The sequence below is a fragment of the Motacilla alba genome, chromosome 11, assembly GCF_015832195.1.
Source record: "Motacilla alba alba isolate MOTALB_02 chromosome 11, Motacilla_alba_V1.0_pri, whole genome shotgun sequence".
In the NCBI taxonomy this organism is placed as follows: Eukaryota; Metazoa; Chordata; class Aves; order Passeriformes; family Motacillidae; genus Motacilla; species Motacilla alba.
In genome coordinates, this window is record NC_052026.1 from 17,737,903 (window position 1) to 17,807,341 (window position 69,439).

General features: G+C 44.8%; 4 protein-coding genes across 6 annotated transcripts in view; 3 read left to right on the forward strand and 1 right to left on the reverse strand.

Moving 5' to 3' along the window:
* The window catches only part of WFDC1 (WAP four-disulfide core domain 1), a 16,850-nt gene extending 16,611 nt beyond the window's left edge, over positions 1 to 239 (forward strand). Inside the window, exon 7 of the mRNA XM_038148421.1 lies at positions 1 to 239. This exon is cut by the window's left edge and continues 2,447 nt beyond it. The gene's annotated coding sequence lies outside the window, so the exon portion shown is untranslated.
* Positions 240 to 2,712: 2,473 nt separating this feature from the next.
* On the forward strand, positions 2,713 to 31,560 carry ATP2C2 (ATPase secretory pathway Ca2+ transporting 2). 2 transcript variants are annotated; one of them, XM_038148245.1, is made up of 27 exons: positions 2,715 to 4,279; positions 9,490 to 9,600; positions 10,227 to 10,343; positions 12,965 to 13,054; positions 13,260 to 13,295; positions 13,387 to 13,448; positions 14,608 to 14,716; positions 14,793 to 14,942; positions 15,239 to 15,307; positions 15,613 to 15,688; positions 15,901 to 15,967; positions 17,151 to 17,275; positions 19,048 to 19,145; positions 20,979 to 21,080; positions 21,973 to 22,062; positions 23,430 to 23,531; positions 24,091 to 24,247; positions 25,829 to 25,999; positions 26,322 to 26,419; positions 26,511 to 26,561; positions 27,090 to 27,256; positions 27,906 to 27,974; positions 28,054 to 28,170; positions 28,759 to 28,906; positions 29,489 to 29,584; positions 29,886 to 30,027; positions 30,659 to 31,560. In XM_038148245.1, exons 1-27 carry the CDS (start codon positions 4,178 to 4,180, stop codon positions 30,769 to 30,771), a joined length of 2,835 nt encoding a protein of 944 aa, XP_038004173.1. In that variant the 5' UTR covers positions 2,715 to 4,177; the 3' UTR covers positions 30,772 to 31,560. The 2 variants fall into 2 exon arrangements, with proteins under 2 accessions (XP_038004174.1, XP_038004173.1); XM_038148246.1 differs by lacking the exon at positions 13,260 to 13,295 and having other exon boundaries at positions 2,713 to 4,279.
* On the reverse strand, positions 31,051 to 43,859 carry MEAK7 (MTOR associated protein, eak-7 homolog). Of its 2 annotated transcripts, XM_038148247.1 has the most exons (9): positions 43,591 to 43,859; positions 43,274 to 43,388; positions 41,995 to 42,171; positions 39,247 to 39,477; positions 38,639 to 38,783; positions 37,561 to 38,001; positions 36,227 to 36,345; positions 35,227 to 35,406; positions 31,051 to 34,212 (listed from the first exon to the last, which is right to left on the reverse strand). In XM_038148247.1, the coding sequence occupies exons 3-9, from the start codon at positions 42,160 to 42,162 to the stop codon at positions 34,078 to 34,080; spliced, it is 1,419 nt and encodes a 472-aa protein (XP_038004175.1). In that variant the 5' UTR covers positions 42,163 to 42,171; positions 43,274 to 43,388; positions 43,591 to 43,859; the 3' UTR covers positions 31,051 to 34,077. The 2 variants fall into 2 exon arrangements, with proteins under 2 accessions (XP_038004175.1, XP_038004176.1); XM_038148248.1 differs by lacking the exons at positions 43,274 to 43,388; positions 43,591 to 43,859 and adding an exon at positions 42,263 to 42,437.
* Positions 43,023 to 48,047, forward strand: LOC119705771 (collagen alpha-1(I) chain-like). The gene is made up of 4 exons (XM_038148543.1): positions 43,023 to 43,089; positions 43,551 to 43,930; positions 45,362 to 45,468; positions 46,625 to 48,047. The coding sequence occupies exons 1-4, from the start codon at positions 43,023 to 43,025 to the stop codon at positions 46,650 to 46,652; spliced, it is 582 nt and encodes a 193-aa protein (XP_038004471.1). The 3' UTR covers positions 46,653 to 48,047.
* Positions 48,048 to 69,439: the final 21,392 nt, after the last annotated feature.

The window sequence follows — 69,439 nt, forward strand, 5'->3', positions numbered from 1 at the left end:
GGAAATGCCTGGTGTAGGATGTTTTTAACACTTGGGTTAACACTTTGGTGGTTCATGACCACTTTGCAGCGTGTTTGGTGCTATGATAACCTTCCTGTGTGTCACTGAGTGCTGCACTGCCCACTGCCTCCCACATCCCCGAGGATCTGGGCAGCCCCAGGAGGCCTCTCCCTGGTTTGAGCTGTTCAGGTTCTGCTTTGGTGCTCAATAAAAAGTGACCAGTCTATTTTTCAACCCTGCCTGAGTTTCTGTTGTGTCTTCTTGATGTACTTGCAGCTTTGGATTAGGGAAAAAAAAATGGACAAATCTTCTAAATTTTAGTTGTTGGGAGAACATAACACAAGCATAGGGAGACAAAAGTCATTTTGTCCGCTGGAAGGGAGGTGATAGACCCCAAACACATCCAGAACCCCTGTCCCCTTCCAGAGGGGCCCCTCTTTTGGGTCAGACCCTCAGTTTTTGGCATTTGCACTGCCCACAGAGGAGCTGGTGGTCAGCCCTGGGGAGGCTGGGGGTGATCCCAAGGAGAGGTGCCCCAGGAGAGGTGGCCCTTTGTTTGCCCTGGCACTGGGGCAGTGCTGGTGCTGCCAGCTCAGGTGCTTTGGGCTGCACCAGCAGCTGCCCAGGCAGCTTTGCAGGAGCTTCAGAGGGTGGAGAAGCCCAGCAAGGCGGAGGTCAGAGCTGGGCTGTGCCCACTGCAGGACAGAGCTGGCACAGGACAGGGGTAAATTTAAAAAAAAAAAAAAAAAAAAAAAAACAAAAAAAAAAAAAAAAAAACAAAAAAAAAAACCAAAAAAACCCAACAAAAACCAAACCAAACAAACCAAATAACCAACCAACCAAAAAACCAACCAACCAAAAAACCAAACCCCAAACAAACAAACAAAACCAACAAAAACCAAACCAACCAACCAAAAAAAAAAAAAAAAAAAAAAAACCAACCAGAAAAAAACCCCCACCTTTTTCTGGTGAGTCTCCAGAGACAAATCCTATTTCTTCCCATTATTTTCTCCTTGTCATTTTTCCACACAGACAAAATAGCAAGAACAACAAGAGAGGCTGTGTAAAACAAAAAAGATCTTTAGACAGTTTCCCAGAGCGAGCTGTGGATGGTGGGGCTTGTTCCACTCATCCTGAGCCCCCCACCAGGTGGAGTCTCCCAATTTAAGCAATGGAAACTGTGCAAAAAGAAAACAAAAGCTTTCATTAAATTCCCTCTTCCTTCCCCGTTACACACCCGGGGACAGACCTAAGGATTTTACTCAACCTTGACGGGACAAGATCTTCTTTGCTTCAAAAACCAGGAGCAGCAGAAGTTCTGCCTGGGAAAATCCCAACCCAAAAGTGAAGTGTTTGGATTTTTGGGTAGCAGCAAACTCCATTCTACCCGTGCAGAAGAGATTTTTTCCCTCAAGGTGGCACAAGAGGAACAAAAGTGCAACAAGCCCTGGTTCTGGCAGGGGAGCAGGTGAAGGAGCTGTGAGTTTGGAGCTTACAGCATCATAATTTTGGGCTCAGAGGGTCTCAGAGAATGGCTCCTTTGCTGTGTGTGTCTTCATAACAGATATTTTCTACTTAAAAGACAAAAAGAAAAGAGGTTTTCCAAATAATCTCCTTAGAACTGGAGCTTTATTACCCAATTAAATAGGAAATACTGTGAGGGCACTGCAATTGGGCTGTGTGCTATGTTTTTAGAGTGGGAAAATGATAGAGTGAAGAAATACAACTTGTATTAGTGTTGTTTTCTTAACATTATAGTCCTGATTCAGTCGATTCCCAGCATTTTCTGAGCCATGGGATAGCAAAATGCATCAATTTTTCATTAGATTTCCTAACATACAGAAATCAACAGCAGCAAGAAAATGAAACTTGAGTCCATTCAGCAGTTTCTCAGAGTGAGGGGCAAACAGCAACATTATTTTCTGATATTTATTCCATCTCATCAAAGATATTTTCCCGTGACAGAACTGAGGGAACACAAAGATGAGAGAGAGGGCTGTGCTCCTGAGCCCAAACCAGGCTGTTCCTCCCCAGTTTGCTGGATAATAAACCAGCCTGCACTGATTGTTGCAGTGCATTATTATACTCATTAACACGTTTTTCTCCTTTTTTGTGTCCTTTTTGTCCTGGAATTTCTGCCAGTCCCACTCAGGGCATTGTTCCCCCTCCCTAAGGCAGGGTGTGGCCGTGGTGCAGATTCTGGATTTTGCTCTTGCAGCTCCATGTGTCTCTACAAGCAGCAGGGTTGTGCCAAGGGGGTGATGCTGAGTAAGGGAAGGATCAGCCTGTTGCTCAATTAGCCACGGTGGCTAATGAGGGCCACACTGGGCACGGGCACACCGAGCACAGCACAGCCCCAGGATGCTCCTCCTGGGCAGCAGCTTCATGGATGATGGGTGAGGATTTGGGGTGAGAAAATCAAAAGCAAAACCAAAGGGAAATATTCTTCCTAACTGCCCAGAAAGGGGGAAGATATTTCCCACCACTTTTCTGGCAGGAACACAAGGATTTGGAGTGATGTTAAGATTGTGGTGACCACAAACGCCCTCAGGTGGGCAGAGGGAGGGATCCCCTGGCAGGCAGTGCTGCTGTGCCTTGTCAGGGGCTGGCAGAGCCAGCTGGAAGTGCTCCAGCTCCTTGGAAGAGCTGCACAAGGAGGGGGAACCAGTTCAGGTTTCACCTCCTGATTCCCATACGATAAAGCCCAAATTCCTCTGTATCTGCTCCAAGCCCTGGCTAAGCACCTTACCTAAACCCTGGGCAGGGCCTGGATGTGAGATTCCCGAAAATCAGAGCCCAGCATCAACGCTGGCTCCTTTCCCACGGGAAGGAGCTGTTGGGTGATGCAGGAGCTCCCTCCCTCTGCCTGACGCATCCAGCTCGGATCCTTGCGAAAGAATTGCTCAACCGAGGGAGCCGGGAAGCCCCAGCTGGGTGTTACAAGGTCCCGGCTCCTTGCAGGGTTTCCCAATCGCTGTGTTTTCCCCCCAGGCTGGGAAGAAGCCCCTCTCTCCCACCACAGCACCTCGGTGGGTGCTCTCTGTAGCTGCGTGGGGTATTCCAGGGGTTCCTCAGCTTTTCCTGGAACTAGTGGGACCCAGGGGATGCAAACAGGATATAGATGATCCATGGAAAAGCAGCGTTTTGGTGAGGTTTTTGGCACCACAGGCTATCACAGAGGTCTAGGGGCTTGGCCTCATCGTGGTCCTGAGCAAAATAAATTTGCAGTTTTCTGGACGTCATCCTTGGAGGAAACTCTTCTCCTGCAGAAAACTGCACGTCTGTTTTTCTCTGGCTGGGAATGACTTTTATTCCCTCGGTGCAGTCTTTAGTGTCTAAGGAGGATCTGAATCTCACAGGTTACACCTCAGGGACAGTTCAAGGGTGAGTGGATCCCGCAGTCACAGTGCCTGGGGGAGGATGTCAGTCTCCTGGGGCAAACCAGAGCGTGATGCTCCTGGACAGGCAGCCATAAATTTTTGGGAGTGATGCAACCAGTGCACTTTATCAATCCTAGAATCACAGAACCAGAGAATATCCCGAGCTGGAAGGGATTACTGAAGTCCAGCTCTGGACACCGAAGTCCAACCTTAGCTGTGTGTTGTGTGGTGGGCTTCACCACAAAAGCACAAATTAAAGAAACACTGTGGATTTGATAAATGATCATTACAAATCCCCACATCACACATCCGTGATATAAACACTTCTGAATCCCGGCGTTGTGCTGACTGGAGCATTTCCTAAGGAGAGCCATCCCAGCCTGGAAGTTTACAAACAGGCTCGCCCACGCGCGCAACCTGTCCCTGGCCAAACACCTTCCCTGTCTCCCCGCCGCCGCTCCTCCCGCAGCAATCCTTCGGAGGGCGGAGGAAAAACCCCAACCTGCTCTTCAGGTGCCCATCGAGGTGTGCCTCGTGTCGCAGCCGGGTGTCACACACAGCCAGCCTTCCCGGCCGGCTTTTATGGGAGCAGCTCGCAGGGCGCGCACCTCCCCGGGGCTCCGGCGGCCGAGGGAAGGCGTGACTTGGCGGCGGCTCCAGGTGCCTCTCTCTCCCTGCAGGTAACCCCGAGCTGCCGGGGAGACGGAGCCAGCCCTGCTGCTGCTCCCAAGCCGCTGGCCCCGGTGCTCCCAAGCCGCTGGCCCCGGTGGTGCCACCCCGCTGGCCGCTCCGCCGCGATGGGCGAAGGGAGCATCATCACCAAATTCTTCCAGAAAAAGTCGCTCCTCCGCTTCGTGCAGAAATACCAGCCCCTGGGAAGCGGCGAGCCGGAAGAGGAGGTGAGGATTGCCTCTTGCCTGGACCTGCTGGAATAGTTTGTGTGGTTGGGGTTCGCTCTGTGCGCTGCTTTGTCCCGCCGGTAATTGGAGATCGCTGTCGCTGCGCTGTCCCCGCTCCGTGCGAGCCCAGCGGCTCCCGGCAGCCGGGGGATGAGGTGGGTGCTGCTTGCCAGGGTCAGGAGCCATGGGGAGCCTTGTTTCTATGCAGTAATCCAAGAGCTGAGGCCCGAAACCTGCCCAGGAGCTTTGTTCCTTGCTCTGAGGAGCTTCCAAACCAAGGAAGAGCGTGGGAGAGCCCTGGAGTGCCATGGGAGTGTGGGCACGACAGGGGAAATGGAGAGCAGGGCTCCCCTGTCCCCAGGGTACCCCTGCCACCAGTGCTGATCAGAGGGGCTGTGACCCTCGGGATGTGACCCTCGGGCTGTGACCCTCAGGGATGTGACCCTCGGGATGTGACCCTGGGGCTCTGACCCTCGGGCTGTGACCCTCAGGGATGTGACCCTCAGGATGGGACCTTGGGGCTGTGACCCTCAGGATGTGACCCTGGGGCTGTGAACCTCGGGATGTGACCCTGGGGATGTGACTCTCAGACTCTGACCCTGGGGCTGTGACCCTGGGGCTCTGACCCTCGGGATGTGACCCTGGGACCCTTAGGCTATTGCTGCACCCCTCTGTGCTGTTCCTGCAGTCAAGGCTGGTAGCCAGTGGCCAAGGAGAGTTTTGGCTCAGACCTGCAGAGTCCACTTGGAAATACTGCTTTCTTTTCCTGAGAAATGCTGCACTGATGTCCCCTCCCTGTCCTCAGCACAGATGGAGTGGCCAGTGGTGGTTTGGGTGACATATTTGCTGTTCTTCTTGGTTTTTCACCACAAAATCTTCCAGTCTGGGATGATTTGATTATTTGCTCGGCACAAGGCTCCCGTGGCTCAAGCCCCATTTTTTCTGGCACATGGCAGATGGGTTGGGTGCTCTGCCACGTGAGCCCCACTTGTCTAATTCCTTCAGCACGTGGGCTTAGCCCTTACTCCCATCCAATGAGCTCCAACCACACACTTGGAGAGATTCATGAGCTGTTCCCGACTGACTGAAGCCTTTCCCAGATATCATTTCAGCTAATCCCCTTTCTGAGGCTTGTCTGTCCAGTGTGGGGTGGGTCAGTGTCACAGGGAGAAGAAAATGAGACACTGAACTCTCACCCTGTGCAGTGCATGGGGTGATGCTGCTCTGCACTGCTCACCCAGAGCTCAAAACCCCAGGAGAAGAAGATCTTGATGAGGTTACAGAAAGTCCCTGTACCCTGGCTTGGTGGGAAGCTGAGATTTCTGATTGCACGTAGGCAGGAGGCCACTGGCAATGAGGCTGGCTTGTTCTTAGGCTGCACCATTTATGCTGTGCCAAAATAAATAGTGGCATGTGTTTGCTTCCAAATCTAAACCCCTCTTGAATTTTAGCTCTGGTCCTTGCAGAGAGTGGTCTGCGTGTAACAGGAGAGGGAGGTGAGGAGAGCTTTGGCACGGGGTAGGGGGTAGAGAGCAGTGTAAAATGAAAATAAGAACGTGGTAAGTCAAGAACTTATTCCCAGAGTATGATTTAGGCTGGTAAATGACTCATTTTTCACCTACTTGATGGCATTTTGCTTCTTCACTTGAAAATAGTTGCAGAGCAATTTCAATCTTATAAATATTCTGGTCAAAGCACTGTGCTGGGCCATAAAGGTGTGATTGCAGGTGATCTGATGGGACTCCAGGCAGGAGAAATGCCCAAGAGTTTGTGAGGAAATGCCTTCACAAACATCTCCTGTGCAGGCAAGCCCCAGTGCTGTCACTGTGGGGTGATGGCCAGCTCACCTGTGGCCATGGTGCTGCCTGGAGATGGCAGGGCACTCCCCTGGCACAGCAGAGCACACACCCAGCCCTGGCCAGCTCTGCTGTGCCTGGTTTAACCCCTTTCCTGCAGTGCCCCGTCCAGAACCAGGGGAATTCTTGTGGGGCTGATTTACACATTAGGAGAATTGTTTGTTTCCTGCAGAAATCTGGAGATTTCTCAGTCAAAGATTTTTCAATCTCAGTCAAAGATTTTCCTTCTGAGCATCCCAGTGTGTGTGAAAGTGGGAGAAAAGCTTGGGCACTGTTTCTTTACATCCCACTTTCCCTCTGCCACGTACCAGGGGCACCCCCAGAGGGCACAGCCCAGGGCAGGACTCTCAAGGGGCTGCAGCTGGGTGCTTCAAATCAGCTTTACTGGAAAACCCAGGGCCTTTTGGACAATCAAAGGCACTATTTTGAGGTTTGTATCTGCAAGCAGGGGGACCAGATCTTTATCTCACGTAAAAAATATTGGAATTCTGTTGGCAGATATGCAACAGGGGAGTGGGAAGTTGTGTGGGAGGTGCAGAAATGGTGGTGGTGGTGGTGGGAAAGGGCTGGGAGCTTGGAGAGGGAAGCCCAGCAAGGCAGCTCCTCACCTGCAGGACTGGATTCTGCATTCTGCCTGCACCCCTGGAACATGGTTCTTCTTGCCTGCCATGTCCACCCAAAAAAAAAAAAAAAAAGTAAAAGGCTTTGGAGAGAATGGTTTGATTAATTCATTGGATTTTTGGCAGGGATAAAGTTTAATGTTTGGAAGACCTTCATGTAGACTAAATAACCCAGCCCACTTTGGATTGCAGTCCATTAGTGAGTCCAAAGTAACCTAAGACAGGGAAAAGAATATGCAAAGCCTCAGCAGAGGCAGAGGAGGGGGGAAATCCCGAGAAGTGATATTTTGGGCTGTTTGCCAGAGTGCACAAAAAGGGCTGTGTGCTCTGCAGAAAGCCCCATGCTCTCTTTCTTCCACATGGGCTGCTCAGTGGCACAATTGATGGATTGTTTTGGGATGAGGGATGCTCAGGTACCTCCAAGGTGGCTCCCAGTATCTCCTGATCTTGCAAAGCAATAGATAAACTGCTAATTCCCCTTTTGTTATTTCTTCCTGCCCTGCTGTGTGGAGTCTGTGGAAAAGATAAAGGTTATAAATGTAAATGGATATTGCAGATAAGCCACATCTGCTTTGCAGTGTAAATACAAAAGCCAGCAATGCTCCAGGAGAGGTTGGTTTGTTTGGGAAGGGATTTGCACAGGCCTGGTGCCCCACATCCATGGGGTGGGGAGGGATTGGGGCACAGGAGCTCTGCAGAGGCAGCACATGCAGAGGAGGAGGAGGGAGATGAGGCTCTGCTGGTGCATTTCAGGGGCTGTTCTGGTGGGAAAAGCTGTGCCATGCTCATGAGGGAGAAGCCCTTTCAGATGTAGGCTGAGTGCAGTTAACTCATCCCAATAAAGCTGTTCCTGTCACACCAGCCCCTGGCTGCCAGGAGCAGGGAGCTGCTGCTCTGGAGAAACCACAGAGGGCTCAGACCCATCCAGAGCCTTTGGTATTTATTTCCTCCACACCTTTTTGAAGGTAAATACTGCTGATAGAGCTGGGCCCTGCTTCCCTTGGGGACTACAGGCATGTTATCTTCATGTCCAGGTCTCTTCCTGCCCTCCAGCTGCTTTCATTAAAATTTAAACTCCTTCAGGGCAGAGCTGTACCTTGATACCTGTGTGTGTCATCTGCAGCACAGAGGAGCCACATTAATCAAGCTGGCAGTGAATTTCAGGATATGTTTATCCATGGCAGCCTTGTGTTTTTTTCTCACCAAACCCTTCCATCCCCATAAGTGGCTTTTGGGATTTCAGTGTCTGCATGTCGACAAAGTTACAGGGAATGATGGATTTGTACAGCCAGGACACCCAAACAGGGATAGAAATACAATAAATCATGAGTTTTAAACGTGGAAGGGGTATTTTTGTCCCTTCTCAAGAGGTCTGTGAAGGAGATGTGGAAATAAGGGTGATGTCCAGTGCTAGGATGGTTAAAAAAGAGGAGCAGTGCTGCAGCTTCTTTGGGCAAAATGGGGCTTGAGGAAAATGTGGGAACAGGAAAATCCGTGAGGATCTTGGGGAAATTGCTGTGGTTTGGAAAGTCAGGTTGTTCTTGGGACAAAATGGTTTCTACATGAGTCCTGCCCAGACCAAGGGGTCCCAGCAGACTCCTGTGCTGTTCCACTGGGAGCAGGGGCTGCTGGCATCCCTGGAGTTGGCAGCTGAGCTGTGGGTCAGGAAATAGCCCTAAAAAGGAGCTGCAACAGATGGATATGGCTAAAGCCTGGTCCAGGAGCAGGGCTTAGAGATGGTCTGAGCTCTCCAGATACCCCAAGACTGAAACCAACTCCACAAGAGAACAGCCAAGGACACTTTTTTCATTTATGATTTTCTGCATTTATGATTTTCTGCATTTATCTCAGGCTTTAGATTGCAAAGCCCTGCATGTTCCTAGAAAGCTCCTGAATATTCAAGTCCCCAAATGCCTCTGCAGGAGGAAGAGCCAGACCTGAGTGCATCCCACAGCAAACATTCCAGGGTGCTGGGCGCTGGTGCCAAATGCCAGCCACGCTCTCTGGGGGTTCCTTTTTTAATGAACACACACTCCTGTGCTTTATGGATGTAGGGGAAAGGGAATGGAGCTCCTCTCCCTTGGGAAGGGGGAGATTTCTCCCTCTCTGTACTTAGCCTGATCACAGTGCCTTCATCGTGGGCCCGGCAGAGATTTTGGGGATGCTGCTGCTCTGGGAAGTGCAGTTTAGAGAAGGAAATGAAGGGAATTGAAAGGGAGAGGTTGGGATGCTGAGGGTTTGGGCTGTCTGGATGGGGCAGGAAGGGTTTACCCTGCTTGGAGGCAGCTGCAGAGTCAGTGCTGGAGCAAAACAGCCCGGGACACAGGGGGGGAGATTTTGCTTCTCCTTTTGGCTCACATTTCTAGCTCACATTTTCAGTTCATTTATTGTGCTTTCCTTGCTCTGAGCATCGAGTCTGGGCTCTGAGACACTGGCAGGGGACAGAGCTGCTCTGGGGCAGGACACTCAAGCAGCACAAACCTTTCCTGATCAGCACCATGAGCTTCTCCTCACAGCCTCTCTCCCCCCATGAGAACCTGCCTTTAAGCCTGTGCTCAGGATTAATTAAAGCTGGTATTAAAGCTCTGAGATTTGGGAAGTGTTGTAGTGACTGAAGGAGCCCAGCTGGCAAGGGGAGGGAAGGGAATGGGATGAAGGGAAGAAGCAAGGAGGTGCTGGAAAGCTTTAATTAACACTGCTCTCACCTAAGGATCACTTTGGTGTGTTTACTCAGCCCCGGGAGGAGTGTGAGCTGAAAATCATCCAGCAGGAGCAGGAGGTGGCAGTCCTGCCCCCGAAGGACGCCTGTAAATGCCACAAGGAGGACTTGGCCAGAGCCCTGAACGTAAGGATTCACCCTTGGGAATGTGGGATCTGCCTGTGGGAAGGGCCTGAGCTGCAAAATCAGCCTTTAATTGCCTTGCAAACTCCTGGAGTGCCCAATTCCTCTGCGTTTTTGTGGGATGGATCCTCTGAGGGTCCTCGCCATCAAGGAAAGCTTTAGTGCTTGGCTATATTTTGGTTTTTGACCTCAGTATTTTTTAAATCCAGGCAGAATAGATTTTATCCTTTCTTATTTTGTTCCCTTTGAGTTTTATCAGGGTGTATTTATTTTTATTTTCTCTTTAAATACACAGTGGAACCAGAAAATCCTTCTTTCTTTTATTATTTTACATTTCTAATTCATCATCTATGATATAATATCTCCCTTTTAGAAATAGACCTTTTTTTTTTTTAATTAACTTGTGCTTACTTCATGGGTTTCTGCAGTAGTTGATGGTAAACTTTTATAATTTAACAAAAATACATATTTAAACAGAAAAACAACAGACAGATTTATTTTTTTTCATGTGGGACTGAGCCATGAAGACCTTGCCTAGTCTGCTAATAGGGGTTTAATATCAATTTGACATAATAAGTTTTCTGTAACTATAATATGAAATGTTTGGGTTGGGTTTTTTTCCGCTCTAGGTTGATTTACAGACTGGACTCTCTGAGTTTTCCGTGCTCCAGCGCCGGTCAAAACACGGCTGGAATGAATTTTCAGTAGAGAACACAGAGCCAATATGGAAGAAATATCTGGACCAGGTGAGGATTTTCTGCACAGATCCTCATTTCTTGGCAGAAACAAAACCTGGATGGGTTTTGCTGAGCGTGTGCCTGCATTGAAATACTCAGGGTTTCTACTTCCAGGAACTTCTCCTTCTCCTGGGAAAAGCCACTGTAAGGCTCCTTTGCAGCTCCCTGAGGGTGCAGATAACATCTGCAAACAGAAATGGACCTTTTTATCTCCACACAGCCCACAAATCAAACTGTAGATCAGATTGCTGGGGCATGTTTATTCCCTTTAAGGCACATGAGAAATTTGTGAAAGGTTTGAGGAGAGCCAGTGGTGGCTGAAGATGCTCTGATTTTGGCTGTCCCTCCAGGAAAGGGGCAGCTGTGGAGCTCAGGGGAGTTTTAGGGCTGTGAAGGCTGACCTGGAACAGAGACTAGATGGAGATAAAGCATAAAGTAGGGATTTATTCAGAGGCCTCAATAGATCCACCTTGGGCAGCACAACCCAAAATGGCCAAAAAAAAAAATGGACTCGCGCTCCCGGGGTCTCTCCCTTGGCTCAGCTCTGCTCCATTTGCACCTTGCAGTTCATTGTCCTGTTCCAGCTTTAGCCCAGGCACTCCCACCCTGCTTGTTTTTCTCTCTCCAGCCCACGCTGTTTGTGCTCCTGGGCTGAGGTTTGGATCATTTGTCCTTGGTGCCCAGCTGGAGCAGGAATTGTTTTGTCTCCCTGCTCTGTGCAGAGCTCAGCATCCCCTGATGTGAAGCCCAGACCCACCCACTAAAGCAGCACAGAATGTGAAAAATAGAAAAGCTCAAACCTGAGGCATCAGGGTCTCTGTCAGAGATACAGCAGTGACAGGTACATTCAGAAAAGGTGCCATGTGCTGGTGACACTCACAATTTCACACCAACAGCCCCCCCAAAGCCAGGCAGAAAATGATATTTGTTATCTTCTCTTTCCCCAGCTGAGCTATCCTTGAGTTTTGCTTTTATTATCTGTTTCTCATTAGTATTTAGTATGTCTTTCACCTCTCTTTGAGATCTTTTAACCAGACAAGAAGGGCCTTCTGTTTGCTTGTTTGTTTTTATTTTTCATTTCCAACCAGTGATTTGACCGATCTTGCTTAGTTGAATCACAAGGATTTGAGTTGCTTTGAAAGACTTCATTTTTATTTCATGGTTTATCTCTTTTTTTTATACGATTGATATTCTTTAAGCTTTTGGTAAGGATCACTAAATCTCTCCAAGAATTCTTTTATTCCTGATAAAAAGTGAGGGTTTTTTTTTCTGCTCAGCCTTAAGAACCAGTTTCTCCTACAGGAACACCAGAGGGATTTATTGGTACATCCCTGATCCTCCTGCAATCTTTTGGTGCCTCTGCTCCTGCTCTATTCACACCCAGCAGTCCTTTGCTGTGGCTTTTTCCAGCTGCTATTTTTGTAAACATCCCCTTTGCCTCAGTTTTCTAAAGAGAAATGGAGGGACTTTCACCTTTGGATCCATCCAGGAATAAATTTAAACCCTGGCTTTCCTGCTGAGCATCACCACACATCTGTTGCACAAAGCAGGCAGATTTATCTTTACCCATTTAATTCCTTTCCATCAATTCCCCCGTCACTTAAACAGAGCTGTAATTTTTCTCAGGTAGCAAAAGGGGCCTTGAAATCTCTGTTTAAAAGTGAAACAAGGGAGCACCTGACTCCCACAGCCCTCGGTCCAGTGAAGATTTGAGCAGATTAATTAAAGAAAAAATGAAAAAGAAGAAGAAAGAGGATTCTGGTTTCAGATTCTAAAAAGACAGTAAAGGTTTTGTTTGTCCTTACTGTGCATCTAAGAAGCTTTTGGAATCAGCTCTGTATCTGCAAAGGGGAGCAGTGCCTGTGCAAAAAGGGGAAAAGTGGGGGGGATTCAGGTGTTTTGGTGTGAATTCACAGAATGACCAGGCTGGAAGAGACCTTCAAGATCATCGAGTCCAACCCAGCCCCAAAACCTCAGCTAAACCCTGGCACCCAGTGACACATGCAGGCTTTGTTAAACACACCCAGGGATGGTGACTCCACCACCTCCCTGGGCAGCCACCCCTTCTGTAAAAAACTTTTTCCTAATATCCAACCTATATTTCCCTTGGCACAGTTTGAGTCTGCAGCAGACTTCGTCCTGCTGGTCCCCAAGGCCACCCATCCCCTGTGGGGCAGGAACTGCAGAACCTGACCGCAGTGCAAGGAGGGTCCTGCAGCAGAACCACTCAGGGACCCTTCCTGCTGGGACCCTTCCTGAGGGACCCTTCCTGAGAGACCCTTCCTGAGGGACCCTTCCTGTAGGACCCTCCCTGCTGGGCCCTTCCTGTGGGACGCTTCCTGTGAGACCCTTCCTGTGGAACCCTTCCTGCTGGGCCCTTCCTGAGGGACCCTCCCCTTAGGGACCCTTCCTGAGGGACCCTTCCTGCTGGGCCCTTCCTGCGGGGCCCTTCCTGAGGGACCCTTCCTGAGAGACCCTTCCTGCTGGGCCCTCCCTGAGGGACCCTCCCTGAGGGACTGTCCCTAGGGGACCCTCCCTGCGGGGACTTTCCCTGTGGGACCCTTCCTGGCTGTGTCTGCAGCCAGCCCAGCTTCAGCACCTCTCATTCCATACCTCCCTTGTGTTCTCAGTTCAAAAACCCCCTCATCCTCCTGCTGCTGGCCTCAGCTCTAGTGAGCGTCATCACCAAGGAGTACGAGGACGCCGCGAGCATCACCATGGTACGTGTCACCTGTCCCCATCACCATGGTATGTGTCACTGTCCCCATCACCATGGTGGGTGTCACCTGTCCCCCATCCCCATGATGGTGGCCCCTGTCCTTTGTCCCCATGGTGGGTGTCACCTGTCCTTTGTCCCCACGGTGGTGGCCCCTGTCCCGCCCCAGCCCGTCCCTGTGCCCACACCTGTAACCCCTCTGTTCCCAGGCCGTGCTCATCGTGGTCACCGTGGCCTTCATCCAGGTGGGTTGTGCAGAGCTCTGCTCCGGGCCACGGCCAGCAGGACAGAGCCCTCTGCTGTAACTTGCCTTTCCTCTCCCTTCTCCTCGGCAAGGAATATCGCTCGGAAAAGTCTCTGGAAGAGCTCAACAAGCTGGTGCCCCCCGAGTGCAACTGGTGAGCCAGGGCTGCAGCAGGGGCTCAGCAGGGAGGGGGGTGAGAGGGCAGCACCAAAGGGAGAAGAGAATTATTCCAGGCTGTGGTGCACATAGTGAGAGCCTGGTCTCTGCAGGGGTGGCATCGTGACTGGGTGCAGCTCCAGGTCGCAGGAAAAGGGGATGAAATAATCAGTGTTGATCAGAAATTATTGAATTTTTTGTTTAACTATTAAGAAAAAATTAGAAATAAGGAGTAGGTACCCTGTGGAATTAAATGCTAAGAGACAGGAGGGTCCCAGAAAAATCCTGCTCCACATCCCTGCAGCATCCTGCATGTCACTGTCTCCCCAGGCAGGAAAAACCTCACCTGTGTATATATTTCTTTGCTTTAGGGTAGCTTTTCCCCACAAGAGCTGGGCACAAAGCAGCCCCCGAGTGCAGGTGCAGGTGGGATGGGGTTCCTGTCCTGCCTGGTGCTGCACACACGTGTCAGGCACAGGCACAGCCAGCTCACAGCCCATGGAGCAGCTGCAGGGTGGATCAGACACCGCTTTACCCGCGGCTTTGATGTTTGTTATCACTGCTGGAAATCATAGGAAACATTTTCCTTATTCATGTCTTTCCAAATCAGTTTTGTCACAGCCAACAGGAATAAGTCGTGAGCCTTGCCCTGCCAAAGAGGTGTGGGGTTTTCCTCTGGTCCAAAGTTCACCGTGGAGCTTACAAACCCCACTGCTGGTTCTTTATTTATTTATGATATGACACCAGAAGCATCCAACTGCCTGGAAGGCTCTACTTTGAATGCAACAGTGGAATGCCAGGAGTAATTCTAGCTTTAAAAAGCCTCTTTTTTAGGTTCAAGAATCTGCAATTCATTATTTAAAGCATGAAAGCACAACTTCTCATTGCTCCTCTGCTGTATAAATAATGTTTAATTCACTTCTGAAATGTAAATCATCCATAACCTGCCCATCTATTTATGAATTAAAACTGATCCCAAGCTGAACTTAACCCTCTGCTCATTGCTATGAAGATTTTCTCTTCTTATTTACATTGGAAGCTCTTTGGGGTGAGGCTTCTTGCTTTCTTGCCAGCCACATTCCCAAGCTTGCAGAAGGAATAAAACCCTCACAGCCTGCTTCCCTTTCTTCTTTTTTTTTTCCATTTGCCTCATGTAGCCTAAGGGAAGGAAAACTGCAGCACCTTCTAGCACGAGAGCTGGTGCCTGGAGACATCATCTACCTGTCTGTGGGTGACAGGGTTCCTGCAGACCTCAGGCTCATAGAGGTAAACTCAGCTGGAAACCGGCCTGGCTGGCAAAGCCCTTGTCTTAACAGTGCCAGAAATGCACCTTTTGAATTAGGTTACAGATCTGCTGGTGGATGAATCCAGTTTTACTGGAGAAGCTGAGCCTTGCAACAAGACTGAGGGTGTGCTGCTGGAGGCTGGGGACATCACCACGCTGAGCAATGTGGTTTTCATGGGGACCCTGGTGCGCTACGGGAAGGGAAAAGTGAGTCCTGACATCACTGATCTTTTCCTGAGCATTGATTACAGATTCTTTTGGTGTGGGCATGGAGAGACAGGAAAAGGTGAATGACAGAGGTTAGGTTGGATATTGGGAAGGAATTCGTCCCTGTGAAGAGTTCAGGCCAAGCTGGATAGGGCTTGGAGCACCCTGGGATAGTGGAAGGTGTCCCTGCCCCTGGCAGGGAGTGGAAAAAGGGGCCTAAGGTCCCTTCCAACCCAAACCAGTCTGGGATTCTCTAGGTTTTCCCACCTCCATCTCTCTTTTTTCCCTTTTTTCAGGGCGTGGTTATTGGCACGGGTGAGAATTCCCAGTTTGGCGAGGTGTTCAAGATGATGCAGGCTGAGGAGGTAACACAGTCCCTGTCTGGGGAAATGCTGGATGTCCTGGGTGAAAGCTTGTGAGCAGGAGCAGTCCCAGGAGCCAATGCACTGGGGTTCAGTTCTGCTTCTGCCACACAATGCCCATGTGAGGGACACCAAAGTGACAGAGAAGGACAGGACAGGCTCTGCCTGTTGGAGGGTTGAGGGTGGGAAAAGCAGAAGGGACCATGGATTGAAACCAGGACTGTGTGGGTCACTTGTTCTGAGCTGACCATCATCTTCTCATCCCACACAACAACCACAGAAAAACCAGTCATCTCTACTTTTTCCAGACTCCCAAGACACCTCTGCAGAAGAGCATGGACAGGCTGGGGAAGCAGCTGACCCTGTTCTCCTTTGGGATCATTGGTGAGTGGGATGCAGGGATGGCTGTGGGATCCCTCTGGGCTCTTCCAAAAGCGCTGGTGGGTCTGCCTTACCTGGACTTTGGGGGTTCCAGCAGAGACAGCACTGAAGGAGAGATCTGGGTGCCTCATTGGGTTTTAGTTCTACTACATCAGCTAAAACAGGTTAGGGGTTTTTGAAATTCTTTTTTTAATCAGATCCTTTACTCCCCCCAGGTTTGATAATGCTCATTGGCTGGCTGCAAGGGAAGCATCTCCTCAGCATGTTCACCATTGGAGTCAGGTGAGGACTGGAGACCCCTCTCTCTTTCATTTCTAATGAAACATCCCAAGGAATTCCCTGTTCAAAACAATGGACTTTTCACATAAGAAAACTTGAGTAAAACCTTTCACAAATACACATTTCTCATGCACTGGCAAAATTAATGTGAGGTTTAAACAGAGTGGAGAAAAACAGAACCAAGCTTGAGGGTTTATTTAATTTTGTAAACTTATCTTGAAAATCTTCAGTGGCATCTCTACCTCATCCTGCTGTGAGCGCCCTTTCCTATCTGTGCTGTGAATTTAGTGGGAGTGTACCAACAGCAAATATTACTCTTTGCTGTTCCTACTGGATTTACATCTAAAGAAAGGAATGCACACCTCAAACAGCATAAAGAAGCACGCACAGCTTCCTAATCAAACACAATAAAAATGTGTTTTCAGCAGTGCCCATGAAACCTGTTAACTTGGTGTTGTCATGGTTCTAAAATCAATTCTTAAAGAAAGAAGTGTTCTATGTAAAGGAAAAAAAAAATCCCAGGTGAGGAGACAAGAGAGAAGCCAAACTGATTCAGTGCCACCCTCCTGTCTCCCAGGGGATGTGGTGGCAAAGGAAAGTGGTTCATCCTGAGTTTTGGAGGGCAGATGATGGTTTTATAAGGTCTCCTGGACCTTATAAAACCATTTTTGCACACGTCTAGAAGCATTCAGAGTTTCCCAAGGAATATCCAATATCCAGACTGGGGCTGGAATTTTCCAGCATATCAGGTGTTGCAGGTTTTGATGGTGGGGACATTTGGGGAGCTGGTTCTGTGCCCCACATCGTGGGGTAAGAGAGGAGGTGAGGGGCTGCACATGGCCAGGAGCCAGTGGCTAACATGTGAGCCCTGATGCCAAGGAATATTCAACTCCCATCCTCAGAAAGTTAAATAAATGAAATTAAATCCAGCTTCTACATCCCTGCTTAGCCAGAAATTACTGCTCTTTGGCAATGTAAAGAAGAAAAATAACTGCTCTGTCAAAATCATCCAGGAGAACCTCGAAGGGCTGGATAAATATCCTGCTTTTGTATATACAGTGTGCCAGAGTCCCAAGGGCTATCCCCTTAGGAAAACCCAGCCCTGGGGATGTCCCTTTGGCACCTTTGGGTCAGTACTTGTGGTTTGGGCCCTGTGTTGAGGCTGTTGTGTCTCTGCTCTCCCCAGCCTGGCCGTGGCTGCCATTCCTGAGGGGCTGCCCATCGTGGTCACCGTCACCCTGGTGCTGGGAGTGCTGCGCATGGCCAAGAAAAAGGTGATTGTGAAGAAGCTGCCCATAGTAGAAACCTTAGGTAAGGCTGCAGAGGGGCCACGGGGCTTGGGCACCTGCCAGGCTCCAAAATCTGAGCTGGGCAGACACAGGCTGATGCAGAAAAATAAATTTGGAATAGGCTTACTGGGACAGAGCAACGCCTCAAAATTAAATACATTTTCTACCTTGTGTTTCTCACCCTTCTCCCTTAGTTTGGTGGGATGAACACAGGCACATGCTTGGAATGGTGCAACGCAGCCCACGGGGAGCAGGCACACATTGGGTTAAAATCTTTGTTTCTCCTTTCTCTCCATGCTGTGGGATCCTCCTGCAGGTCCATCCCTTCCACTTCTTCAGTGTCTGGCTAAAAAAAAACCTCCCCAGCCCCTTCCTGACAGCAGAAATAAAGCCATTTTTCCTTCTGCAGGCTAGGTAGCCATGTCCCTGATACCCAAAAGGTCATGGAGAGGGGGACAGCGGGGACTTGAGAAGGTGTCCAGCACATCCTCACAGCTGCAGGGCACAACACACCGGAACGGAATTGTTCTTCCACCTCCCCTTATCTTTAATTTGTCCCTCACGCCCAGGTGGCTGTACTCCAGGCTTTGCTGCTCTGCCCTGGGTCAGGGTGGCAGGGATATGGAGGAGCAGACACGGAGTCTCTTTAGCACCACTCATTAAAGGCACAATAAACACCAAGGCTGGTCCATGCAGTTCCCAAAATCTGCTGCACGGCCACGTCCTGCAGCTAAAACCTGTCCTCTTAGGAAACACTGCTGTTGTTTGAACTGCCCTTGTTTGTTCTGCAGTTAAGGAATCTTATCACCCTGATTTTATTGTCTCTGCCCTGACCCAGGACATCTGAAAGGGCTTTTCTCTCCTAAGGGAATTTGTTCTGCTTGGGCTGCGCCCACAGAGGCAGAACTGCAGGTACAGAGAAGGCACAGCCAAAACTGTCTGTGAAACTTCTGAACAGGAGAAAAACAATTCTTCTTCTTTAATTATCAGTCACTGAAAATGAGGTATTGGAGGTCCCAGCTTAGCTCTCTGCTAATCCTTCCAAAGTGTGATTCATTTAATTGCAGCCCAAGCTGCTTTATTTTCTCTCCAGGCTTTTACCTGGAGGTCACTGTGCTCATGGGGTTTGTGCCTGAGCACTGTGAACACCTCCAGAGCCAGGGAAGATATTCACACTCAGAAGGAAGCTGGAGCCTGATGCTTGTTTTGTATTAATTTCCCCCCATCTTGGGAGTAGAAACTATCTGGAAAGTGGTGCCTCTGCTAATTCACCCTTTTGTGGTGTTTTGTGAATGAAAAATGTGCTTTTCTGTATCAGAACTGGCACAAAGCAGAACAAAGGGGCAGATTCTGCTCTTAGATGTGGATCTTTGAGTATTTTTGTGACTGCCTTTAACCCATCTCCTCTCACAGTCCCTTGATCAGGCAGGGAAGGGCTGCTATTCCTGATTTAGAGAAGCAAGCCTTAATTGGCAGGGTGGGAATTGGGTCTGTCTCTTTGGAATAGAGCAGCTGTTCTGTTGTGTGATATTGCAACTCAGAAACATTGACCAAGACAATGTGACCCTCTCCAGGTGTCCCTTACCACACCTCACACCCAAATGATGCTCACAATGCCCCAGTGTGCACTCAAATCCTTCCCTTCCCTGTTAGGAGCCTCACCCGTTTCTCAATCTTTCCCCCCTTTCACCGGTGCTGTTCAAACACCACGAGTGAAACTTGTTCTCCCCCCTCTCAACCTCACTGCTGGGCTGCATTATTCACCAGTTCTGACTAGAGCCATCCCTGCCCCAGGTTGCTGCAATGTCATCTGCTCGGACAAGACGGGCACTCTGACTGCCAACGAGATGACGGTGACACGGCTCGTGACCTCGGACGGCTGCCAGGCTGAGGTAGGGATGGGGCTGAGGAGCCACCCCAGCCTGTCCTGCTGGAATCCAGCAGCACTGACTCTGCCTTTGGTTCACTCAGACCCGAACCAGGGAGGCTGGCCAGCCCCAATCCCAGCAGTTTCTGTCACATTCCGTAAAGAGAAGGGATTTTGCAGCCCTGGGGATGAGCAGAGGTGGGGCTGAGGGTACAGAACTGCTGTGGTCCCACAGAGATGTTCATTGGAGAAAAGGAGACTCAGAGGTGACCTTATCACTCCCCGCAAGGTGGTTGTAGCCAGGTGGGGTTGGTCTCTCTTTCTCCAGGCAACAAATGTCAGAACCAGAGGACACAGTCTCAAGCTGTGCCAAGGGAAATATAGGCTGGATATTAGGAAGAAGTTTTTCACAGAAAGAGTGATAAAATATTGGAATGGCTGCCTGAGGGGGGGGGGGGGGGGGGGGGGTAGAGTCACCATCCCTGGATGTGTTTAAACAAGACTTGTTATAGTGATATTTTATGAAAATCTCTTTATTAGGATATTTTTTCTTGAAAACTTCAGAAAAGAAATGTAAACAATAACTATCTAATAGCTGTGGAATGTGGTCTAGAGATAGTTTACTAACAGGTGCATCTTTGATTGTTCTCACATAAATTGTTTTTGCTTGATGACCAATCATTGGCCCAGCTGTGTCGAGGCTCTGAGCAGTCAGGAGCTTTTGTTATCATTCCTTGCTATTCCTTTCCAGCCTTCTGATGAATCCTCTCTATTCTTTTAGTACAGTTTTAGTATAGCATTTTTAATATAATATATATCATAAAATAATAAATCAGCCTTCTGAAACATGGAGTCAAGATTCTCTCATCTCTTCCCTCATCCTAGAAACCCTCAAACACAGCCACACAAGACTGGATGTGGCACTGGGTGCCAGGGTTTAGTTAAGGTGTTCAGAACATGGGTTGGACTCGATGATCTTAAAGGTCTCTTCCAACCTGGTCATTCTGTGATTCTGTGATTGGCATAACCTGCTGTTCCCTGCACTTACTGTAAATACTGAAACCTGCCACTAATCTGTGGATGTGACAGTCTGGTCAGAGAGAGAAAGCCAGCTAAACCTTCCCAGGAATTGTTCTGGGGAGTTTTGAGAAGGCTGAGAGAAAGAATTAAAACAATCTTGCAGATGGTGTTTTGGGCAGTTGTTTTCTCGTAAGATGTTTACTAAAGTGTGTCTTCTGAATTAGCCAGTGGTGTGATAGGGTGTTGGTTAAATGACCAGTCAGCTCCACCTGTATTGGAATTGGGGTATAAAAGAATAGGTTTTCAATAAAACTCAATTTAACTTCCTGAAGAAAGCTGGAGTCTGTGTGTCACCTCACTCCCCTTCCTGACTCAACAGTGACACTGACCCTTGCTGGTCCATCTCCTGCAGGAATATTTATTATAAGAGCAGCTTCATTCTCTGCTTGGTTCATTTCTCTGTGCAAAATGAGGGAAAATGCAAAATGTGAGGCAGAGGAGAGACAGACAGTCAGGAGGGCAGGGCTTGAACAAACCCAGTGACGCCACTGCAGCCAAAGGTCTGCATCCCTCCCCTGAGCTGCAGGAGACTTCTGGAATCACAGCAAACAAGTTCCCTATATGACAATTTCACTCCTTTTTTCCCTAAAAAGCCATTTTAATGTGATATTGTCACTGTCTGCAGCCTTTCCTTTAAGCCTTGTTTTGAGAGAGAAAGAAGAACCCCTGCACTCCTTCAAAATGAGAATTTTCTTGAGTGCAGCCCCCTGCACACATCTGCAGTCCAGTCCTGCCTGGAAAAGGGGAGATTTCCCACCTCTCTCTCTCCCTCCCTCAGGTCAGTGGGGTGGGCTACAATGGAGAAGGAAATGTTTATCTTCTGCCATCCAAGGAGATCCTTAAAGAATTTTCCAACATCTCCGTTGGGAAACTCGTGGAGGTAAGTATAAATTATGAACCAGCTTATCCTAGTTACATTCAGTTTTCAGTTGCACAAATAATTTTGGATGTTTACTGTGAAAAAAAACCCCCACTTTTGTAATTCTAAAATGGACTGGCTTGCTAAAACATTCTCATGGAAAGACTGAGTGTGATGTAATTCCTGAAGTTAGGAGAGATCATAAGGCATGCAGGGAGAGACCAGAGCCATCAGCTTCAGGAGTCAATGATATTCTGGATAAAAATACAATTCTGGCAGAGGAGAAACCAATACATTTTACCCTGATCAGGTTTTTAATGTGCACAGTTTCTAGACATTAGCCAGCTACACAGTCAGTTTATAAATTTATTGTGATGTTCTCAGGGTTTGTGTCAGCTTTACATAAAATTTTGAACATTCAACTGCAGTCTGAAGTGGAGTGTTTGGGTGGTGAAATGATTTGAGCTGGAATCTCAAATGGAGAGTGTTATAGCTCCTGTTTTATTCATACTGCACATTAGAAACAACAGTAGGAGAGACTGAGCCTTCATTTTCATGATCTATGAAGCTCATTAGATGTGTATCATGTTTTCTTGATGTTAATTTATCCAAAGCATAATATTTTACCAAAATATTGGTGGATTATATGCATTAAGTGGCTTTAGAAAACACAAGAACTGGTCTCAAGTGATGCTGCTGAGTTTTTTCCAATACTTTTGGGATGTGGCTCCTTTCATTCCCCAACCTTCCATCTTCCAACCTTCATTCCCCAACCTTCCATCTTCCAACCTTCATTCCCCAACCTTCCATCTTCCAACCTTCATTCCCCTTCTTCCATTTCATTTCAAGAGATGAAAAGGTGTGACTTCAGTAATGACAAAAATAGCTCATGTAAACCTGTCCCTTTCTCCAGGCTGGCTGTGTAGTCAATAACGCTGTTATCAGGAAAAACAGTGTGATAGGACAACCCACAGAAGGAGCTCTCATTGCCCTAGCAATGAAGGTAAGACCCTTAGAGTTTAAAATTTCCCTGCAATTCAAATAAGTGAATAAATAAAAGTTGGGTTTGTGAGGTCTGGCAGCAGAGTGAGACTGCTTTTAAATCCCCAGGCTGGTTTTTGTTCTCCCCTGTCCCTTCTGCCCAAGGTCACAGATGTTGCCTCTCCCAAGTCATGGACAAACACTTTCCTTGAGCTCCTGTGCTGACAGCAATCCTTGCTTGGCTTGGTTAATCCTGCAGTTAGGCAGGGTAATGCATTTTTTTGGGCTCAGATAGGAAAGCCTTTTTTATATTTCCTGCACGTGTCAATGAAGAGTCCAGGAGGAAGAGAAGAGTTAAAAACGGGCAGGAACAGGCCAGGCCAGCTTGCATGGCAAAGACTCACTCTCATTTTGGGTCACCTGCTGGCTTGTACCTTTTCCTAGTCATGATTATGTGAAACAAGATGTTTTTATGAATACTTCATTCACACTCCTGGGCAGAGCTGTGAAACACCCCAAGGTGTCACCTCATTGGTGTCACCCAGGCTGTGGCCGCAGCCCTCAGGTGAAGCACAGGAGGTCCCTGATGAAAGGATGCCCCTGCAAACATCTGATCTTACCTCCTGCTTTTAAAGCTCATAACTCTAGCAGTGAAACCATGATTTTTAATTTTTTTTTTAAACAGTGGCATTTAATTTCCCCAAATGCTGAGTTAAAACCTTCCTCCTGCTCTGGAATTCAAGCCAAGCAATAGCAGAATATGAGGGAGGGTGTCTCTCCTATTTTTCTTTCTAATGTTTTGGTTTGATGGGAGCTGGGGACAGAGGTGATCAAAAGCAACTGCCAGTGTCTCCCACTTCACCTGGCACACCCCCACACTCTGCTGAAGCAGGAGTGTATTGATTTGGACTGAAAGGTTTTGTTGTGAATTGCTTTTTGAGTGCAGTTCATCAGAAAATAATTCAAAACTACATCCACGACTGACCATTCTGTTATTTGCTATTTCCTTTCTTTTTTCAAGTAGAGTTGCTGGGAAATAACCCAGAAAAGAAACCCAGAAATCTGCTCAGCCATAGATTTAGGGAATGGACTTGATCCTCCTTTGACCCAAAACCTCACAAAAAGGCAGGGCAGCTCCTTAATTCTTTAAAATTTATCAGGAATCAAGCTTCAAATTCCAGTTTAATCTATCCCATATCAGGCACACCAAAAGAGAAAAAATTGTTTGAAATATGAATTTTTGCTCTCCTCCCATTTTCTCTTGAGCTCTGTGGTCTCTGACAGCCTGGAAGGACACAGTCAACGCTCAGTTCCTGTGATATGGAAAATATATCCAGGTTTTGGCAATGCCCAGCCTCACAGTGCTCTTTTTGTTTTACCTTGCTTCAGATGGAATTAGCTGACATAAAGGACATTTATGTAAGAAAGAAGGAAATTCCATTCAGCTCTGAGCAGAAGTGGATGGCTGTGAAATGCACACTGAAAAATCAGGTAAAGCAAACAGAGGCAGGGGCTGGTTTCGTGTTTCTAATTGTGCACCTCAACAATGGGCATGAAATGGTATCTCTTCAGCAAATAATGTTTTCAGGAGTTAACTATGTCAGGAGAAAACGGAACAAACCTCAAAATTCCCAGCTTGGGTGGATTTTTAGCCTGTAAAACTGAGTTTGGATGGGAGGGGGGAATACTTTTCATACAGTGGTTCGAGCAGGAAAACAAAAGCTTTTCAGAGATAACTGACAGGGAGAGAGAGGTCTGGTGTTTGGCAGAAAAGGTTGGCCCTTTATCCCTTACTGGGTTAGGGAGCTCATTTTGGCTGATATTATGCTCTGGTTTAAAAACTCACCAACCTTTTCATCACCATGCTGTCTGTGAGGGCTCAACATGAAAAATGGCCAGAGCAAAAATATCCCATCCTATCCATAATATATGATCCTGGGCATCTCTTGAAACAGGTAAAAGAGGAAACAGTCTTTTCTACCTAAAGACTTAATTCATTTAAAATGTGCTCCTTTTTTTGGATAAAGTGTATTCTCTCCTTGCTTTCAAGGATCAGGAAGATATTTACTTTATGAAAGGAGCATTTGAAGAAGTTATCCAGCACTGCACTCTGTACAACAGTGGTGGCATCTCGTTGTCACTCACACCCCAGCAAAAAGCCCTCTACCAGCAGGAGGAAAAGAGAATGGGCTCCTCAGGACTTCGAGGTCAGTCCTTACTGCTCCTCACAGGTTATCTGGCCTAAAACTTTCCTGCTCTGTTATGGTTAGGATGGGCAGAGGCTCAATCCTCACAAAATCACAGAATGGTTTGGGTTAAAGGAACTTTAAAGCTCATCTCATTCCCACCCTTTCCACTAGCCCAGGCAGCTCCAAGCCACATCCAAACTGGCCTTGGACACTTCCAGGATCCAGGGGCAGCCACAGCTGCTCTGGGAAACCTTTGACAGGGCCTCCCCACCCTCCCAGGGAAGAATTTATTCCTAATTTCCAATCTAAATCTCCCATTTCACCTTAAAGCCCTCAGTTCTTAGCATCGCTTTCATGGTCTCTTCCCAACTCTTGTCAGAGTGCCAAGGGCCCTGTCTTAGGTCTGCTAGCTGATCTGTTTTTTTGTGCTGGGTTTAAGTTAGTGAGTCTGAAAGAAGCTGAAAACAAGCACTGGAAATTGAGTGTTTCTCTTCCATGGAGAGCTGTGATTGTCTGGGACACGCTCTGGGTGCTGTACTGCAGAGCTTTGTGCTGAGCCCAATCTAAGCGCTGCTCTGCCAAGTTTTGGAGAGAACAGCAACAAAAATCCACTTTGGAAGGAGTTCCAGATATGGATTTGGGCATTGAGATTTCTGTTTGAAGCTTGGTTCAGTCCATTGCTAGGCCCAAATCTCTCCATCTCTTGATCCCAACTGCCTGTCAGTGCACAGCCCACAGGAGCTTTATCCACGTGTCACCTCCTTCACCACCAGAACATCCTCAGAAACATCTCAGACTTCCACACAGTGGAAGTCAGCTTGTACGAAGATGAGGAGGAGAAGATGAGGACAAGCCTTGGCAGCTGGATCTGGAGGATGGTGGAGTTAATGTACAGATTCTCCCACCCTGTGTGCTGTGGTTAAGAGCTCCTGTGCAGCGCTTGATTTACAATATCCAAATTATCTGCCCTCGTGGCAATGGCAAATTACTGCTCTGGGGGGAAGTGATTAACTCAGGCAGCTGCTGCAGCTTTTGATTCCATCATCAAAGCAACGCTGACATGAACCCCTGGCAAAATATCCTTGAGTGATAAGAATTTGTCATTTAAGAATGATTGAATGATAACGGGTGTGCACCAGAGACAAAATGTTCAGAGTCTGGATGTTTACATGGTGGGAGTTTCACTGGTTTAACTGAATTTATATTTCACATTTTTAGGTTTAAAAAAAAAAGTGTAAGTTTTTGCAGGAATGCTATTGTTTAACTTAGTAGTTTAACAGTGTCTGGTTTAACATAACACTGTCCAGATTTAATCCATCTGCATTTAGGCAAGACGTGGTAGACAGCTTAAAATTAGAAAGAAAGAAATCCTAAGAGAAACATGTCAAACAAATGCTCTCATTCAGAGAAACTATTATTTAGTGGACTGAATTTTTGTGTCTATACAAGATCTGATTGTAATGACTAAAGATCTGTTTTTAGTGACTTTTTCTGCTGGAAACAGGCAATTTAATATCTTCTCTAAATATTCCTTTTAAAGCACGGAAATACATCATTAACAATTTAATCTTGTCCTGTTTTTCTCCCCTCTGCTTCTAGTACTTGCTTTGGCTTCAGGTCCAGAACTTGGCAAACTAACATTTCTAGGTCTGGTGGGAATAATTGATCCCCCAAGGGCTGGGGTGAGAGAAGCTGTGCAAATCCTGTTTGAGTCTGGTGTGGCAGTGAAGATGATCACTGGAGATGCCCTGGAAACAGCTGTGGCTATAGGTACCAAACTTTGCTGCTCTCCTGGGGCTCTGTGGTATGTTTGTCACATCAGTCAAGTGTTTTATCCCTTAATAATCAACTTTATCATTGTTTCTGTGTGCTCAGCAGAGGCTTTAAAGGTCACTGAGTTTTTGCTTTTCCATTGAAACAAACATTAAATGGAGTATAGAGCAGCTCCAAACTCTGGGCCAAATTCCAGTAAATTAATTCCACTATTTTAGCACCAGAAACGACAAAATCTCAGCTTAAGCCTCTTACACACATAGCATTGCTAGGATTATAGAATCCACTAATGTTTAGAGTGTGTCTCTTTTCTTTGCAGGACAGAACATTGGTCTCTGCAATGGGAAGCTGAAAGCCATGTCTGGGGAAGAGCTGGACCAACTGGCAGAGGCAGAGCTCTCCTCCACTGTCCAAAATGTAATGGCTTTGATTACATTTTTAAAAAGCCTATTTCCAATAGCTTCCATTGAATACAAGATTATATTTTGTCTTTTTTGTTGTTTTTCAGGTTTCCATTTTCTTCAGAACAAGTCCAAAGCACAAACTAAAAATAATAAAGGTACTAAGAGCCTGTGAAATTCATTGTACACCTCACAAAAAGAAGGGGGAGGGAGCCTCAGTTCTCTGGATGATCTGGTTTTCCCCAGCAGCATCAGCTCAAACTAAAGGACTGTAAAACCCCAGCTAGAGCCCTGGCACTGTTTCTCTGAAGGTATTAGGTATGGAATTGGACTTGATAATCCTTGTGGGTCCTTTCCACCTCAGGACATTCTGTGATTTTATTTTTCTTGCAAGTCAGGGCCCGGGCATACAAAAAAAAACTAGTGAGGTATTAGCAGCTACAACATCAGGAGAATGATTTGAGGGTTTCTAACTTCTGCTGGAGTTGTGAGATTCCCTATACTCCTGAAAAACCTAATTCTTGGTCTGAGCTTTGTGCTCTGTGCGGTGCCGAGTCTGTCTTACCCTCAGAGTCCAAGAGAGCTTCTGATCTCTCAATACAAAAAGAGCAAAGCAAATAGTCCAGGCTCTGCAATCGCCTGTTCGTGTTCTGGCTGGAGAGCCTCTGAGCTGTCCCCTCCCGCAGGCCTTGCAGAGGGCTGGTGCTGTGGTGTCAATGACGGGGGACGGCGTCAACGACGCCGTGGCCCTGAAATCCGCCGACATCGGGATCGCCATGGGGCGAGCGGGGACAGACGTCAGCAAAGAGGCCGCCAACATGATCCTCGTGGATGATGACTTCTCCAAAGTCATGTAGGTTTGGAGATTTTCGTACTCTTCAGCTCTTTTCTGGCTGTCTGCTGCAGCAAGCCTGTTTGTTTTGTGAGGAGGGCTGGGGATGGAAGTGGAGAGCCCCAGGGTGGCTCTGACTCGCCTTTAGTTGCACACATGGCAATGACTTTCCTTCCAAGTGGTGCTGACCAAGCCACCTTGCACCTGAACTCCTCGTTGCTGTAGCTAACTGATCTGAGAGCACCTAAAAGTCTGGGTAGATCAGAGCTTTTTTGGTCATAATTTGGACTCGGTGATCCTGGAGGTGTTTTCCAACTGTTATGATTCTACCTCGTATTCTGCCTCATCCAGGAAGCTCAGAGGAAAAATGTAATTTGCAATGCTCTGTTGGTTCATAACAGCAGAGTGGGCAGGGTACAGTGAGTATATAAATAGGTCCCAGGCCTGCTTTATGAACCAAAACCTGGTCACGTGACCCAGGTTTTCAGATCTACACGTTGATAAAGGAATTGTAAGTGAGAAGCTGCATTGACAACCTCCTCCTGAGCTGGGCTCTGAATTTCCACTGAAATAAGGGCTACAAAAGACAATTGTGTTTTGAGTGTTACAGGCAGCTCAGTGTAAACAGTGGGAGTGCTCTTGACTTAATAAAATTCCCTCTCCCTTCCAGGAATGCAATAGAAGAGGGAAAGGGAATATTTTACAACATAAAAAATTTTGTCCGATTCCAGCTGAGCACGTAAGTTCCTGTTCACTTCAGCTCCTGTGAAAGCACCTTCGGGGTGAGGCCCTGCAGAATATTGTTCTGTGCTTTGCAGGAGTATTTCAGCTTTGAGCCTAATTACCCTGTCAACAGTGCTCAACCTACCCAACCCACTCAATGCTATGCAGATCTTATGGATCAACATCATCATGGATGGGCCGCCAGCACAGAGGTATGGAACAGCCCAGTGAGCAAAATAATCTTGGGTTTAATATGTCTGAATTCTGTCTAGGGACACAAACTGTTGTGATTCCTCATCAATCATTATCGTGGTTCAGTAAGCTGCACTTCTGTTCCCTCCTGGTCTTTTAAAAAGTACTTCACATGTACTTGAGGTTTTCTGTATTTTCCTGGTTTATGGTGGAGTCCCTTAACTATTCCATTTTTTGACTAGGAATGGCCTGTTATCCTGAAAATACCACCAGGGGATTGTGGGGATATGCCCCAAAATCACAAGATTAGGAACCTCATCCAACTGCTAATTACAACTACAGCTTAATACAATTACAGCCTCCTCATTATGCACACTCTCACAGTTAGCTCTCACTCTGGGGTCTGATGATTTATTTTAGCAGCTCAATATGCAGAAAAGACCTTTGGTATCAGTGTCATGGACAAATTTGGGCCTTATGTCACCTTGCTTGAATATTCCCACTGTGTCCCAAAGAGTTGCATCCTTCAGCTCCATCCTGGTTTCTCAGGATGAACATTTCGGGACCCTGCATTAATTAACACATCCCTCTGCTTCTCTTGGAGGCAGCTTGGGGGTTGAACCTGTTGACAGGGACACCATCAAGCAGCCCCCCAGGTGCATCACAGACACCATCCTCAGCAAATCCCTGATCCTGAAAATCTTCATGTCAGCAATCATCATCATCAGTGGAACCCTCTTTGTCTTCTGGAAGGAGGTGAGGGAAATCAGCACTCGGATCTTGTTTCCATCAGGGTGGGTGGAGCACCAAGTGAGGGCAGTTTCTGAAGGACATGAGGAGGACTTTCTGGAATTCATCCCATGGAGAAGGATTAGTGTAGGCAGAGGGCTGAGAGAGCAGGGTCAGCTCCCAGCTCTGCTCCTGCCTCCCTCTGTGACCTCTAATTTGGTCCTTCCAACCCAGAATGGGAAACCTATTACTTGATATGGCATCAATACTTTAAGGGACTTTTCACCTCCAGCTTTCCATTTTCCCAGCAGAAAATGCTAAGTACAATGGATTGCTGTTGGTACTTTAAGTTTCAGTAATTTAATTTAGGATGTTCTTTACTCAAAGTCCACATCAGTTTAAGAATTTAAAATATGGTTGATAAGATCATAAACTTTAAAATTAGCAGAGAGAACTGAATGCTACCTACAATAGCTAGAACTAGATTTACTCTTTTGTTTTACTACCCTTTAGTTTGACTGGACTCATTAAAGGGAACATTTAATTCTTCTATTGAATTGGCATATTTTTTAAGGTTAAACTAACCCATGAATTTTTGTGTGCTTCCAGAATCCAAAAGGGGGCATAACTCCTCGAACCACAACGATGACCTTCACCTGTTTCGTGTTTTTTGACCTCTTCAATGCCCTGACATGTCGCTCTCAGGTGAGATGGCTCTGTCAGCAGTAATTTCTTGTCTCAAATCACAAACATAAACATTAGAATACCAGCATTTTGCACAGTAAGGGGTTTTTTAATGCTATTTAAAGCAGTATGATTTTTATCAACTTTTTATACAGATAAAATTATCCATCACAAGAGCAACTACACATTCAAGTATGTAGCCCTAAGTTAGTGTTTATGTAACTTAAAAAGTAATAGAGATAAAATGTAAAGAAGCAGGGTGTCATTTAGCTCCAACAGAGATTGGGAAAAGCCACTTTTTAATTTTTTTTCCCTTTTCTAGACAAAGTTGATATTTGAAATCGGCTTTTTCCGAAACCGCATGTTCTTGTATTCCGTGCTTGGGTCATTTTTGGGACAGCTGGCAGTTATCTACATCCCTCCACTACAAAAGATCTTCCAGACAGAGAATTTAGGAGTGTTAGGTAAGTTTCAGAATAAATAATTGTTTGTTTTGTTTGTTTTTTTTTCCTTAAAGTGACTTTAGAAAGCAGATGCCTTTCCCAGCTTCCTGCTAGCTCCCAACACATCTCTGGTAGGGGAAATCAACCAACAGCTCCAATCTCTGAGTATTTACACAGAGCTGTACCCAAACAGTACAAGTATTTCATATTACCCTAGTTTAGATTCTACGTTTTGATTTACTGCACATAAATGCAAGTAAATTGAGACATGCCAGGATTTTCCAGCTCTGTATGATGACATTTCTCAGATCATTATGCAGGGACTCCCTTTGTAAAGAGCTGGGTTAAACATCACTTTCCCAGCTGAAATGGAACACAGATTTTAATTTAAATCAGCAAATTGCACCCTACCGCACTGTGTTCCATCTACAATAGGCTGTGTCATAAGCAGGAGCAGGGATCCCAAATGATTCCTGTTTCCACCCTCCAAGGGGACTGTGGGTGGCCCTTGTCTGCTGCAGTGCTGTCCCCAGCTCTCAGCTGGCAAGGGCACACGCACCCAGGGGTTCCACCAGCCCGATTCCCAGCTGCAGGAAGGCCTGGGCTGGGATTCCTGCCCAGCTGAGCTCACCTCCACTCTCTCCTCTCCCAGACCTGCTGTTCCTCAGCGGCCTGGCTTCCTCAGTGTTCGTGGTGTCCGAGCTCGTCAAACTCTGTGAGAAGCGCTGCTGCCCCCCAAAGCACACCAAGGGATGTCACAACTGACTGAGACTGCTCTGAAATGCACCTGAACACAGCTGTGACAATCCCAACCCACAGCTTTGTGACCCCACATCCTTCCTGAAGGTACTCAAGTGCAGCTGTACCAACAGCCCTTACACCAGAGACTCTTCTACCCCCTCCACGTGAGCTGTCTGCAGAAACCTCCAGAGTGGCTCCTTTTTTAAACCAAGAGCAGGTATATTTTTATAACACTGATCTCAATTCCAGAAGGCTGAGCTAGTCCCAGGCAAAAGAACAGTTTCACATCTGTACAGAAAAATCTATTGTGCATAAACTGAAATTTTATTTATTTAAATCAAAACCATTTTTATTAATAAAATCTACATTTTAAAATGTTACTGACAAGTATCTGAGTGAGACTCATGATTGAGACACGTCCTTTAATATTTCATTACAAGAGTGGAAAAGACCTGCCTTGAAGCATTTTTTTCCTTCAATCTGTAGTGTTTGTGGATCCCCAGATATGCAGGCTTGACTCAGCAAGACTTTCAAGGAAACTGTGGGGAGCAGAGAGCTGAAGTGCCAACCCTCAGCTGTCAGTTTTTGTACCTGTGTGACTGACAGGAGAAGAAGGGAAGGCTGATCAGACCCAATTCACAGGAGAGGATGGATTTAACGGGCAAGGGACTCGCTTCCAAAGAGCCTGGGAATAAAGATGAGTCAGGAACAGAGCAGGGATGCTGGGCTTTGCAGCTGGGCCAAAACTGCACAAAAGGGACTGAGCTGTTCAGATCATAGCTAAGCCCACTGCTGACAAAAGCTTTCTGGATATTTTTAGGTGCATGAGCACAGAGCCCAGATTTCTTAATCATTAGGTTCAGGTTAAAATAAAAACTGAGTCTTTCCCAAGCCCATCTTTTACATTTAAAGAACAGTTTGGAATAATCCCATCTGCTGGTTGGATCAGGGGCGTCCTAGTAAATAATGCTTCACTGAGACATTTGCTCAAGTGCCAGTGTCAGTTTTTTCCTTGCCCCAGCTTAAGACCTTCAAAGTGAAGAGGAAGAGTCTCAGACACAAACTTGTCAAAGAACTACAATTTCAGAGGTCACAATGCTATGCAATAGCACAGATAGTCACTAGATAGTCACAAGATGAAGTTCAAATAGGATTATATTCTGGATTCATAATCTAGAAAGAAACAGCTTTACTCACTAAAAATCAAAGAAAACCTGGCCACTGAAATATTATTGGTGGAGAGTAGTTTTGTAAAGTTCAGGGTTTTTTTTTTTTTATACCCTTGCAGATGGTTTCTGTTCTCAAAAACAAGCTTCTGCCTTGTAATGGAAGGAAAATAAAGTCTAGCTATTTATTTTAACTGCAGAAACTCAACTTTCTCATCCAGTATGCCATCTACATGGGAGTGTTTAATAGGCTTAGTCAAAAAGCCCTCTGAGACTCACGGTGGAAATTTGAGAATGTTCAAACAAAAGTTGCTATCACCACACTCACAGATAGCATCATGTACTTACAACTCCTTACATTGTAAAACTTAATGTTATTCATAAATATAGAAAAGAAAACTATACAAAAGTATCAGTGCAATTGTTCTGAAGCTTATTTTTTTCTGTGTGTTAAAAACTTGGGAGATTATCTGGTTTCTCTAAGCAAATACAGCATAAAAGGACATTCTCAGGCCTTTCACAGCACTCTCTGTACTGGAACAAACAGCATGTAAATGCCCCAAGCATTAGTTCAGGTACTCTACAAAACACACAGCTGAGGCCTAGGACACCTGGCTGGAGTGATTTGTTCATGCTCTCCTTTCAAGACTAAATTCATGTTGTTTAATATAATTTTTACAAATGAGATCTACTTTAAGGCACAAGTGCAGATTGTTCAGAATATTCAAATCTGGCTCCCTATGAAAAACAGGTGGGAAAACAAATCTCACAAGAAAACACCAAGGGAAAGAATTTAAGGAAGGCCACATGAGCAGAAATTATAGAATTATAGAAATTATATTTCTCTAAGCTGCAAAGAAGACAAACTCATGCCAGGACAAAGGGGACTGGACACAGTCCTTTTCCCCAAGAGGAAGAAGACTGACTGACAGAGACACTGATAACCAAACACTTGTTGCTGAGTTAGAAATTGCAGCCCCTGGTAGAAATCAGGGCTCTTTCTGACAAGTTAATTACACATAGAATTAGCAAGGTCAAACTAATAATTACCGAGAGATGGGAACTAATTCAAGTAGCAAAAGTCCTGAGTATAAGAGACCCGACAAAACTGGTGCTGACTGGTGAAGAGTCACAAAACAGAGCACAAACCCCAACAACTGCATTTCACATTGTGGGGATCCTTTTCCATAACAGAGTAATGATTCATTATGTGGAAATAAAGTGTACAGCAATCTTCTTTAAACATTTTACAGACATAACCCTGATTTTTATTTCTTCCACAAGGTATCTCAATTAAGTGTGGCTGCTTCTTACTCAACCTTTTTTACAGCCTGATCTTTTACTCCAGTCTCATGAGGCTACTAAAGAATGCACCTTCTCTAGAGAACTCTGCTGGAGGTATTTTTAGGATAAATATGGCTCCAATGACTCTGGTCTAAGTTTAAAAAGCAACAGACAAGTTTCTGCACAAACAGATGAAGTGAGTGAGATGCACTAGGGATAGTGTAGAACTATACAGCTTCCTGGTGTGCAACATCCTACAGCTCACATGGAAGCACCTGCTGAAAATCTGCCTTGGAAAGCTTGAAATTTAATGCTTTAGCTGAAGCAGTGCAGATTTATAGCATCTTTCATATGGCATCATGTGGACTATTCTATGTTCAACAGTGTAAGACATCGTTACAGTTTATAAGCTTTGCTGATTAATTTCATTGCATGCAAATAAATATGTGCAGTTGAGGTATAAGAGCTTTAACCAGTGCCTGGAACAGGCTTTATAAAGTTATGTACATAACTATGTACATAACTATGTACATATCAATTCTCCAGGACAGAAAGCCATCCTGTCAATAACTTCTGCTGCTTTTAATTCAGTGTGCAGACATGATCTATGGGGAACGAAAGCAGATTCATATTCAGCTGGAGCTCAGCCATGCCTAATGATTATGTCCCCAGTTAATTTTTCTGTCCTCCCCAAACAAAACCCTTCAGGCAGATTAGTGCTTTAGACCTAAATATTACACAAGTACAAGCCTTAAGCTTTGTCCCAGACAGCTAGGTACATTCAAGGGGAAAAAAAAAAGGAAAAAATACGTTGTCCAAGGAACATCACCACCACTTGAAGCAAATAAAAGTGAAGTTTTTACATGTTGCTGTGGCTCCCTTAGTTCTCATCATCATCACCTTCGTCCTCTTCCATGGGCTCCCGCAGACCTTCGCTCTGACGGCTCTTCCCAGCCATTTCCAGCAAGGCCTGAGCCTGAGGATCCACATCCAGGATACTCTTCTTACCTTTTCTCTTCAAAACAAAATAAAATAATAAAATACAGTCAATTTGAAAAGGCAGTATCAGGCTACAGGCTACACTCAAAAGTCTGTAAGTGATATGGTCTGCAAGCTTGGCACAATGGAGAAAATGTATTTCCAATTTCAGAATTCATAAATACAAATAAAAATGATTTTTACTGCTGCAGCTACATAAAATAGCCATAAACTTTTCCTAAGATGACAGTGAGATATTTCAAGTTTATTCAGGTTACAAGCCATCCAGGACATCCTGGTTAACCCCACCTCAGTCTGAAGTGCTGATGTGAAGTTTTTAAAGACGAGATCCAGTTACAAGTCAACGCTTTCTATAAACAGTTTGCTCTGTTTCTACTTAGAGCTACGTGTCCAGTGAAGTCAGGGTAGATAGTATGAAAAGAAGTAAAAATTAAAAAGAAATAAATTTTAAAACCCCACCAAACTGTACAGACCAGACAGTTTAATAAGAGAATAAATTGCAGGGACAGAGGAGACTGGAGAGAGGGCTCCTACTCATTCCCAAAAATAAACCATGTGCAGAAAGACTGGCATAAACCTATTCACACAAATTTATGGTAAAACAATAATAAATTTAAAGTTACTGATAAAGAAAGCTTTTGGGTCTCTTCTTGAACTACAGATTAGACTTTACTTGAGAGTTTCCAGTGCTTTTAGAAACTGGATTTTACTGAGCTCCTCCAAGGAGGTTCCTCCCAGAGACCACTCCTCAATATCGAAAAGGCCTTTTGAAATTCAAAGTATTGCTATGCTGCTCTATCACCTCAGGGCTCCTCCATTCCTTCTTGTTGGCACCCTCAATAATTCCATTTCAGTTCTGCTACTTGGTGCTACAAAACACATGGCACCACAGGGCCAGGTAAAGAAAATATCATTCACTACAGTGGAGAGACAGTGTTTAAACAGAAAACTGCAACCGTGAGCTTTGCATTCACAACTCCTGTTCCAACCAGGACACAATTTCACAGGTTCAATTCACAATTTCACCTACCCCTGCACTCTCAGGGGCGTCTCCCACTGCCCAAACTTCCATGGCATCCAGTGTAAAATCCTCTTTGGCTGACAGCTGGGGGCTGTTGTAGGTGGTACAGCGAGGTTTGGCTTTGCTGTGGCCCTTCCCATAGTCACTGTCTATCCAGAGCCCAAAGTAGCCATGCTGTCCACCCATACCCTGTGGAGAAAACCAGCACATTAAACACATCCTGCACAGGGAAAACAGGCTGGCAAAGTCAGGAAACCCGAGAGCAAGCTGCTGCGGTCAGTATTTATGCCACACTTCTGTGGATAGGTGATAAAAGGGAATACCCACATCTACTGTTCCTGAATACAACTGAAAATTTGCCTGAGTGATACTGGCCTACCTCTGTGCTTTACAGAATACAAATATCTGTCACTCGTGCCAGAAATTAAACTCCTGGCTTTTGTTTATTAACTATTAGCAGTTCCATTTCAAACAGTGCTCGGGTTTGCTGCCTCCTTTCCATTTAGGAAAGTATCTACAGAAACCGATAATGTAATTTAATGTTTTTCACTTTTTCTAGAGCAAATTAATTCCAGCTTGCTGCAATTCCCAAAGCTATGGGCACATAATGCTCCAAAACCGTAAAGTATTTCCAAGACAGGTGGTGTGTTGTAGCTCTGTAGAAACTCCTCTGCATCTGGAGAGCTCATTTGTGAACTTGAGTAGGAGTTTCTCCTGCCACTGTCATCACACAGCAGCAGCAGCTACTTGCAATGTCTGCACTCTCATCCTGCTGGGCTTTCTCCTCTCTAATTCCAAAAGCAGTTGCTGTGGCAGGGAGAGCAGCCAGTGGAAGAATCCTCAGTTACACAGATTACTGTGTAGTTTTGTGCTGCTTCAGGCATGCAAATTTCCTCAGAGAATAACAAGTGAAATAAATCTGCTCTCAGAAAGAAAAAAAAAAACCACAAAATACTTCCAAACGCCAGCCACAAATCCAATTTCCAAATCATCATTTCTGAATACTTACAAGTCCATTTGGCATAGTCTGTTGGCCATGGTTTAAATACATGTAGTGGTCATTGTACCCTGTGTATGTGTATACAGCCAGAGTGGGGAAAACAGAAAACAGAAAGCATCTGTTATCACCTGCAAACAGAGAAGCACCTCAGGTCAGACAAGAGGTCAAGCAATAACAAATAAATTAGAAACAATAATTTAAGCTGAATAATTAAAAGACAGCAGCTGCTATCTCAGAAAGCCAGTAGATCTCCCATCAAGATTTAGATCTATTTTATATTCTCAGTGAACTCTGTGCAGTCACAAAAATCAATGCAATTACAGGCTGTGATCAAGGGCAGAGTCAGAGGCACACTAGGACATTATGTCACTATGTCACCTACCCCAGACTGTATTAAATCACCTAACACTGGCCAACTGACAGATCTGTACAAACTGGTGTGAATGCAGACATCCCTAATGCTGACTACACTGACAGATAAATCAGATGATTTAGAGCAATTTTCACCATGCCCAGTTCAGGATTCAGAGGCACCTGTGGTGTGCTTGCCCTGTAGGCTTTGTATGTTTCTCTATCAGGAAAAAACACAAGGAAATGGATGTGCAATCAGTGTAAAATAATATTATACCAACTGTCTGAAGTGGTAATTTTGTGAAGTGATAATTTTCAAATACTCATTTAGGACATGAACTGAGTTTCTAATGTAGCCAGAGTGAGGATTCCCAGCAAGACCAAATACCCATAGCCCATGTTTTTTTCTTCCCAAACCCATCACAAACATTCTTTCCAAAGAGTTCTTCAAAAACTCTCTCTTCTCCCTCAAAGTTTTAAGGGAACAAGAAGTTTAGCTTGCCCAAAGAATCCTCTGGCTGATGGATTTTACAAGGGGAACAAAGACAGTGCACAAATGGAAAGAGGAGGCTCAGGTGTTCCTGATGGAGCACTGCCATCCTGTGGTCAAATTATTTAGACACTAATTCATCATCTCTGCTCTACTTCATTCATTTTCATTTGATTTTCAACCTAAGCAGCTACAGGGCTTGGTAGACTTCCCTAAAAACTTGTTCTGTGGTCAGTAAGTCCTGCAATTTTAAAAGCCTTATCAACTAAAAAACTATAAATATTATTCAGAAACATGCCTGCCAGGCTAAGAATAACTCTGCATATGTTTTATATTCTTTGGAAATTAGTGTTATTTTTGCCACAGAGAAATTCACTTGGAAGTCTAAGAAACACTTTGTGTCATTAAAGGGACAGTATCCATCAAGGGGACAGGATTCTTGTGCCTGTAGAAAAACCAGGGAATTTACCAGAGATACTAAAGAAAGAAAAGTGAGTTTTACCTTGAAACTGTGGCTTCACCTCCCAGGAGTGAGATGCAAAGCCACCAAAGAGGAAACCATCCAAGTCCCTTATGATCACTATGCAAGGACCTTTGTTCACTATATGGGCACACAGCTGTGAGAAGCTTTCCCCGTGGAGCCTGGAGGAAAATAAAAGCTGCCACTTGTGCTGCATCTCTGCAGGCAGGTGGGAGTTGATGTAGATGATGGCTGGGATGTCAAAGAGACTGACAACTCCTCTTCCTTTGATGCCTTTGCAGTGAGGAAGCAGGTTGAGGATGTCGTTGGTTTGGTCTGGGAGGGAATGCAGGACGTGGAGGCCTTGCCTGATGACAACACTGAGGAAAACTGAGATCTGGGGAACTCGGTACACCCAGTCCTCAATGACACTTTGGTCAAAATTTGTCTCCAGCAGCTGAGAACCCACGGGTTTTGTCCCATCTGAGGAATAAGAAACACAGGGAGAGAAGTAAATCTCCCTGTCTGGAAAATAATCAGGTGATTTTTAAGTGTAAACATCACAGTCCATTATTGTAATGGACAGAAAACCACACATGAAAGGAGCCAGGAACAGTAAAGTGTCAATTACATGAAACAAATGCAACCACAGAACTGAGAAACCTTTACCTGTGGCACTCTTTGGTTGGGCTGCCATGATTTAGAAACACAGACACAGAGCTACAACTCATGAAGTGTTCTTCACAAGACAACAAAATCTGTTATTACAACAGTGCAAAGATAGACCTATGCTTTATAAAAGGTCATGAAAAGCCAAAATACATGATAAATTTTATTTAAATAAGTATTATTTAGGTGCCCATTCCTATCATTTGCAAGTCAGGTATTTGTAAAATAGACATGCTCCATGACAAACTAGGACTTCAGATCAAATCTCACCTGAATTTAGGGGAGAAAGATGCTAAGGTTAAATACATAAAATTCCAATGTCATTTTCTAAGCACTAGGTTTGAAATTTTGGTCTCACCCTTAAAATTCAAAGATGTGACCTAAAGATAGAAATTCTCATTAGATCACTGATTACACAAGCTCTGGGATAAGCTGAATCAGGGCTGCTTACCTGGAAGCTTCAATTCTGAGAGCAGCTCAGAAGCCAAAGCTTTGACTCCACTTGAAGAATCCCTCGTATTCTCCAAACTCCAACCTTTCAGCTCCTTCCTGTAGCTCAGTACATGGACTACAGATGTGATCAGATCCTCTGTGAACTTAAAAGATTAAAACATCACCATTTTGGTATTTCTCAAGTGAAATTTCCAAGAGCTTCAAAGGACTGTCTGAAGATAAAGTCAAGCAGTAGTGACGCTGTAATCCCAAAGGCAGAAACATCTCTTGCCATGACAAGTCAGGAACTACAGAAACGCTATTTCAGTGTCAGAGGCCTTGAAAAGGATCCTTTTTCAAGCCATTTCCTACATGTTACTTCACAAAGCACCTCCATAAAACAGGGAATGAAAGGAGGGGAAGGTCAAGTTTTGCAGTGTAGGAGCTGCTAGTGAATCACTGTTCTGTGAGATCTCAAAAGTTACATGGTTGATCCTACAACAGAAGCTCTAGAAAGCATTTTACTCAGTTCCCAGAAGCACCAGCCACACCACAGCCCTTGCTGGCTCTTAACCACAGCCCTGCTCTCTTACTGTCCCCCCAACACACATTTAACTGCTTGTTTACCTCTTGGATTTGTTTGCCCTTCAGAGGCCCTCCCGCCTTGGCGATCATTCTCATTATTATGCTAATCTTCTCATCTGCATTCCCTTTTAAGAGGTTTGACATAAAAATTACAAACTGCTCCTTAGCAATCTGTTCACTGGGCCCGGCTGATTTGCCAGGCAGGTCAATGCTTTTCATTCCATTGTACAAGCGAGCAGTCATTGGCTCTGGCAGGGGCTCCCGGGTGTGTGCCTGCAGAGACAGAAACAGCAAAGAGCCACGTTTTACAAATGAAGGATAACTCACATGTTCCAGTTAATCTCTGCTGACATACAGCATGCAGTATCAGAAATAAAGTTTTGTCAAAGAAGTGCTTTGCCAAGAGAAAAACTAAAAATCTCTATTTTAGAGTGATTTTTTTATAGTGAATTAGGTTGATACTGTTTTCCTAGAAACACCATGGCCTTCAGAAAAATCAACACCATAAAGTCTTAATAGGATATGAGCAAAGGGTTTCTAGGTGGTAACTCTGGTGCAAAGGTTTACAGCTCTGCCAGTAAAACATTCAAAATTGTGTTTTAATTCTGCTTTCGATAGTGCAGCTCACTTAAAAGCAAAGTGGAGTGTTTTCCATATCTCAGTTTTGGCCCCAAGGCAGTGTTTAACCCCACATACAAGTGTAGAAACAATCCTGGAAATTTTCCCCCTGCGTGGCAACTAACTGAAGCACACATATCAACTGATTTTTAAAAAGCATCCCTGGTGTTAAGAGTCAAAATCAGCACTCACTCATCTGGATTGCATGTTTGGCCCTTCGAATTGAAATCTAGCTGGAACGTATCATCACTCATCACAGCTCCGTGGGAAAGATCTGACTCTGGATTCAAAGTGTTCAAGATAATTAGAGTTTAAAGATAAATCATCTCGAGTACATGCATAGAGGAGGAGGTGATTACCCAGTGTCCTCACTGTGCACAGAGGTGTGCTGAAGACCTGCCGTGACTCTTCCACGCGGGCTGCAGCTCAGTGGGGACTGTGCTGAAATCAGCGGAGCCCCACCTGCCTAAAAGCCCGACTGCAGCTCCACTCAGGGGAGCTGCTATTGCTGATTCCTGGCTCAATACCACTCTTGGGAAGCCTGGGCTGCTCCTGTTTGCTGTTAATGGCTGTTGCTGGGCATGAGAGATCCAACACCCTGAGCTCTGCGCTGCTTGCGCTGACGTCAATGCTACAGCTCCACTGACTCCAGCAGCAGAAATAGCAGCCACAGCCTTTCACATCAGAGAGCTCCAGAGCGAGGGAGGGATGCTCACAGGGGGTACAGCTGGCTTTGAGAGGCTTTCTAAAAATCCTCTATGAGCCTCAAGTGGGAGAGGCAGCAGGGAACACAACTAAAACATTATATTCAAGGGGCTTTTACTTCACAGTAGTGAATTATCTACCTACTCCCTACCTAATCCCACCACTTCACTGAGCTGTTTCATTTTGCTTCTAGCTATTCCAAAGAGTGGGCCTGGGGTGTGAAAAAAGGAGGTGTGTAAAAAAGGAATCCTTAATAACCATCTAACTCACACCTCTGACAGCTCAGAAACTCTTGTTTTAAAAAAGGCTTCGTGAAATTATCAAGAGGTTTCTGCTCCACCTGCTTCCCAAGCTATGCAGTGCAGCCTGCCCTGGCCCACAGTCTTGGGGCCTCACCAGTGGTACCAGATTGCTGTTGGATGAAATCTGTCACATCTCAGTCCAGGCATGAGCATTGTCACCTACAAGGCACAAATGCCATTGCCATTCTCCCTGCACCTACAGGAAGTCTTCCAAAAGATTTTAATTTAAGCTGGCAAACAAAAGGCAGGAAGGAAAAAGGCAGATGTTCATCTGATCTGGGGCAAAGCTAGAAAGAGAATTTCTGCCAGGTCCCAAACAATTAACAGGCACCAAGGACGCTGGATGAACCAGTGCTGAAAAACCAAGCAGCAGGAACATCATTTCCAAGCTTGGTGCTCCAAAAACTGGTGACGGCTCACAAACAGCCAGGCTGCAGGAAGGCTGAAGCTGGTCTGTATGCACAGGCATTGCTGAACACCTTAAAATAACCTGCTGCTTTCAATGAGTTTTAATTTGACTCCATTATCTGTGTAATATATATCAAACTGCACTTTACCACCACATTCATTTGGCCACTTAGTTCCTGACTAGCTGAAGTTAATAAGGATCCCAATGACTCATTTTTCTCTTTTCTTGATTAGAAAATGAATGCAAAGTTAATCAGAAGCATAATGCATGTTAATTAGCTAAAACAGGGAGCCACAGCTTAATCAAGTCAAATTGAATTCTCTCCTTTTAGTACAAGTGAAGAGATTAGAGACAGTGATATGTCGAGGGAGACAGGCATAACCAAATAAAAAGTGACTTTGTGACAGCTTCTCAAGACAATCTGTAAATGATCCCACACTACAGACTCCAGGGGTAAAAATATTCTTCCCATTTTTCAGGTCTCTGTGAAAATATTTCCATATACCCTAACTTACTTCAGAATCAGGAAATCTGCAAATTGACCCAAAAGTGCAATTTAAGAGATAAATACAAACCTGAAAGTCACTACTCTGGTTAAACTGCAAGAAAAAGTTAAATATCCATCGTGCCCCAAAATATGAAAAATTAAATTGAGATGAGCAATCCTTAAAAAATACCACATCTTTATAGTTTATTTCTGGAATTCTGTTCAATGCACTACATCCCAGATATATGCTGAATAACAGACTGCCTTGCCTGTAGTGCTGCCAGAGTCACAGTTTTCTTTGCAGCTTTGGCATTTTTTGCTCCAGATGAGCCACTGGATCCTGCTAAGGTGTCGAACAGTCCATCAATGTCAGACTGCTCCTCAGGAAGAAATCTGGACAGGTGGTTCTGATAGGCATTGCTTTCAGCATTCCCCATCTTTTCAACCTGAAGCACAGAGAAAAAAAATCAAAAGAAACATTAAACACAGAAAGGTATCACAAGGGCCATGAAAGACACATCAAACAGACTAACATACCAGTGCAAGCTTTACAAGAAGAGCTGATTAGCAGCCTTACAGGAAATTATTAAAACTACTGTTTAGTCTCTGTATTCACCAAGGCTTAATGAACCTGGATAACATCTGTGACCAGCAACCGTGCTTTAAAAGCTGACAGTCTGACAGCTCTTGGCTAAAACCACCCTGGCCACCAATGCCAACCTCAGTCAAGTCTCTACCAAATGGAAAAACCAATATGATCTAACAGTAAAATTAGTTTACACAAAGTGACCGTGAGTTTGACAGCTGGATTACATCCCTGACATGAAGGGAAAAGCCTGATAATGGATTAGTTATGACAGATTATGCTGCATCTTTGTGGTGCATTAATGGACTGAACCTGTTTGCCAATATGATGTGGTACAAAAACACCATCACTGCAAAGTCTCGTTACGAGTGGTTTTTTTTCAGGGACACACTATAAAAATAATTTGAAACAAAGGAACAAAACCATTTAGGAACACAACTCAAGACCCATTAAAAACACACAGATTTTTATGAAACCAGTAAATCAATCATTGGGAGTTGGTACCCACAGAATTAAAGCTGGCGGTAGGGCGTTGGTTTGCGGTTTCTTTGTTTGTTTTACGCTTTTAGTGGTACAACTATTTCTCACAATGTCCCAGGAGTCACCTGCATTACAGATTGATTTTTAGTGTTGTCTGGGCCATGTGCTCTGCCCTTCTTCTTGGAGCAGCACAGCACAGACCTAACAGCGCCTGAAACCCCAAATTCCACCATGACCACAGTGACGGCCACCACTGCCAACAGCCTTCCCACCTGTCTGGGGAAGACACAAGCCTCGGGTGACAATATGAAAAATATCAGATGTGGAACAAAAACATCATTTTGCAGGGGTTTTTTCCTGCAAATTCCATGTCCTTCCTGACACCTCTCCTTTGCAGACAAACCCATCACACAGCCCTTCAGCCGACTCTGAAGGACACACTGCCGAGCCCAATGCAATATTTCTGCCCTAACTTTGTTTACCGTAGACAAGAGGACGGGTTGTGGCTGCTTCACCTTCAGGCCTAAAGCCTTGTTTGCCTGAGGAAGATGCCGATCGTGGGGTAAACACCGAGGGGTGAATGGAAACCACTGTAACCTAGAAGACAGACCGTGGACATGTTGTTAATTTAAGCAGCAAACCGCTGGAGAAAATGTGTCTTTGAAGGGTTTACTCGCGGTGTGCCCAGCTCAGCTGAGCCCTGCCACCCTCCGCAGCCGGCGGCAGCAGCTCCCGCCCCATCCCGGTGACGATGCGGAGGCTGGGGCTGGGCCGAGCCCCCCGCCCGCCCCTCGCTTACCGGCAGGGCGGGCCGGCCCCGATGGGCTCCGGGCTGTGACAGCGGCCCGGCCCTCGATAGCCCCCGATGGGCTCCGGGCTGTGACAGCGGCCCGGGCCCGGCCCTCGATAGCCCCCGATGGGCTCCGCGCTGTGACACCGGCCCGGGCCCGGCCCTCGATAGCCCCCGATGGGCTCCGCGCTGTGACACCGGCCCGGGCCCGGCCCTCGATAGCCCCCGATGGGCTCCGCGCTGTGACACCGGCCCGGGCCCGGCCGGCGCCATCCGCCACCTCCGCCCGCACGGCCGGGGCGGAGCGCGGGGCCGGCCCTCGGCCACGGGGAGGGACGGGCGGAGCGAGGTAGGCAGGGAAGGGATGGAGGAAGGCAGAGAAGGGATGGAGGAAGGCAGGGAAGGGGTGGAGGAAGTGGAGGAAGGCAGGGAAAGGATGGAGGAAGGCAGGCAAGGCGAGGAGCAGCGGTGTTGTCCCCGCGATCCGGAGGGGACAGGCGGGCGCTGCCGCAGCCCGCGGTGGAGGCGCTGAGGAGGCAGCCTGAGAGCTCCACACACAGCGAGAGCGCGGCCACCCCGCCTCCATCAGGGGCTCCTCAGCCTTGAGGGGACCCTTCTCTCTAAGGGAACGCTTTTCCCTGAGGAAACCCTCCTTTTTGAGCGGACACTTCTCTCCTTTTTGAGGGAACCCTCCACCCTGAAAAAAGTCTCCATTTTGAGGGGACCGTCTACCCTGAGGGGACTGTTTTCCCTGGAGAGACTCTCCTTCAGAGAACCACCCTCCTTGAGGAGACCCTGCTCTTCCAGGAGCCCTTTTCTCTGAGGAGACCCTGCTTTTCCAGGGAATCCTTTTCCCTGAGGAGACCCTGATTTTCCTGGAGCCCTTTTCTCTGAGGAGACCCTGCTTTTCCAGGGAATCCTTTTCCCTGAGGAGACCCTGATTTTCCTGGAGCCCTTTTCTCTGAGGAGACCCTGCTTTGCCAGGAGCCCTGTTCTCTGAGGAGACCCTACTTTTCCAGAAGCCCTCCTCCCTGAGGAGACCCTTCTTACTGAGGCATCCCTTTTCCCTCAGCGTCCCTGGCCCTAAAAAGTGTTTCAAAAAAAAAGAGAATTCAGAGCTGTAACTGGGACACAGCAACCACCCTTTGCAGCTGCTGTCAGGGCCGAGGTGCCAGGTGCCCTGTGCTAAAGCTCATCCCAAAAAGTACCCTGGGAAGGTCCCAGAAAGGTCTGTGGGAAAAGGCGTTGCTGGCCCTGATCTGTGCTGGAAACAGCTCATGGCCTTTGGGAAAGCAAAAGCTGGGTGTGCCTGTGTGTAGTAGACACACACACACACAAAGGTCACTTTCAGGGTAAACGCTCGGGTTTTGGTCAATTTCAATGGCAGTGGGGAGTGGAGGAAGAGCACAACAATTTCTCAATGAATAGGTTCAGTTCCTGTCCCCTGACTGGCAAAATCAGGCTGGTGTGAGGCTGAGAGGTAAAAAGGCTGTACACAGGCTAAGGGACAAATGCAAGGTGACAGGGACTGGCCATGCCTTCAGTCAGACATGTGAAGACTTGGGAGAAAAAATTATAACCTCAGTGGTTGCAAAGCTCTGGTCCCACAACTCACTTTTCTTTTTTTTTTTTTTATTTCAGGTGGCAACTCTTCATCCCATTTGCATTATTCTCCTTGTTCTTTCAGCTACAGGGTTTGGTTCATGCAAGGCCTTCACATTCAGAGCAGTGACACCATTTTTGTCCGTGCTTTGTCTGACTCTGGTTGATTTTCTTGCAGCCTCAGCTCCGTGTGAAGCCTCCTTCTCCTTCCAGACGAGGGGAGATGGGCAAATTCACACAAATGCGGTATTGTGAGTGTTCCTGCAACAAGGTGCCATGGAACAGGTTAGCAGCTTTGGCATTTAACTTTTAATTATAGTCTGATCTGTGCGTTCTCAACAGAAAGCAGAAATATACAAAAGAAGATAATTTAGGGGAGGAAAAAAATAGTTTCCCAGAGAAGTTATTAATGTCCCATCCTTGGAAGTTTTCAAGACCTGATTGGATGGGGCTTGGAGCACCCTGAGCTAGTGAAAGGTGTTCCTGCCCATGGCAAGGGGTGGAATGAGATGAGCTTTCAGGTCCTTTCCAACCCAGTCCAATCTGTGATTCTGTCTGTACTAATCATGGCAGAGCTCCCCCTGTTTTACTCTTTTTCAAGAATGAGTAAAAATCTTTATAAAGTTAAACCACACTTTAATTGTGGGGTGGTTTTTTAACCTTAATGGATTTAAAATTTCATAAAAACCCAAAGAATAGTCTTCCTGTTGCCAGCTTAGAAACAGATTGACCAGGGTGGATGCTGTTTTAGACTCTCTGATCACCACTGGAGGCACAGGAGTTACCCAGCTCCTTCAGCAGGGTCAGGACATAGCAAGTAAAAATGAAGGAATTAATGGCATGTTCATATGATGTGAACACAACCTGGGCTAGTGGAAGGTGTCCCTGTCCGTAGCAGGGTCGAGATGCCCATTTTAACTCAAAACAGCTCGAAACATTCCAGGATTCAGAGGCATTCCTCTGGAAACTGCTGGAGATGTCTTTGCCCACACGATGGCATCGCGTGTTTAGGAAGTTCCCCACACTGCGGGCTTCAGCACTGCTCCGAGCGGGTTTGGATTCCCCGTTTAAACACTGTGTTAGAAGTAAAATCTGTGTAATAAATTAGTTCATCCCTTTCTTATTAACTCTACGTAATTACCGTGAGGACAAAACTCGGTTCTTGGTGGAAATCCCTCCTACATGAGCAGGTCCTGGAAGAAGTCTGCTGTGTGTTTGGTTTCCATCAGTGTTAATGAACTTCCAGATGAAGCCCAAGGAGAAAAGTGAAACGTGCACAATGAGAAAAAGTTTTTTCGTTCAAGTTAACTTTTTCCTCTTTAATTTATTTTTAAAGGTTATTGTTTCTGTGCATGTATTGCTTCACATGCAGTTGTATTTTTACATTTGTTTGTTTTATTGGTAGTGTTTCATATTTTATCTCTTTCTGACTTCTTATCAGTGTGGAAATACAAGACTTGAGATTCTAGACTTACTGACCTTACACTCAGACTGACAACCAGCCAGTTAATTCTGATTGACCAGTATCATCTTCACAAACAAATGATGATTTCAAGACCCTTTTTCTCCAGCTACGGAGCTCAGAATCAGTCAAAAGCTACTGAAAGGTACCTGGCCTGGTTTAGCTCCAATTTTTCCTCGTTTGTTGAAGCCTTGCCCGTTTGTGACAGAGCTGAACTGTGGGTTTGTTTGTCCTGCCCCTCAATCTAACCCGAACTTCCTGCTGCTCCTGGATGGAGTTTTGTCACTTCCCTGTGAGATTATGCTGTAAACTGCAGGGTCACCAGCTCTTAAAGCCACAAGATACTGACATTAAATCGCACAGATTATGCTCCTGCTGAGGGAATTTCCAGGTCAGAGGCTAACCACCCTTTCAACGCCTGTTCTTTGCACCGAGAGTGTAAAAAGTCAAGCTGGAAACCTGGTGCATAAGGGCAGCAATTCGCAGCTCTCCTTAAATGAGTCGTCACTTCCTCATGTGTATTTTCAGCTACTCAGCAGAGCTGGTGAAGTGTCTCGAGTGCTTTGTTTCTGCCAGTCAGAAAGAGAGAATACACTAACATGCCTTTTAAGGACATTCAAGAATACACTAGTGTGTAAAAAAGAGGAAAAACACACAAGAAGGTTCTATAAGCAATTGTGGCTAATTTTGTGAACTATGTTAGACGTGTGTTTGATTGCAGAGTGGAAAAAAAACAAAACACAAAACTCTGAACTATTTACTTAAAAGACTATATACTTTTAACTTTAATAAAATGGAGTAGGTTTGGTTTTATTAGTTTGCCAAGACAACAGAAAATTTAGATGACCTTAGTTCCAGGTAATCCTCATTTCAGTTAGAGTCTCTCAGTTCAGGTAAGTCTCCTTCAGTTAAAATAAATTATTTCAAGATAAGAAAATAGAATATAAATGAGCTAAGCAGCTCTGCATTTATATCAAGCACATCTGGTTTATCTCAGTTATCTTTTAGTTTCTTTAAATTTTTTTTTCTCCTCTCTTGAGTCGGAACAGAGAAATTTTGCAGCTCATTAGTCTTGTATACATATGTTGAAGTTGTTACTCTCTGGTGTCAGTGACTCAGAATCGTTCTGATTCACCTTTGATATGATTCATACCTCGCACTGAGTTCTCACTGAGGGCCAGCTGAGAAAGGGACCCTGCTGTGCCAAAGACTGTGCAGACAGAGACAGGATTTCTGCTGCTAAGAGCTTATAATTAGCTGCACTCACACATGCGATGAGCAGAACTCCAGCCCTCTCAGCCACAGGCATCTGAGAACTCCAAAAATGGTGATATCACACCGGCAGCACTTTTCAGCAGGGTATTTTGGGGGTATGTTCACCTCCTGGGAAGGAGAGATTGGGACTATAGGTCAAAATAAGCCGTTTGGTTTGAAGCCTCTTGCAGCCTGGAGTGTAGATAAGCACTGCTGTAAGTCACATGGAGGAAACACGGCTGATGCTTTTCACTTCCCAGTTATTACTCAGCATTTCAGTTACATTATATTGCAGAACTCTGCCCTTTGTAAAAGAGGTCACATTTGAGTTAAGAGTTCAATTATAAAAGACCCTTCCCATGTTTTAGGGTCTAGTGAACGCAAAAGTCATTTCACCCCTTTTAATGCCACTAGGCTCATTCTTTCCTGTTGTGATGGACACATGAAGTTTCACAAGCCATCTGCAGTCACAGTGAAATCCTGCAATAACGGTATTTGATGAAACTAGTTGTAGGCTTAGCCCTCTGATCATCTCTAGGGTGACCTCAGCACAAAATTCCTTTGACTTTAAAAGGTATTCTCCAGACCTACCCCTCATAGCGTTTTATATCCGTGTTGTTCAGCTCTGCCTGTAAAACTGGCTGCTGTAGGAGCTGTAACTTCACAGCTTCTCACCTGATTTGCCTTCGGGTTTTTGTGGGATTGCCATATAAGGCTAAAAGAAAGTCTGATTCTCACCCAAACTGAGTCCTTAGGTAGTCACAAAGGAAGTTCTGGGTTTTGCAAGTCTTTGTACTTCCCTTTACAAACCCCTCTGCCTGCTGGTAACCAACTCTTCTATAAAAGGAGAAAGGGTGCAGTGAACAGAATCTGATTATTTGGGTTGAAACTAAGTGATGTTTAAGGTCGCTCCAAACCATTCTCTGATTCTGTGATTATGGGTAGAGATGAGAACATGCAGTATTTTAGAAAATGTACTTACAGGTGGGATAACATTAATATAAGCCACAGCCAATTCAACAAGGCAAACAATCCTTAACAAGAGAATCTTTTCCACCAAATATGCAACCTCTGATGTTGAGAACCCCACACAGCCCCTTTTGTTTATTTTCTGCTTAGCCCAGGCCTAGTTTGAATTAAATTCCAGATTACTTACTGAATTACCTAATTCTTTTGTTTTGTTTGCAAAGGTTTGTAATCTGTGTTAAGTGAAAACCGTAGAGTACAGCAAGCCTGTAACTGAGTAAAGGAGTCAAATGGTAGAATTCTGAATATCAACAGTCATTGGGTTTGCTTCTCTGTTTTTTTTGGGTTTTTTTTTATTTGGTTGGTTTAATTTTGGGTTTTTTTTTTTTTTCATTTACAGGCTGCTTTCTATGAAGGAATTTTTGAATTTGTTGAGGGTATTTTCTCCAATGAGGAAGTCTTCCATAGAAAATATATAACTTTAGCTGTTTCCATATATAGTACTGCAGGATGGAAAGCAGAGGATGCAGATGGAAACAGAAGGTCTCATTTCCTCATTTCAACACAGCTTAATTCTGTCTATTTCAATTCTAATGTGGGCAGCACTACGCACAGTAACAATGTGGCCCAGACTGTTTGTTCTGTTCGTGAGCATGGATCACCTCACAGGGTGTTATCACAGTTGTGTCCTCGGGGTCAGACTGTTTGGTCTGCCGACCCCAAGCCCTGGAAGTGCCACCGCCATCAGAAACAATGAGGTGCAAACACAGTGAAAAACATCAGACAATTTTAGAGCACTGAGTGTGGCAAACAACAACGTGTTTCAGTACGAGATGGGAAAGTTGTGGTAACATTCCTGAACTCATTTTCACTCTTGTTCACCTCTTTAATGCATGCAGACTCTTTTTTCAAACAGCAGGAGAAAACCCCTTGAAACATCCTAGATTTGTGAGGGAAGGCTTTTTCAGCAGGGCAGCTGTGTTTCTTGGCACTGTGCAGTATTGACACCCACCATGTAACAAGAAACCAGTGTTTTGTCCTCTGTTGTATGGAAAACCCTTAAGTTTTGTAAATAAGTGATGGAAACGTGATCAGGGCTTGTGATGTCAAGAGCCATTGAGTAAACAAATAAATTTCTTGCACTTTCAGGGATTTGTACAAGTGGCATTGCCCTGCTTTGTTACGTGCAGCTCCTTTTCCCACACAGCTTCTTCCCTTCCACCTGGGCTGGATTTGATCTATTCATTCTTTGTTTGTTCTTGTTCTTGTTGTTTGTGCAGCACAGTTTATTTTCCACCGTAACTCATCTTTTTGACTGCTTCCCATATTTCTGTCCAGGCGTGGAGTGTGTCTGTCAGAGTCCAAAGCCTTTGGTTAGCTTTCACAGAGTGACCCAGAGCGCACAATGAGATGGTTATTGCCCAAAACAAAACCAGTGCAGGCTGTAGAAGCACCCAGTTATTTATGGCTGCTCAGTGCTGGCATCTCTGCTCCAAGAGTATCCAGGAAAAGGTGAGACACCAGATCAAAGTGTGGGAGAGGAAGCTGTTCCTGCCTCATGCCTTTCCCAGGGGTGTATGTATATATATACTATATATAGTATGCAGTCATGTCCTTGTACATCTCAGCATTGCCATTGTGCTCCAATAAGTTCCCGGTTCACTTTTTTCAAAACTTTAGGCTATAAAAGCCTGGTTCTGGAGCAGCTTCCTGTGTGATCCAGCAGCTTCCCCTGTGATCCAGCTGCACTGCCTGCTGGAGCCGGGAGCTGTGGGAGGAAGTTAGGGCAATAAAAGGCTTCCATCTCAGTGTTTATTCCACGTGGGTACTCCAGTAGCTTCATTAAACACGTGTGGCAGATGTGTCCCCCACAGATGCTCTCCTGAGCAGAACACAGCAGCTTTCTCTGTGTTTTCTGTTTTCAAGTCGTACTTTATCACAGGAGAGTGAAACAATCATTACCAACAAGCAGTCTTAAAACTGCAAATCCAGCTCTTCTCCCCAGTACAAAGAGCTGTTAAAGGTCAGTCTTACTCTTTACAGCTTGGGCCTAATTAAGCATTGCAAACAAGCAAGAGAATTACCTGTGCTTTTAAACTGAGAAAGGTACCAGTGAGATCAAGATAATAGCAGTGAGCTGGGACAGCTTTGAAGGGCTGTAAGTCATCTGCTGCTAGAGGTGACTCAGAGCCTGTGTCCCCAGACAGGGCTCAAGTTGCAGTTTAAAGCAGCGATTTCCAGCACTAAACAGAAAATATGTCACAGGAGATCAGAGTCCAAGCCAAGCTCTGCCTTTAGGTAGGGCTCTGTGCTGCAGCTGATGTGGGGAAGGGGGGATTCAAGGTGGTAGGAAAAGAAGGTGAAGTGGTGAAATGCTTTGTGTAAATGGTTGGATTGAAAAATGAAAAGAACCTTTTTTTTTTTTGTGTTCCCAAGGTCTGTCCTTGTCTTGCTCTGTGGCCTCAGGCAGGTTTGCTGTTCACTTGTACATCTCCCCACACAAATACTGAAAGAGTACATGGTGTAATGGCCCTGATTTTATTGCAGTGCTGTAGCAACATGCTTTCTAACGCAGGGAGGAAAAGTAACAGCACTGTTTCTACAAGCACCCCTGGAGCCACCCTTTATTCCCATCCTGCAGAAAGAATCTCCCTCCCTTAGGTACCTCCTCTCAGAGGCAATGCCAAGCTGTGGAGCTGCACAGAATAAAACTGGTTCCAATGGCTTGAGGTGCATCAAAACCCCCCCCACACTCAAAAGCAGCCACAGTTCTGGCAGAGTGTGAGGCCACCACCAAAAGTGGGTGTCACACGATACCTTCTGCCACTCAGGAAGAGCAGGCTGTTTCTATGGCTACTACTGCCTTTCTCTCAAAAGCATGAACCACTGGTGCTGATGAGATCATATTGTATTATAGAAAAATATATTTACTCACATACTGCTTTACACTGCAGCATTTGTTCAGCTAGTAAATATCTGACTTCCTATGATAAAGACATTTTCCACTTAACGTGTTTTTATAAAAGGGTAGGATTTTCCTCGTCTCTGATTTATAAATGCATCCATTTTGGCCTCGAAAATCCTTGTTCTGGTTTCCATGACAACAGGTCTGATTTTTGAGACTATTTCTTCCCCTTACTTCATCTCGGGTGGGGAAGAGTTGCTGTCCCCTTCCAGTAGCAGTGCCATGGGCAAACAAAATGGTTGTCTTGGAGGAAAATCAGCAGACTTGAACCCAGAAACTTCAGCCAGTTTTTTGAAACACAAGTGAGAAATGCACTTGAAGAATGGCACTGCTAACCTAGCACAGGCTTGAGTCAGATTTTTTGTACATGAAAAGTAAAGTGCATATGTAATTCCAGGAAATTTTAGTCATGTACCACCGAGTCATGTACTTAACAAACTGCTCTGGTATCCCTGAATAGCTCTGTGTTGGCACACAGCAAAATAACCAGACAAAGAGGATCCAGCCAGTCTGTTCATATTGTCACTTTACAGATTAATTAGTACTGAATGCACTTTATGATTTGAAATACACTCTCACCAGCTCTATTTTTTCCCTCAAGACATCCCATTTTCAGTACTGAACTGCCAAGACTGTCTGTTTCACAGATCATTCATGGGTAAGGCATATTCCTTCAATGTGGAACTGTGCATTTGAGACCATGGGTAGTAAAGGCACCATAAAGAATCCACAGGTGCTTTGCAAGGAGCTTTCCAGTGCATTTTGCACTTTTAGCATTTTCAGGAAAAATGAAGATAGACAGCTGCTGGTACTCCATGGCTGAAGTGGTTCAGTAATTGCTCTTCTAAAATGATAAAAAGGCCTTTTTTGCAAACTCCTCAGAAAATCCCTGGAGAGGTCTTGGTTCCTTTTCCCTGCAGAGAATCACAATGTACCTGCATCCTTTTGGATAATAAGTACCTTCAAATGTGCTGTCCACTCAAATTTTAGATGAAACTTCTCTCTTTTACTTACTGCAGAGTTTTCTTTAGGTGGGTAAAAGGCATTATTACCACAGCGTTAAAGGTATCATTGTATTATGGCATTATAATCTCATTTGAGCTGGCAGCAGCTTGATAAATCATCTACCCATTCCTTAAACAAGCATGGGGTTGCTCCCAGTGTCTAATCCAAGAGCTGGAGATGCCAGCCCATCTTTTGAAGCAGAAACCCAGGAGCAGGTTAGGTATTCTCCATTCAGACAGAAGGCAGGAGTATCTCATTTAGGGTGTGTTATCCACTCCATTGTAACCTGTCTGTAATTTACGTTAGAGGCTGCTCTGTGACTCCGCTGTCCCCACCTGTGCAGTCCCTGACACATCTCAGGGTAAAGTGAGATTATTGCTGAAAGCCAAGAGCAGTTAGGAGTGAATCAATACCAGGCTCAACACAAAAGTGATTCAGTGATTGCCTTAAATAACCACGCACAGGTTTTGCCTTCTGTCATGACTAAAACATGCTGCCCGTGCTGAGTCCCTTGGGGACAATGAAGTCACAGCAGCACCATTTCAGCTGTGCAGCCAACTAGAGACAATATAAGCACTCTCCTTTTCTGTGCCCTACCGTGACATGCAAGGGATTAAAATGTGAGTCATCTGCTGAAAAAATACTGATCCTGAGGCACTAGGATGGCTCTTAAGGAAGGGTTTTGCATTCCGTAAATATTAATTATGAGTGGTGAAGAAAGCAGACATGACTGAAAACAGTGAAACCTGTGCAATTCCATCTGCACTTTAAACTTTTCAGATATCAATGTTTCCATCTAAATTGCTCTCACACTTAAAACGCTTCAGTGGTTTTATAACCCATTGGAAAATTAATTTTTACCTTTCTTGATTTTTTAATTTCTTGTGGTACAACTTCATGTGATATTGCACCCCACAAAAGTGTTGTGTTGAAAGCCTAAATTTTGTTTGTAGTGCTGTCTGAATGGTCCTGCAAGTAATTAATTGATTCCTGCTTTTCATATAGCCCAGAGCAAGTTTAGAGGAAATAAATGTAACACGAGTTAGTCATCCTTAAATAATCTCAAAGCAGGGAGCCCTACATTAACAGCAGGCTGATAATAAGCTGTGCAGTGCTATCTCCAGTGAAGCTTTGCTCGTGACTTCAAATAAATTGATGAGCTGTCATTTATTTGTTTGTTTGCTTTTTCTCAGCGGGTGAATTTACAGTCTTCTTGCTGAAGTATCAATTATTCTTGTAGAATTGAATAGTACTGTTTTAGGATTATGCATGTAGAGGCTAAGGTGGTTTGAGACATGATGCAAATTAATAAAATACCAACTCTGTTAAGGCACCTGTGATAGATTTTGAGGTTTTTTGTACTAGAGATAAATATTGTGTTACAGGAACAGCAAAGAATGGGATTAAAAAGAATCAGCAGACCTGATCTAACCATTTAATTTTTTATTTTTTGCCAGCTTCTGCTGCCGACCATCTGCAGCTGCTGTCGGTCAGGCATTGATCTGACCTCTGAGGGACAGAAATCCATTCTGTTCCCTGCCTGGTCGTTCAAGGCTTTTTATCCTGGCATTTAAATTGGATTTTATTCAATTTTATTTAAATCCACTGTATCAACACTTAATGAACAGAAGCCCTCCCACTCTGCTCTGTGGCATCCCATTGTGTAGCAGCTTTTTATTCTTGTGTGTGTGCTATACATATTCATGTCCCTTAATCTTTCATGCTAATGTACATTTCCCTTTCCCATTCTTTTTCTCTTTGTGATTATCATTAAATACCTGGATGATACTTAAATGTCAGAAAAGCCCTGAGAAATGCCACATACTGGAGAACAAATAGTTTATGTTTAAAAAGCCCTGAGCATGGGAATATCTGCTTTCCAGGCTGAGGGACCGTTCTGGCCAGGTCTGGAAAAAAAAAGAGATCTCTTGAGAGAAATAGATTTATGTTGCTGGTGGTGTTTTGATTTTGAACTTTGATATTGAAATTGCAGGTTCAGAAATGAATCCTGTCTTCTCTCTAGTTCATCTCTGCCCTGACATGATAATGGGTCACTTGGAACAATCAGCTGGCTTCATTAATTATTAATCCTAACACATGGCAAAAGCAATCTGGAGATTGGCTGGATGTGTGGGGGTCTGTTGATGGAAATGTAAAGGGGGCAATTATCAGTCTGAAAATAAATGAGGGTGGCAAGTGCCAAAGAGAAGGTGGAATCAGGAGGCTTAGGTATAGCTGGAAGAATTAAAAGATATTTTATCTTACAGTCAGATTTATATCTTAAGTTACATTAAAGTGAAAATTCCTACAGGAGGGCATGTAGTTCACATGAGGATTGGGTTACTTGGCTGAGCTGTGGTCTATGCAGATATGCATTTATAAATGTTCACAAGAATTGTGATACTTGCTGAGTGTATAGGAAAAGCAGTGAGCTGTTCACTTTTAGGAACTGATACCCGGTCGAGCAAGAATAGAACTCTTATCCATGCATTGTAGTAGCTTCCTGGGCATTTATGCTGAGGGCAGAAAACAGAAGTCTTGAGACATGGAGTCGGATCTGCTACATAACATGCATGCTGTTTGAAGGTGACTTTTTATCTGCACAGACCTGGGTAGTGTAATGGATAACAATGCTCATAGCCACTGCAGGAAGGGAAATGCGTGCATTTGCCCCAAACTGTGATACAATGAGAGTGGCTTTTTCCTAGGACCTTTCCCTCTGTTTGCTGCACCAGAACAGGAGCTCATGTTCTACTGGTTTCAAAGGTCTCCCTGTACACTTCCTTTCTGTCAATAATACATTGATAAGGTTTATGCACAATAACATCTTATTTTAGTATCTTAAAGAGCCCTTCCTGGGAGAGTGGTGTGTTCCAAACCCCTGCCTGCTTTGTGTGCATTGCTGAGGTCTGCTGCTCTCCTCTGGATATTGTCTGCATTCAGCTCCAGGTGAGCTCTCCCTCCCAACAGCCACGGACCCTGTGGCAGTGGAGCCATCTGTGACAGCTCCAGATACCTCACCCCAGGTTTTTCCTGCATTATCCAGCTCCAGTGGCACTGGAAGGCAAGGGTAGAAAGGTGAAAAGCTCCCCCTCTCACCCCCACATTGCTGAGGAGGGCTGGCAAACCACAAAGGGCTTTCTCCTGCTTTGGCTGCCACAGCTCAAGCAGTGCCACAGATTAATGGAGCTCCAGACTGTCTGATGGAGTTTTTCCCACAGAGCAAAATATTAACTAAGCCAATTGATTGCATTTTCATTTCTTGAGGGAGGTGCAGCCCACACATCCCATTGTGTGTGAGCACAGACAGTCTGCTGAAGCAATACTGTGTTATCTCACAGTGCTTTGTGCTGCATCTCCAGCCCTTGCCTCTGCTGTAAAAGGAAATGGAAATTCTTGCTCACAAGACCTATCTGACAAAGAAATAAATTCTTGTAAAGTCAGTGTCCCAAACTTAGGAAATTACAGTATCTGCTGCAGCAAAATGCTGTGATAAACCCCCATCCATCTGGAATGTTTCCATAATCCACTACAGATTGGCAATTAATTGCATACTTAGTTCAATGTAATAAGGACAGATAATAGGCTGTATTAGTCCAAGTCCCTCAGGGGCAGTGGAAATACATCACAATATTCCTAAATAGTGTATTTTTATTAAAGCAAAGCCTGCAAGCTTCTGTCTGCTACCAGAAACCTATTGTGTGGGGAGCTGTACATGTAATGAAAGGCCAGATTTACAGCACGCACTCCTATTAAGTGAAGCACTTAATTGCTTACTTCAAGCACCAGTTCAAATAAACTGATCTCATCTATTTTCTAATTAAATGTGGGAAATTATAGTGTGGCTGGTTGGGACACAAGGTTTTTAAGCCCTCTTCAAGAGCAGGAGGAACTGTAAACAGTGTCTTATGCTGTTAAGATTAAAATAAGGCTGAAATCACAGAAAGATCCTTTGAACAATGGTGTGTGAAATATTTAGGATTTTGCACACATAAATAAATCACTTTTTCTTTTTTCTTTTTTCTTTTTTTTTTTGCTAGCTTATGAGGACTCTTTTGTGGCAATTTTGGATTTAGACTAAAATTCCCGTTAATTAAACCAATTATATAATGAGAAGTCATAGCTTTTAAATAAACACATATAATTCATTTTATCTGGATGAATTGAGTTTTTCTGTGCTCCACTGAACATAATGTCCATGATGACCTTTTTCTGCTCACAGGAGATTTAATATTTTACAGCAGTGTTTCTGGGAAGCAACTTGGTAAACGGCAACTTTTCTCCAGAGGATAAAAAGTGGGAAAATTGGTTTGGAAATCAAGTCAGATTGGCACAAGATTATTAGGGTCTAAGGAAATTATGCATCATTATTTCATTTATTGCTACACTTAGTTAGTCTTGCATATCTGTGACGACCACAAGAGAGGTGTGTACTTTTTCAGGTTAAAATTTTCTGAACATTTCTTGTGTGTGTTGTATAACTGCAATATTTTGGTACCCAAAGACCTACTGCTGGGTATAGCTCTGTACCTCCATGTGAAATCACTGCTGTAGAACCAGGGAGGGATACAGAGTGTTCATTTGAACTGGAATTACCTCAGGAAACTCTTGGATTGCTCTGGGATGCCTGGGAGGGCTCCCAGTGAAATGCCTGAGACTGTTACCTGTCCCAAAAACTACCTGATGGTTTTCATGTTGATTTTTAACACCTTCTCCTGTGTGTGAGTTTTTCAGAAATGAGAAAGCTGAGCACATTTAGAACAGTTTGCTGCTATCAAGAACCATTTTGTCTTTGCTGTTTCCTTCTCCTGAGGTTGTCACATGACTGATGAAGCAAAAATTCACTCCTGAACCACTACTTGTAAGAAGAGATAGAATGGAGCTGAGCCTCCCTGCCTCCTCATGTATTATACATGTGAAAGTCATGATAATTTCATAGTATTTCACACTCTAAAAATAATGCCCCCATGACCCAGGGCCTGTGGATCTTCCTTATAGCAGGCAGCACATGAATTAATCACTCAGCTCCACCTTCACTTTTGTGCCATAGACTCAGTTTAGCCAATTCCCAGGAGTGCCAGGCCTTGCATTTGCTGGTTGCAGCGAGGGCTATGTTATTTATTACCCCTGGAAACGTGGAGCACTCATGTCCACAGGGAGGGTCAGCTTCCATTTAGCCTCCCCCAAGACCCTGTGCAACAGACATTAGTGTTTTAGAATAATTTAGCTTTGTTATGTTGCTAGGGAGAAATTACTTCAGTAGATTACAACTAGATGGATGTTTTCCCCTCTCTTAAATGCAAGGTTTGGGGTTTTTTTTGCTGTTCTCAGATGGGTTTTATACTATCAAAGTAGAGAATCTCGTTCCTGTAATCTAATCAAAGATGTTAATATGGAGAGCAGTGGTTACTAACCAAATAGAAATCTGCCACTGTCTCTTTTCAGTCCTGATAAGACTCTTTCCTTTTAGCTGAAAACCATCTGGGAAGCATCTGCATCACGTGCAGGCACTTGTCTGCCTTGATAAAAGGTTGAGAAAATTCTGATTAGAGCCATTTGATCTGGCTTGGAATTAAAGTGCCTATAGAAACTCCCTCCCACAGTGCAAGATAAAACTCCTGGTAACGTGTAACAGATCTCAGGAAGCTTCTTACACCTTCAAATAGGAGGGCAAGGCTTCCTGAATCTAAAATCTGAATTTTACAACAGAATTTCACCACAATTTCTCTGTGCTAGAGATACCTTGTTCCTCGTTAGTATTTTTTTTTTTTAAATTAATAAACACTTTCCTGTTTTGCTGCCCCAACTGAGCAATAATAAGAGCTGACAAACCTTTTGTGTGTGTGTGTGTGTGTGTGTGGAGATCTGCTCTGTATTTAACAAACAGCACTCTTCTCCCCCCAGCTCTGCAAACACTCTTGTAAATCTGAATCAGAATCCATTCAGGACATTTCATCTTAAGTGGTTTCATCTTACTGTAATTACCAAGTCATGTGAGGAGTAGCAGCAAACAATTGTCTGCACAACAATGGAGATGAAATAAAGATAGCCTCTAATTAATTCCATCTAGGTTATAATTAATTTTGACTGAGTTGCTCGGGACAATATCCTTAAGTCTCACAGGCTGCTCTAAGAGGAGGCTGATCACCAGCTGCTGCTCTTTGATTTTCAGAGCAGATGGGGCTATTTCCAGCTATTGCTTAAAAGGAAATGATGAGGAGGGTGTGGAGTGATTGATTGGCTTTGAGCAGGCCTTGGGGTGAGACTACTGAAGGAAATGCTCTGTCTGAAAAGGAGACTCTGATAAGGTCTTTTGAAGATTTTAGAGATGTTTGGGTTTAATTTATCTTAAATTTTGTGAGACCCCCTTTTTTCTTTATTAACAAAAGGTCTGATTAGTGATGGGATGCCATGTCAGTAAATATTTCATTATATGCTATGTATTAAGTGGCATAGAAGCATATCAATTAAGCATATTAATGAGCATATAAGGCTTTGGGTCGCAGTGTTGATAAAGGTGATGAAGGATACAAATATGAATGTTTCTAGTCCTTGCCATTTTGTAGAAACAGAAGATGAGAAATATCTGTTTAGGTTGTTATCCTAGTTCTGTCTGTCAGCAGAGAATTGTTCCCTACCTCATTATACATGAAGCTTTGGTAAATAATATATTAAAATTAATTTGAGAAATTCTCCCACTTCCTTTGTTTGCTGGCAAACTGCAAAATTCTCAGACGGATTTGTTGTTAGAAATTATTTATAATGTCTGGAATAAATAAATCCTGGTTTGCTAGTAGACTGTGGTCATTAGGAGCAATGGGTTTACCAGTGTGGTAGTTTCTCTAACACCACACTATTTAGGGTTTCTGGCTGGAGAGCATCTGGAACTCCCTAATACCTGGCATAGGCTCAGTTCTAAATGCAGAAGGTGAAAATAAAGGTTTGAAACCATCATTGTCTGACAATCTCTAGTAAAACACTTGTGTAAAAAGAGAGCAGATATCTGACAGCTTCAGAGCTAAAATTTTCAAAGCTGAGAATTTGCCTGTGGGGAGGGAAAAGTCAAAATTATTTTCACATTATGTATTTCAACAGGAATAAATAGGAAGGTTGGGGATTTAAATATTAAATAATGGTATATCAAACGTTTTTTTCTAGGAATTTCATGTTCAGTCTGTATTTTCCTGTGCTAAATCTTCTGCTTGCTATCATTTTGATTTGCTGCACTTTCATTGCTGTAGTGTACACACCATCCTACTAATTCCTAAAGACCAGTGCCATGTGCTTTTCCAGTTGAAACCCCACGGAAAGCAGTGTTTAAAATCTTGTATGAAGTGCCTGTTCATATGTGAGAAAAGAAATTAGATGTGCAATCTCTGTTTTATGGTGGGGTTTGAAACTGGTACAGAATGCTTTCTCCAGTAATCATTTTACTGTGAACATGTGGCTCCAATCCAAACCAGTTCTTGTTTCCTGTTTAGTCTGAGGGAGACAAGTCACAGCTCTGTTTTTGGGAAAGCCCTGGTGGGGTGTGTGGAAACACTGCCTGTGTTATCTGTTTGTGTTACCTTGAATGTGATGGTTGTTGAATCTTTTTTGTACTTTTTTTTTATCCTTTCTTTCTTTTGTTTGCCCTACAAGTAATTTTTCTGAACCCAATGAGTTCATTGTAATGCTTTAATCTGCCTTTTCCATAATAGAAGCCACACAGTTTCACCTAATAATCATTGTACTGCACCCAATAATCATGTTCCAATTGTGAATTATTTTTTTTTTTGTCCTTTAACACAGATGCCCTTAAACTCCTTGGTTTTCCCAAGTGTGTTTATTAATTGTAGGCATGTCAAGGTACAGTTTGACACTGGCTATGTGGCTTCACTTGCTCAGTATCACTGCTGATTTCTCAGGGAGGAGGCATGGCCCATCTCCTCTAGAAAGCTGTTACAATCCAAATAAATCTATGTCTGTGTTTTGAAATTAATTAAGACTGGAAGTAAGTTTTTCCTTCACTTCAGTTCCGTCTTTTTTTAGCAAAATTGTGCTTCCCTTGCTTGCAGTTTTAGGCCCTGTAAAGCCTTGTAGGGCAGCTTCCCTGCTCTCCTGCAATTCCCAGCCTGCCCGGACAACAGGAACGTTTTGTCTCCTGAGACATCAATGTGCTGAATCAGTGGAGTCATGGTTTTCAGCCTAATATCTGTCCCCATTAAAGTGGGCAACTAATGCAGTTTTTTGTCTAAAATGAGAACTTTTTAAGTGACTCACACATTTGTTCCATTGCTTCAAAGGATTGTTCCGTGCTGGCAAAATCTCCCATGGAAAGTCCAAGAGAAAATTCAAAGAAGATCTGCAGTTTGAGTTTTGCATTGCTTGCTTCTGGCTTATTCAGGTACATTGTCCAATTAGCCCTAATTCCTTTTTATCTATTCTTGGAGGAGAAATCCCTCTGCATGTACTAATAAATGGTCAGACATGCCCATGACTCATTACTGAACAGACACAGGAGACCTGTTCTTTCCAAGGTTTCCAAGGTATTTCCTCTACAGAAAAAAAAGAGGCTTAAAAGAACCCACACGGAACCCTGAAATGCCTCCCTGACAGTTCTCAGTGCTAATACAGCCTGTGCATCAGGCTGGGATATAAAACCTTAAAGGGCTTTATGGAGATGTGTTAATGTTCTAAATATTGTTATGTTGATAAAGAACAGCTGCATGTGTTTGTGCTGGCTCAAGGCTGGGAGCTCTCACAAACTCTGAGTTTGACCACAAGGCTTCTAAGGAGAACAGTAGTAATTAATAATAAATAACAATAATAATAATAAAGCTTTAGTTTCTAGTCCTACCAGGATCAGTTTTAAGGACTCAGGCCAGAATCCTCTAAGGTTATCTTAGTGTGGCTAATTATGAGATATGAACAACCTTCTGACTTCTTATTCTGGGGGAGTGTGAGGTGTTTAAGGGGAAACTGAGGCCCACTGAAGTGACCAAGTTTGTTTGAAATGTTGTAGCCAAGAGGAACAGACCAGCAGAACTGAGCAATAGCATGCAGTCTCTGAATACCTTGCTTAGCTCTTCTTTTTTCACTCTTTTTTGTTTCCGAACACTTGATTAATAAGTTTAGCAAAACAATGGGCTTGCTTTCCTTAGTTCCCTTCCCATTCCCTTTGGAGTAATCTACAGAGCTCTGGTGCTTTATGCACTGCAGTTTACAAATGCACCAGGAAGTTTCATATCCTGTTCTCTGACTTTCTTCAACTTTCCTTCGAACTGTAACTCAGAAATAATTACAACAGAAATAAGCCATGTGTGTGTCTCCAGAAATGTTTCAGTACTAATGAGACGGTTTCAAAATTACTGGCAATGGAGATGATTGCAGTTTATTCTTCTATAGTGAGGATCTTGACCAGCTTGTAAGTTTTGAGTACTGATGAGAGATACAGAATGGATTTTTGTCTTTTCCCTGTGAATATTTTTTCACAGTTTCCAGTTGGGCTTGAAAAGGAACTTAGCCTGATCTTGAAAGGCAGAAAGGAGAAGTAGACAGCCCACGCCCTGTTCATGCTTACTCTGCTCTTTGCAATCAGTGTTGGTTAGTTCCCTCTTGGACACAGAAGATGAGACCAGGATGGTGTTTCAAGTTGCAGACACTGAAACCAAAAGCCTTTTTATGGTGTGCCACTTCTGTCTCCTTTGTCCACTTGAAACAGGTTTTTCCAATATAAGAAGCTTACTTAACCCAGGGTTTAAGGCTATTTTTATCCAGTGTGAAATGTGCATGTAAAGAAAGCCTTCAGAGGTAGAGGACAGCACTGTTTGTTTTTCCTCAAGGTCTCCTTTATGCTGTGGGAAGGTATAACTATTTTCTGGAAAACTTAGGTAGTATTCAGATGTCCTGCACACTCATATTGCTTGGGCCAATCCTTTGAGGGGAAAAGCAGCAGATAAATTTGTAAAATCCCACTGGTGCAGTAATTCAAAGGAACTGTCATGTCATTGCTTTGCATGGTCCTGATTTCTGTGGAGATTCTGGATCCTTTTCTCTGAGATCTTACTGAATCCTATCAAGTATATGTGGAAATTTCTTTTTCCCTGCACTGTTTGCAATAATAAGGGCCCTCCTGTGTTCACCTCACATTAGCTATGAAAATTGCCACTATGTCATTATATATTCAAGTGGAGGATCTTTTTAAACCACAGCTCCTTAGCACAGCTTGGGGGTCAGCACATCCCTTAGTGCTGCTGCTCCCCAGCATGTCTTGGAGGTGTTTATGTAGCTGCCAGCTGGTGGGGTCAAGGTTCCAGAATGTAAAATACTGGTGCAGAGATGACAAATAGGATTCCACAGACTTTTCCAGAACAGCCATGGCACTGTCATAGCGCAATTTCACTCCACCTTAAATGCAAAAGCATGTCTGTAACCATTGTGAGCTTTTAATCGCTCCAATTACCCTGCTTTCCCCTTGCTGACAGCTGGCATGCACACCAGTCCCTTGGTAAGGCTTGCAGGAGAGGTGGATTTCTTTTTTTCAGTCAAGTATATGACCACAGCCCCAACAACGCCCAGCAATTTGCTCAGCTGAAGTTTTCTGATTTTTCACAGAAGATGCTTAATACAGAAACTATTATAATGTGCAAGATCACTGCCCTTGCAGAGGATTCAGCAACACAGAGCAAACTGAATCCAGGGGGTTATTAAAATAAATAAAATTAATGATGCCAGAGTTATCATTAAACTAGAGCTTGGTTTAAAAAGCTGTGCTGGTAGCTGGAGGTTTAGCATTTGAGGCAAAAATGAGTTAACTCTATGGTACCAGATAAAAAATGTAAATATATAGAAGAAAACATACTCTGCCATCCATAGAAGCCCTCTTGTCATGGAATATTCTGAGTTGGAAGGGACTCACAAGGATCACGAGTCCAACCCTTATGTAGTCAGCTTTGCTCTCTTGCAGCCTCTCCTGAATGGCCTCTCTGTGCTGACTCGTCCACCATGATTATTATGGGGTTTTTTGGCTAATGGAGGTGGACTCTTCCCTCTTTCTCTCATCAAGAAAAGTCCTGCCATGTTCATTCAAAGTGCTCCTTCTCAGGTACCTGATGAACAAAGAGACAAAACCTAATCCTGGCTGCACTGAGTTTTCCCAGCAATCATGAGCTGCCTCTTTAACACCTAAATCCCACCAGCAGGTCCTGTTACTCTTACACAAACTGGGTACCAAAGCCTGAAGGAGGGCTGTGGGTTTCACCCTCTGGGAGGCCTCTCGTGACTTGGGATGGGTCAAAGATGGAGTAACTTGCCAAAGACCAGAGCTGGCCATGTGTTTTTGTCTTAGCAGCAATGCCAGCTCATGCCACTCTCTAATTGACCATCCATCATCCTGAACTGTGGAACTGGTTAGGCTGAGCATTTGCTTTCTAGAGGAAAATGTGGGGTTGTTGGGATTTTTGTTTCCTTGGGTTTTTTCCCCCATATGTCCTGCTACTTTCCTTCACTTAGCTTATCAAAGTCTGACAGATACTTGTGGCTCAGGGAAGGAGATGGTTCTAGGTCATGCTTAGTACTTGGTTCTTGCTACTGTGTTATACAAGATCTTACAAATACTGCAGTGTCACCAAATTCCCAGGTGTTCTTCAGAAATGTGTTCTCTGCAAAACCTCTCCAAAAAGCACAGAGCTGAGAGCCCCCACTTCAAAGGCCCTGTCAAAATTGGATGCAAAAACCCTCCTTGAGAGGAAACAATTGAATTCATTTGCCAACCTGGCCCATTAACAGAAATTATTTACACTCCAAAGGCAGCTGCACTGCGAAGTTCTCCAATGGTTTAACAGGCAGCTGCTTCTCCTCTGTGCTGAGCTGGGGCTGTGGCTGCTGGTGCCTTCTCCAGTGATAGAAAGGCTGGCAAAAGACTTGGCTTCAGCTCCCTTGCAAATAACAGTGAAACCAGGAGCCAGGAAATGTGGGCACAAGTGTCCTGGAGGGAGCGGTCTCATGGCTGTGGTTTTACACCCACCTCCCATCTCTCCTCTCCCTGCTGTAGCAGTTTGTTTGAGAGCTGCAGAATAAAAGTTGCCATGGGATCTCTCTCCATTTGTACCAGTGCAGAGCTGCATGCTTTCTTTTGTGTTTGACTCCACAGCAACTGCCTGCAGGGCTGTGTGCTCACCCTCCATGTGTCCCTGCAGCTCCAGGTCCTCTTTGGAACTCCCGGTGTGCCTCAGTGAGCAAGTGGGTGCAGGCTCTCAGCTCATTGCAGAATAACCTTGGGGTGTTGTGGGAAATTTAGTATTTTTCCCTCTCCATCCACAAATCAGTCCTGTTGTCCAAACTAACTTCAAACTCTCCTTGATTTAGGTGTGTGAGGGTCTAGATCCCAGGTTTGCTGTACCCTCAATCTCCCCAGCCAGACCCTCCATGCCTTTGCCCAGCAACCCCTGTCCCTCTCCAAAGTCAGGAGGTAGCTGAGCCCTGGGAACCACCTTTAAAACGAGAATTTGTTTACAAAAGACACATTTTAGTTGTACAAAATTTAAAATTATGTTTTAATTGTACTGATCCTTCCCAAAGTTGATATGGCACCCGATGGGTGATGTTTCAGCAGGTGGAGGTGGCCAAGAAGTCCCAAAGAGGGCACAGACCCTGCCCACTTGTGTGTGCCTTCAGCTCTACCTTTATTCAGACAGGCTCAGGATTGCTCTGGCAACCTCAGTCACAAACTGCAAAGGATTCATCCTAAAACCAAAAAAGGCTCATGCCTTAAGGGCTTTTCTCCCTTTCTCTCCCTCTTTCTTATGTTCTCCATCCCAGAAATCAGTTCTGAGCAGATGGGCCTACAGCAGCTTTATCAGGGACCCTTTGTTCCCTGATTTCTGAGGCTGAGCTACCACAGCTGCTCTTGGAGTCAATGGGAATATCAGGTGCTTGTTTTCCAGTGCCTCGGATCAGAAGGATCCTTGCAAGGAAGCCACCCAGTCTGTCAGCTCCAGAACATCCCTGTGGGGTGAGGTCTGTAACTGCTGGTCTCGCATTGCTCTGCTTGGAAAAACTCTGCTGCAGCCAGAAGAGCATTGGTGCATTTTCAGTGTGCCACAATTTCAGAGCCCTGGAGAAGAACTCTGTTAAATCCTGCAGGAGCGCTGTGGGAGATTCTCTCATCTGTTCCTTACACCCTGCTCTGAAAGGTCACTAATCTGGTTGCAGATGCAAGTACTAATTAGCTGTGTGCACACTTCCAACCTCAGCTGAGATGAGCCCTGAGAGCTTCCATGGATGGGAATGTATTTGCCTGCTTCTTGGGATGGTTTTGTCTCTCTGGCTGCCTCCTTGGTCTTGTCTTGGACTTCTGTTTACAGTGATATAAATAGAACTTTATTTTTTCTGTCCTTGTCCTACGTAGGCTCATAACGTGCACACAAAGCTCTGCCCATCAGATGAACTTTGTGATGAGCAGGAGATTTGTGGAATTCCTTGGTGTGCCCACAATGATGCAAAGTAGCTCGGGGGATCTCTCATTGTATTTTATTCTCTAGATGATGAATGCATTTCAGAAGCATCTTCCTCTCCCAAACTGAAATGTGAAAAGCAATTCTGCTCCACCCACTGACCTTCATGTCCTTGCCTCAGGTGGAGCAGGAATTCCTACAGAGCTGATATTTTCTCTGCTTCTGAGGAAAAAATTCTTTATTTGCTCTGAGTCACATTGGATGTTATCTGTGGTTGTGTAGTTACACAATTCATGATCCTACTCCCTGCCTAGAATTTGCCACAGGATTATCAGAAAGCAGAAACTGGAGGACCTTTATAGATGTGAACACAAATTTCCCTGATTTTTCCTGACTTGTTCTGACCATTTGCTGAAACAAGTCTCTCTGAGTCCAGCCAAGATTTTACACAAAGGAATGTGGTGTGCAAAACTTAGAGTAACACATTTGTACCTGCATCCTTTGGCTGAGAGGGAGAAGAGCTCTGTGTCTGGGGAGAGTTCCTGGATCATAGCAGCTGAAATGGGGAATAGGGAAAATTGAACCAAAAAGACCTTTCCAGTTCTCTAAAGAACATGTCTTGGTGAGCTCCCACACAAATTGGCTTTGATTGCCTCTTACTTGATATAATGAAGAGAGGTCTTGGGGGGTTTTTTAAATTTTATTTTTAAGAAGTAGCAGATGAACATGGCCAAAAGAAAAGTGAATAGGAACAATCTGAGGAATTGCAAAATGCTAGCTGAAAGTAGAAGCACTGTGAGGGGTTATATTATTGCTTGAGTAAAGACAGAATGTGCAGTATTTAATCATAGCCTTACAGTATTGTGCCTGATGAATGCATTTGTTGAATAGTGAGGTTGGTTCAGCAGTGCCCTCGGTGCCCACTGTGGGAAAAATTCCTGTTTGCTTGGATCCCAGGTGTGATCCCAGCAGCTGCAGCCTCTCCAGTGCCAGTTCTGACTCTGAATGAATTGCAGTGCATCTGAAATGGCTGGTGCAGCAGGAGGGCTCTCCCACAGAAATAGTTCACGAGTGATTACCCCCCTCTGTCTCCAGCAGACAACACAGCAAATGTTTGCAGAGCACAGCAATCCAGCAATCATTTCAGCATCAATCCTATTGCTTCTGAATGGAAATGCACGAGAGAATTCTATGTACAAACCCCAAAAATATTTCCTGGGCACAAAGCCAAAGCAGAATAATTTAACTGCATTGAAGTGCTTCATGTTTGGGGGGAGGTTTTTTTTTTTGTGCCACCACGTGAAAATCAACATATTCTCAAGGAAAGCAGAGGTTTTGTAGAAGCAGTGGTGGTGGAATATTTTTTTTCATTGAATTTTGACCTATTTTCTTGAGGCATGCTGTTCAAAACTCAGGGGCACATGCAAATTAGGGGCAAAAGTCTAATTGGCACATGCTTTTGCCATAACTGGAAGAACAGAATGGAAGTGATTTGGTGTTAGGGGATTAATGACACCCCAGGTCTGAACAGAAGGGGAGTGTGAGGGGGTGGGAGGTGGTTCCAGTTCCATGATTCCTGCCAATGTCAACCCTGGCATAAATATAATTAGCCTACTTGATTAACATCACAGAATAAAAATGTGAATAGGGGAGTTCTTCTACTCTGGCAGCCCAAGGCTGAGGAGCTGGAAGGTGCAGACAGAGAGGGTAAGGGTGGGCAGCAAAACCTTGTGGGTGGGACAGCTGGTAATGAACTTTTGCTCACTGGAGGGCTTAGGATGACTTCCCTTTTCCTTGTTGATGGCAAAGCTCCAGTCACATCCTCCTTTCTGCAGTCATGGTCTCTCTCAGAACCTTGCACAGTCCTGTCCATGACTGGTCTGCTTTTCAGGGTGCTGTGGAGTCACAGAATTCACAGAGTGACTGGGTTGGAAGAGACCTTCAAGATCATGGGGTCCAACCCAGCCCCAACACCTCAACTCAACCCTGGCACCCAGTGCCACATCCAGGCTTGTTTTAAACACAGTCATGGATTTGTACTCCCTGAGCCCTTGTGTGGAGCACCACAGCCCTCCAGGAGCTGCTGAATGCCACAATTCACACAGTCAAAGGAAGGAGTATTGGCTGCTCTTTTTTTTTTCCTCTGCTCACAAGCAGAATAACCCAGGGAATCCGTCCTTCCCCAGAATGTGGAAGTAGGAATCAGTAGCTGTAGAATTCCACAGGGCAGACGTCTGATAACAAATCCATGCATAGCTCTCCCTCATGGAAAATAAAGGAATAGAAAAACTCATTATTACCCGTGCCCCAAGCAGAAGCTTAGCAGCTCACAGGAGTGACAGCTCAGATTATTGGTGTATTTATAATAAAGTCTTTTAAGTCTGCCACATGGATTTGTGAGTCAGCAAAGAGAGCAAATAGGTCTGCAAGGGACAGGCCAGCACAGAAGGGAAGACTGTCAGGGATTACTCAACCTTGAACATGCCCCTGTCTGCCTCTGTTTCCTTTAGCAATAACTATTGTTCTGGGAATGAGAGATTTATTTTTAATTTCTTTGAAAGCAAAGTGCAGGGAAGGCAGTGAGAAGTGACAGATTGTGATGGAGCAGGTCAGGCTGCCCCAGCTGGCACCAGCACAGAGGTGAGCTCTGCACAGAAGGGTTCTCCCAAATCACCCTCCAGGCAAAGGCTGCTACCCAGCTATGACCCTACATCTGGAAATTCACTGTGCTCTACAGGTGCGTGGTGCAGTAGGTTTGGGGGAACTGATTGCCTTTCTAATAGGTTTACAGCTGGAGATAGCAATTTAAGGCTCACAGAAAGGATAGTCCTTAATCCTGTTCAATCTGGAGGCTCCTTGCAGGGCTGAGACCACAAAGAACCCAAAAATGAAACACAAGAGATGACTAATTGCCAGTATTTTAACATTTAGTAGTTTTTATTATTTATCTAATACTGAAGACTTTAATGATGTGTAATTTTTTTGCACTGAAACTTTAGGAAAAAAAAAATCACACTGTTGTGACTGGCCAGAAAGCAGCAGCTGAATGCTATGGCATGAAGGGGAGATTTAAATGAAATGGATGCACAACTCATACCAAAAGTTGGTTGGAATGGGACACTAATTCACATTAGGATCTTCCAAAGCCTTGCTAAACACAGCTCCTAA

Excerpts from the sequence above, each read along its gene's own strand:
- ATP2C2 (XM_038148245.1), top strand. The coding sequence starts at position 4,178 with ATGGGCGAAGGGAGCATCATCACCAAATTCTTCCAGAAAAAGTCGCTC. Across the intron at positions 4,280-9,489 it reads GCGGCGAGCCGGAAGAGGAG|CCCCGGGAGGAGTGTGAGCT; the intron begins GTGAGGATTGCC and ends GTGTTTACTCAG. Across the intron at positions 24,248-25,828 it reads GGGCTCCTCAGGACTTCGAG|TACTTGCTTTGGCTTCAGGT; the intron begins GTCAGTCCTTAC and ends CTCTGCTTCTAG.
- MEAK7 (XM_038148247.1), bottom strand. The coding sequence starts at position 42,162 with ATGGGGAATGCTGAAAGCAATGCCTATCAGAACCACCTGTCCAGATTT. Across the intron at positions 38,002-38,638 it reads CTCAGAATTGAAGCTTCCAG|ATGGGACAAAACCCGTGGGT; the intron begins GTAAGCAGCCCT and ends CTTATTCCTCAG. Across the intron at positions 36,346-37,560 it reads GGTGAAGCCACAGTTTCAAG|GTGATAACAGATGCTTTCTG; the intron begins GTAAAACTCACT and ends CTCTGTTTGCAG.
- LOC119705771 (XM_038148543.1), top strand. The coding sequence starts at position 43,023 with ATGACCACAGTGACGGCCACCACTGCCAACAGCCTTCCCACCTGTCTG. Across the intron at positions 43,090-43,550 it reads GGGGAAGACACAAGCCTCGG|GCTGGGGCTGGGCCGAGCCC; the intron begins GTGACAATATGA and ends GACGATGCGGAG. Across the intron at positions 45,469-46,624 it reads AACAAGGTGCCATGGAACAG|TGTGGAAATACAAGACTTGA; the intron begins GTTAGCAGCTTT and ends ACTTCTTATCAG.